The sequence below is a fragment of the Crocodylus siamensis genome, chromosome 15 (assembly GCF_052110815.1).
Source record: "Crocodylus siamensis isolate JL-2025a chromosome 15, ASM5211081v1, whole genome shotgun sequence".
Classification (NCBI taxonomy): domain Eukaryota; kingdom Metazoa; phylum Chordata; order Crocodylia; family Crocodylidae; genus Crocodylus; species Crocodylus siamensis.
Window position 1 is genome coordinate 55,462,703 of NC_143409.1, and position 70,872 is coordinate 55,533,574.

Sequence of the window (70,872 nt, forward strand, 5' to 3'; positions counted from 1 at the left end):
CTCAGAAACTTCTCTGTCACAGAGCTCTCAGGTGCTGATTAAGGAAAGCTGGGAGGAACAGCAGAGTAAGGACCAGAACTTAGTCCAATATGTAATACATCTGCGGGAATGTCTAGAAGCAGCCCGAAGTGCGGTCCTAGGAAATCTCAAGGAGGCACAACAACGTCAAATGAGATATTATAACTGAGGTGCATGGACAAGAAAATTTGAGGTGGGAGATCGCATGTTGATTCTATTGCTAGACCGAGAAAGTAAGTTGCTTGTGTGGTGGCAGGGACCCTATGAAGTGGTACGCCAAGTAGGGCCTGTAGACTACAAGGTCTACCAGATGGATAAACAGAAGAAGCCACGTTAACATGTTAAACAGAAGAAACCACGTTAACATGCTAAAGAAGTGGGAGGACCAGGAATGCATGTACCTATCTCTCCATCCTGAGGAACTGGAATTGGGACCCTCATTGACTGAGGAGAGTGGACTGGGGGACGTGGAATTGGCCCCACGACTATCAAAAGCACAGAGAAGACAGGCCACCGAGCTAATCAGGGAGTACGGAGATATATTCCGGGACACACCTGGGGAAGCTCGGGGTGTGGTGAATCGAATAAGAACTCCTCCGGGCCAGGTGGTCTGTGAACACTGGCGGTGGATTCCCCAACAACAGCAGAGCCAAATAAAAATGGAAATAATGATGCTGGAGAGAGGCATTATATGGGAGTCACACAGTGACTGGAGGAGGCCTATTGTGGCAGTACCTAAGCCCGATGGGAAAATTTGCCTCTGCATTGATTTCTGGAAGGTGAATGCAGTAGCTAGGTTCGATGCATACCCAATGCCAAGAATAGACGAGCTGATAGAAAACATCGGACAAGCTCGCTATATCTCCACCCTCAACCTGACAAAAGGATACTGGCAGATCCCAGTGGCTCCTGAGGATCAAGAAAAGACAGCATTCGCCAACCCCTGGGGCCTTTTCCAACTCCAACGTATGCCATTCAGATTACATGGAGCTGCAGCTACATTTCAACATCTAATGGACAGAGTTTTGGCTCCACATGGGGGCTACGCTGCGGCTTACATTGATGATATTGTAAGCTACACCACAGGCTGGGCAGAACACCTCACCACACTGACAGCAGTAGTGCAGGACTTGAGAAGGGCTGGGTTGATGGCCAATCCAAAGAAATGCACAATAGGGAAAGAGGAAACCCAATATCTGGGATTCCTAGTAGGAGGCGGACGGGTAAGACCACTGTTGAGCAAGGTGGAGGCCTTACAGAGGTATCAAACTCCTCATACTAAAAGGCATAGTTTCATAGTTTCATAGTAGCTAGAGTCGGAAGGGACCTAGGTAGATCATCTAGTCCGACCCCCTGCCTTGGCAGGAAAGAGCACCGGGGTCAGATGACCCCGGCAAGGTGCTCATCTAACTTCCTTTTAAAAATCCCCAGGCTAGGAGCCTGCACCACTTCCCCTGGAAGCCGGTTCCAGGCCCTAGCCGCCCTGACTGTGAAGTAGCGCCTCCTAATATCTAATCTAAACTTACCCTCCGCCAGCTTGTGACCGTTATTCCTGGTCACTCCTGGCAGCGCACGGGGGAACAGGGACTCCCCCAATACCTGCTGATCCCCCCTGACCAGTTTGTAGCAGGCCACAAGGTCCCCCCTTAACCTTCTCTTGTGGAGGCTAAACAGGTTCAGGTCCCGTAGCCTCTCCTCATAAGGCCTGCCCTGCTGACCCCTGATCATACGAGTGGCCTCCTCTGAACTCTTTCCATATTGTCCACGTCCCTCTTGAAGTGTGGCACCCAGAACTGGACGCAGTACTCCAGCTGCGGCCTGACCAGTGCCGCATAGAGGGGGAGGATCACCTCCCTGGACCTGCTCGAGATGCATCTGTGGATGCATGACAGGGTACGGTTGGCCTTCTTGACTGCCTCCCCACACTGCCGGCCCATGTTCATCGTGGAGTCAATGACGACTCCAAGATCCTTTTCCGTCTCCGTGCTGGCAAGAGGGGAGTTCCCCAACCTGTAAGTGTGGTGCCGGTTCTTCCTCCCCATGTGCAACACCTTGCACTTATCAGTGTTAAACCCCATCCTATTCTCATCCGCCCACCGTTGCAACCTGTCAAGGGCAGCTTGTAGCCTATTGCACCCTTCTAGTGCACCCACATCCCCCCACATCTTAGTATCATCAGCAAACTTGAACAGGGTGCTTTCTACCCCGTCATCCAAGTCACTGATGAAGACGTTGAACAGTGCGGGCCCGAGGACCGAGCCCTGCGGAACCCAACTGCCCACGTCCTTCCAGGTCGAGAAGAACCCATCCACTACCACCCTCTGGGTGCGGCCCTCCAACCAGTTGGCGACCCATTTGACCGTGTGGGCATCAACACCACAGTCTCCCAGCTTTTTGATGAGGACAGGGTGAGAGACAGTGTCGAAAGCCTTCCGGAAGTCCAGAAAGACTACATCCACAGCAACCCCTGCGTCTAATGATTTGGTGACCTGATCGTAAAAGGCCACCAGGTTGGTCTGACAAGACCTGCCACTGATGAACCCATGTTGGTTGCCCTTGAGCATACATTCCCCCGCAAGGCCCTCCTGGATGTGTGCCAGGAGAATTTTTTCAAAGAGCTTACCCGGGATTGAGGTAAGACTAACTGGCCTGTAATTTCCCGGGTCCTCTTTTTTTCCCTTTTTGAAGATAGGGACCACATTGGCCCTCTTCCAGTCCTCCGGCACCTCGCCAGAGCACCACGAGTGCTCATAGAGCCGCGCCAGGGGTCCCGCAATGACCTCGGCCAGTTCCTGTAGAACCCTAGGGTGAAGATCGTCCGGACCAGCGGACTTGAACACGTCCAGCCTCTCCAGAAGTACCCTAACTAACTCCTCGCTAACCCCTGGCCCAGGCGTGTCTCTCCCGGGGCCCGAGGGGGGCCAGCAGGGAGGTGGCTGAACTGGTCCCTACTTAGGAAGACAGAGGCAAAGAAATCGTTAAATATGTTAGCTTTATCATCTGGCTTGATGACTAAGTTGCCCATCGTGTCCTGCAGGGGCCCCACATTACCCGGGACCCTCTTTTTACCCCCTATGTATTTGAAGAAGGACTTCTTATTGTCCTTAATCCGGGAAGCTAGTCCTATCTCCATCTCTGCCTTGGCCCTCCTGACTGCCCCCCTACATCCTCGGGCGACTGTAACATAGTCCTTCTTGGTGATGACCCCATCTCTCCATTGGGTGTATGCCTCCCTTTTAGCAAGGAGACATTCCCGGATGCTCTTAGTGAGCCATGGGGGTTTATGTGCCCTCCTGCTCCCTTTGACCCTTGTTGGGATTACCTCCCTTTGGGCATGGAGGATCTTAAGGAGCAACGACTCACCTTCGACATCTGATTCCCTTCCCCTCTGGGTCCTCAGCGCTTCCCCAACGATCCTCCTTAGCTTGTTGAAGTCAGCCCTCCTAAAGTCTAGGGCTGTTGCCTTGCTGCAGCCCTTTGCCACCTTACGCTGGATGGTGAATTCCAGCAAGCGATGATCACTGTCTCCCAGGTGGCCCATCACCCGCAGCCCCCTCACCAGGTCATCACCCGTGGCCAGCACCAGGTCCAACAAGGCGTCTCCCCTGGTGGGACTGTGCACCTCCTGGGTTAGATGGAGGTCCTGCACTCTGGCTAAGAACCGACGTGAGCGATCAGACTTGGCTGACTGCTCCTCCCAGCAGATGTCTGGGAAGTTCAGGTCCCCCATGATGATCACATCCTTAGCCGTCACTGCCTCTGTGAGCTGACCTAAGAATTCCTGGTCGAGCTCTTCTCCCTGGTTGGGAGGTCTATAGTAGACTCCCACTGTTAAGTCTCTCTCCCCTGGACTGCCTTTTACTCTAACCCAGAGCACCTCAGAGTGCCCCCCCTCTACCCCCTTGCTAATTAACGAGGAAGTATATTCCTCCTTGATGTAGAGTGCTACTCCTCCACCTTTCCTTCCTATCCTGTCCCTCCTGTACAGCCTATAGCCCTTGACACTCACCGCCCAGTCATGCGATGAGTCCCACCACGTTTCTGTGATCCCTACTATGTCAGGGCTGGTGACAGCTAGGAGGAGGGCGAGTTCCTCCTGCTTCTTCCCCATACTTCGAGCATTCGTGTAGAGGCATTTGAGGCCTCCAACGGTTGTGCCCACTGACCCCCTAGTCTCAGCAATGCCCCGTCCCCCATCACTTACCTGTTTCTCCCTTTTGACCATTGGTCTGGGCTCGCTGGCTGTTGCTGGGCCTGGTAGTTCATCATCTCCTCCGCCCTCATCTTCCCTCTACCCCGACGAGCCTAGTTTAAAGCCCGCCGAAGGAGGTTCACCAACCTGGAAGAGAACACACGCTTACCTTTAGGGGAAAGGTGGAGCCCATCCCATCCCAGCATGTCTCTCATCACGATGTGCCAGTCATGGCTGAGGAAGCCAAAGCCCGCCTCGAAGCACCATTTCTGTAGCCTCCAGTTGGTCTCCGCTATGCACGTGAGAACCTAGAACCACGTGAGAACGCTATGCACGTGAGAACGCTAGGCAAGTGAGAACCTTTTTGGGGTTAGCCAATTATTATTGAGGTTTGTACCTCATTTTGCAGAGGTGGTGGAGCCTTTGACAGAGATGACAAAGGCGGAAGCTCCTACCAAGGTGAGATGGACACCAACTGCAGAAGAAGCTTTCCGAGCAGTGAAGGACGCACTGTGCTTGCAACCCCTTTTATATACACCCGACTTTAACAAATCGTTCCAAGTACAGACTGACGCCTCAAAGGAAGCTATTGGAGTGGTGTTGATGCAGAGAGAGGGAGAAGAAGAATGCCCTATAGCCTGCATAGGTAGGAAATCACATCCACCAGAACGGAATTACACCACGAAAGAAAAGGAGTGTTTGGCAATTAAACGGGCTATCGAAACATTCCAGTACTATCTATTAGGACGTCAGTTCATGCTGATCACTGATCACGCGCCCTTACGCTGGTTACAGAATATGAAGACAGACAGTGCTAGGCTGATAAGGTGGGCTAATAGTCTACAGCCATACTGTTTTGAGATAAAACATCACCCGGGGACCCTGAATACAAATGCTGACTTCTTCTCAAGGCAATATGAGGAGGAAGAGGGGCCTGGAGCATCAGAAGGATCCCAGACAAGAAAGAAGAAGAGGGGCTGGGTGGCAGGGAAACCTAACCCTGTTACTGAGAGGCAGGAGAATCCCTCTAAGAACCGGCTTTCCAGGCAGGGCCGGAGTGTCAGAAGACGAGAGGAGAAAGGTCAGTGCCTTGTGAAGGAGGGGAAGAGGAAAAAAGAAGGGGGCTGCAAAGAGACAGACCCCTGCCCAGAGCTACGATACAGTGTCTAATGTCCTGGCTGAAAAATACATCGAATCTGGGGCCCTACAGGCCTAGGTGCACCTTACCAAGGCTGGCTAATGTGGGGGGACTACCTGTGGTGGGTAACTCCCAACAAATCCCACATGGTGTGCCCTTGGGGAAAAGGCGAGTAGGAGGCACCTGAAAACCTCTGCCTCCTGTATCCGGGTTGTTGGGTGCCAGAAGACAGGCCCAGGGGAGGAGGCCAGGCGGAGGCCCGCAAGGATGAATATCGGCTTGGTGAGTCTGGAGTTAAAGGGGGGAGGTATGTCGCAGAGCTCCCAGGTGCCCTGGGACTGAGAGCAGAAATGGCTCGGAAGAGACCCCTAGTGGCGGGAAGGGGGAAGCTCAGCTGCCAGTCACCAGGGCTGAGAAGGTGCTGGTTGCTAGGGCAAGCAGGAAACCTAGAGACAGGAAGGGGCAGAGCTTAGCCCTTCTTAAGCCCAGGCAGGAAGCCAGGAGGGCAGTTTCCCTCCGGCGGCCAAGGGAGGAGGAACTCGGCCAGCACAAGGGGAGAACTCTAATGGTGGGAACATCCCCTGATTCCTGCTGGGGTTTGGTGCACTTGCTGTCTCTGGTAGGGATGGTTTATTATATTTTTTGGCTGGATGGTCTAGCTTTTTATGTTATAGCCCAGGGGCTTTGTGTTTTGTGTTTATTGTTTCACCGGAGGACTGGGTGAGGCTATTAGGGGTTGGAGGAGGCCTCATAGGGACTCCATAGTAGCGTGGGAGTTCCTGGTACCAGAGAAGGCGCAGCATTGTTTGGGGTGCGTTGGCCCCAGCCCCAGAGTTAGGGGGCAGTGTGAAGCCTGGAGTTAGGGGGCAGCGAGGAGCCCTGACTGAAGGGGGCAGTGAGGAGCCCTGGAGCTGATACTGGTGAGAAGCCCCAGAATGGGCAGTGTGAAATGAGCTAGAGGGCGCTGGCGAGGGTGCAGGCTGAGGGACAAGCCCAAGAGCGTCTGCGCGGCACAGAGATCAGGACAGACCTGAACAACACCAGATACACCACAGCCCAAGCCTTGCAGATGTAAGGGGAGGAAAGGAACCGCAGATAGTGCCTCAGGCACTGAGTCAGAGAATAGGCAGCCTCCTGCTTGATTAAGATCTTTCCATCAAGCAAATAACAACAAGGCATGGCAGGCTAGAAGGCCGGCGGTTGGCTCTTCATCAGTGTTGTGGGACCACTAATAGACTGCCCCGAAGAGGCACAACTGTCACATTCTCCCACAGCTTCAGTCCACTCTGTTACCTGTCAGCTCCATGTTCTTGGGGAGCCTGACACAGGACACAGACTATCTGACTCACAAAGAATCGCGCCCCCCACCACCTAAACAGAAGCTGATTAAGACGCAGTGAGAGATGCACCTAAAACCCTCCAGATAAGGGTGACAAAAGTGCAACAAGTGCCCTAGGTCTCATTTGCATCTGAGATGGGACCAGATGACCATTCATTTACATGAGAGATGGAGAACAGAAAGCCTGAAGCAGAGACTGCAGTGAATTCTGGGATCAGCGAAGCAGGGGAGCAGTGCATGATGGGGAATCTGTGCTCCAAATGCTGATTGACCCTCACACCCAGCTCCGCATTTATCAGACCAGTTCTAATCTGGATTTCCAAAGGACTTTTCCTTCCTCCCCCCCCCCCCCACACCTCTAAGCAGAAGTAAGTTTACTAGGCATCTCGGGCCGTACATTCCCCGGTCCCGCTAGGGGAGGCCGATGTAAACTTAATTGGCTACAACTCGGTTGCCGGGTTAGGGAGTGCTGAGGCAATAGACCGAGTCAGAGGGGGTATGGGCAACATTTGAACAATGGCACAGGGTTCATCACAGCATCCAGCCTGTTGGAGCCCTGTCCAAAAGTGTTGTCATACTTTTCCCGAGACGACGGGTGGAAGTCCTCTCCACAACAGGTTATGAACACTCCAATAATTGCCTTAAGTCTGTTAAAAGACTATAATAAGATCTGGAAAAGTCATGCTAAGCTGAGGCTTATTCACAGCAAGTAAAAATCCAAAAACCCTGATGCTGCAATCTATTGTTTCTGAAGACACCAAGAGAGATCCCATCAAGTATATCTGCTATCCATAGGAATGGCAAGCTGGCTCCAAGTAGATGTTTCCTGAGTATCAATCAAGTTCCTGAGATGTTCCACCCAGATAACCCCTTGTCAATAGAAAAGACAATTTGATTTACACTATTGAGAATGCTTGAAAGAAACTAAACTGAGGGTATAAAAATCTGTAAAAGAAGCAGCAGTGTGTGCTGACACCACCTGCTTTCTTCTGGAGAGGCGGCAGGAGGCAGATCGTCTCCCTTCAAGGATTGTGCTGAGAACTGTCGACCTGTCGGCTTTGCAGCCCGAGTGCCTTGGGCTGGCGAGATCCCAGCTCTCTCTCTTTCTTTTCTTCTCTCTCTCCAAGCATAGATTTCTGAACTCTGAACTGTATTAGTTAAGCTTGAGCTAAGTTTCCCCAAATACTTAGTGAAACCAGGGTATACTGTGACTGTTTGTGTTTGTTTTTCCTTTGCATGTCTATCACTACTAGTGTCAATATATGTTTCATCTACTTGGCAATAAATAACTTTTACAGTCAAACTGGTGGTAACTGGGTATATTTTGCCTTCTTTACTTCTCTTTCCTCACTTGCTCTGTAGCAACGCCCCTCTTACCTAAGCTAAAGATCCCTGTGCAGCCCGGAAATACTGTGGGGTCTGCTCATCAAGAGGCTAAAAGATTGGGACGTGCTGAGTTCGAAACCCATCAGGGGCTCAGCTTGTACAGGCTGACTGACCCGGTTTGGCTCAGACGTGCCCTAATGAACTGAACGCTGGCCCATGAGGGTGTCAGCTGGACACCCAGTGGATTCAGAGGTATTCTGTTTAACTGTGTGCTTGGGTCTGACTGTAGTTATTGTTGCTCTGATGAACTGATTCTTGGCATATGAGGGTGTCGGCCTGTCCATGCTGATCAACCCGGCCAGGTCAGGCGTGTCATGTTAATCTGTGTGTGTGTGTGTGTGTGTGTGTGTGTGTGTATGACTGATTTGGGGACTGGAGGAACCCAGCCCCACTGAACTGCGTCCTGCAAGATAGCTCCACTGGGGGGTGAGGGCTTGCAGAAGGGAGAGATACAGCTCCATACAGAAACACAAGTAACACAAGCAGCACATTGATAGAATTACCAAGACCCTAGCCCTAATGAATGAGCACACCCCAAAGTAGCGGGCAAATCTGGTAACAACTCCCCAGTGCTTACAGGCCCCTTCAGAGCAGTGGAAGGGAAGCTCCCACCCATCCTGCCCTGTCCCATCTCACAGGAGCTCTCTTCTTCTTACATTACCATTGACATGATGCTGCCCAGGAAAAATGACAACCACCAGCATCACGGCCAGAGCCACCACCCAGGGGGAGACCTGGGGGAAAAAGTGACCTGCAAGAGAAGATGGCATCAACTCTCAGTAATGTAACTAGGGCCAGATTCTGCTTATCCCTCCACTCCCATTCTCCCTTTCTCTCCGTCTCTCACAGCCCCCTCTGCAGCCCCCTGGCTCTGCTCTCTATGCCACCTCTGTCAGCACTGCAGGCATTAAACTGCAGGCACTGGAGGTTGAGAGAGGACTCTGGGTGCTGACAAGTGAAGTATTGTTACTGCCCCCTGAGCCTGACCCCCCTTCAGTACACTCTGGGTGGCTCCAAACAGCAGAGGAACTGACCTGTCACCTGCAGTTCCAACAGAGCAGCGTGTGAGGAGGCACCAGACTGGAAGAAGCAGGTGTACTGCCTGTGGTCAGGTGGTTGGACACTGTGTATTCTCAGAGAGATGCTCCCATTAGTGATGTTATTCTTCACAAGTTGAGTCCTGCCTCGATATTCAGGCATCTGCTCCTCATCCCGATCCTCTCTGTCTCGGTACAAGTGCACATATGTAGAGAACTGGGACCAGACCCACTGCACCTCCATGCTCTCAGCACTAATGCTGTGGGAGAGGTGCCCACAGAGACAATGACTGGCTGGGCTGGTCCAATCACTCTGAACTGGGCTGGGGAGCAGAACAAGACAGCCGAGAAAGGAAGAGTCGAGAACAGCATCAGTGCAGCTGCAACACGGCAGCAGAGAGTGAGCGTGGACAAGGACAAACTGCATCCTCGGCAGCCTGGCTCTAATGGGTTCAGTGCCGCACTAGAACTCACAGTAGGGTCTGCTCCTGCCCCCCGCCCAGCAACGGGTCCATTGTGTGGGTCAGATACAGCCCCATAATGAGAGATGTGCACTATAGGGGAGGGCAATTGCTGGAGGCCCTCTTCACTGAGGTGTGAGCACCTCCCAGTGCACCCAGGCACAGGGGCGTGAACCAGCCATGTAGTGGGGTGGGGAACAGGGCTGGGGTGTCAGGCCACACCTTACCTATGTCAGTGAGGGGGTGTCTCAATTCCAAGCAGGCTGACAGTTACATTTCAGAGGAGAGAGCCTGATCGGAGGGGTAGAAGAAATGGCTGAACATGTTCATCAGTGACTGAGAGAAAGCCAGGCCAATGCGACAGGCCACATCTCAGGTGTCACCTGTCAGCTCTGTGCTCTTGGGGACAGTACCCAGCCTGTATGACTAACAAAGGAATCCCCCCACCCACCTCTGCCTGAACCAGAACTGATCAGAAGGACTCACAAAAGGCAAGGAAGGTGCAGTGGGAGACACTCCTAAACCCCTCCAGACAAGGGTGATAGGAGTAAGGCAACTCCCCCAGTCTCATTTACATCAAAGATGGGGCAGGGTGGCAACTCCACTGGCATTCAGGGTGGAGAACAGAGAGTCCAAGGCAAGGACCACTCTGAACCTTGAGACCAGAGAAGCAGGGGAGCACTGCATGATGGGGGATCTCTCCTCCAAATGGTAATCCCCATGTCTGCACGCACCCAGCTCAGCATTTATCAGACCAATTCTAGTGATGACTCCTTTATTGGTACTCAAAACACTGAATCTGCCTGTTTGCTTTGTGAGCTCGCTCAGAGTAACAGCTGCCCATAGCCGGGCGTGATCAGCTCCTGTTTGTCCAGCATAACAGAACAACTCTGGTATACTTCCTTGAGCCACCATTTACCCATAAACAAGCCTAGCGTTCTCCCTTCAACCACGGCTGGTTCCCTACAAAAAACCCTACCCAAGCTCAAGTCTCGGTTCCAGTGCTTGGATCCGAATGCTGCACCACTTCCACTGGGATGTCATCTTTCCCTTTTCTGCCTGGAATACCCTCCCGGAGCGTGCTGGGGGCTCTGCCTGTCTCAAGCACGCTGGACCGGAAACTGAGCAGCTTGTCCGCAAGCTCCAGCAAACACTTGGACCCTCGACCAGTTCAGACTGCACAGTGTGGAGAGACCCAGCTCTCTGTCTCTGTCACTCTGTCTCTGTTTCTTTAAGCCAACTTTCTAAGCCTTTGGCTTGATTTGATTTTAATTTCTCTCTCTCTCTCTCTCTCTCTCTCTCTCTCTCCCCCCTCTCTTACTCCAGGCATTGCTTTATAAACCTGACTTTTGTTGATCAGACTTGAGCTAGATTTCCCAAAATACCCATCTATACCCATATAAAATTGTAATTGTTTTGTTTGTTTTTCCTTGTATGGCTATTACTACTAATATCATCATAAGTTTCATATATCTGTTAATAAAATATTTTTTATGGTCAAACTGGTTCCTATACTTTCTCTCCAAACCTTGTTTCCTCTTTCTTCTCTTCACCCTCCCCATTTGCTCTGCCGCAGCGCTTCTTTTACTTAAGCCAAAGATCCCTGTAAAGCCTCAAAATCCTGTGGGATCTACTCATCAAGGGAATTACTCTCAGGACAACTGGGACAAGAGATTGGGAAGTGCTGAGCCATGGCATATGAGAGTGTCAGCCTCTAAATGCTGATTGACCCGGCTGGCTCATACATGCTGTTTCTGTGCTGAGTCTGTGGCACATAAGGGCATCAGTCTGGCAATGCTGAGTTACTCTACCTGCTTAGATGTGCTCTGTTAATCTGTGTGTGTGTGTGTGTGTGTGTGTGTGTGTGTGTACATATTCAGCTGATTCAGTAGCTGAAGGAACCCAGCCCCATTGAAACTAAGCCCTGCAAGGTAGCTCCACTGGGGGTGAGCACTTGCAGAAGGGAGAGATACAGCTCTGTATAGAAACAAAAGTGACACAAACAGTAAATTGATAGAATTGCAGAGACTCCAGAAACATACCCCTAATAAATGAGCACACCCAAAAGGGATAGGCAAATCTGGCAACACAGGGGCATTAAGGGCCAAGGGCCAAGGTATCTGCAGAGCAGTGGATGCATGGCAGGAAGCGGGGGGAAGTACCTAGCAGTGGGCTGGTTCAGGGAGCAAGGGTGGATCAGAGACAGCAAGTCCAGCAGCTGGGCAGACACAGGCCTGCAGGAAAGGGTCCATGGGGGGTGGTTCAGTGCCTACCCTGGGCAGGGCCTGGATCCCATGTGGGCAGCTGTGCAAGGAGGTGACATGCTTACATCTCTGCTGTGCGAAGTACTGCAGGGTAGTAGAGCTCTGGGTGAGAATAGCATGTTACCTGATTTGCCCATCACTTTGGGATGTGCTCATTTATTAGGGACACGTTTCTAGGATCTCGGTAATTCTATCAATGTGCTGCTTGTGTTACTTGTTTTTATATGGAGCTGTATATCTCCCTTCTGCAAGCCCTCACCCCCCGTGGAGCTATCTTGCAGGACTCAGTTTCAATGGGGCTGGGTTCCTCCCGTCACCAAATCAGTCACACACACACACACACACACACACACACACACACACACACACACACACACTAACGTGACACGCCTGACCTGGCCGGGTGGACAGGCTGACACCCTCATATGCCAAGGATCAGTTCATCAGAGCAACAATAACCCCAGTCAGACACAAGCACACAATTAAACAGAATACCTCTGAATCCGCTGGGTGTCCAGATGACACCCCCATGGGCCAGCATTCAGTTCATTAGGGCACGTCTGAGCTGAACTGGGTCAATCAGCCTGTACAAGCTGATCCCCTTGTGTGTCTCAAACTCAGCACATCCCACTCTTTAGCCTCTTGGTGAGCAGACCCCACAATGTTTTTGGGCTTCACAGGGATCTTTAGCTTAAAAAGTAAAGAAGGAAAAATATACCCAGTTGCTACCAGTTTGACTATAAAAGTTATTTATTGCCAAGTAGATGAAATATATATTGACACTAGTAGTGACAGACATGCAAAGGAAAAACAAACACAAACAGTCACAGTATACCCTGGTTTCACTAAGTATTTGGGGAAACTTAGCTCAAGCTTAACTAATACAGTTTGGGTTCAGAAATCTATGTCTGGAGAGAAAAGAGAAAAAAGAGAGCGAGAGAGAGCGAGCGAGCGAGCGAGCGCTGGGATCTCACCAGTCCAAGGCACTCAGCTTGTTTCCTGACAGGTTAAAGTTCTCAGCACGATCCTTGAAGGGAGATGATCTGTTTCTTCCAGCGTCCCGAGAACAACAGCAGGTGATGTGAGAGAGACTTCTTCTCTTGAAGCACACACACTTTGCCGCTTTTTACAGATTTTTATGCCCTCAGTTCAGCTTCTTCAACACATTCTCAATAGTGTAAATCAGATTGTCTTTTCTCTTGACAAGGGGTTATCTGGTTAGGAATATCTCAAGAAACTGATCGATACTCAGGAAAACATAAGGTTAAGGAGTAACCAGACACTTAAAGGAGCCAGCTTGACATTCCTATGGATAGCAGATATACTGATGGGAGATCTCATGGCTGCTTCAGAAACAATAGATAGCTTGCAGCATCAGGGTTTTGGATTTTTACTTGTGAACAAGCCTTAGCTTAGCATGACTTTTCCAGATCTTACTACAGTCTTTTAACAGCCTTACGGCAATTATTGGAGTGTTCATAACCTTTGGGAGGGGAGGACTTCCACCAGTCATCCTGGGAGAAGTATGACAACGCTTGTGGTCAGGGCTCCAACCGGCTGGACATTGTGAGGAACCCTTTACCATTGTTCAAATGTTGCCCGTACCCCCTCTGACTCGGTCTCTTTGTCTCAGCTTTCCCTAATCTGTCAACTGAGTTTTAGTCCACTGAGTTTAAATAGGTCTCCAATGGTGGGACCGGGGAATGTACGGCCCGAGATGCCTAGTAAACTTACTTCTGCTTAGTTCTGGGGGGTGTGTGTGTGGAAGTCCTTTGTAAATCCAGATTAGAACTGGTCTGATAAATGCCGAGCTGGGTGTGTGTAAATGTGCGTTGACTAGCATTTGGAGCTCAGATTCCCCATCATGCAGTGCTCCCCTGCTTCTCTGATCCCAGAATTCACAGTGCTTCGGGCTTTCTGTTCTCCATCTGCCATGTAAATGAGTTGTCACCTGGTCCCATCTCAGATGCAAATGAGACCTAGGGCAGTTGGTTAACTCTTGTCACCCTTATCTGGAGGGTTTTAGGTGTTTCTCTCACTGCATCTTAATCAGTTTCTGTTTAGGGGTGTGTGTGTGGGGGGATTCTCTGTGAGTCAGACAGACTGCATCCTGTGTCAGGGTCCCCAAGAACATGAATCTGAGAGGTAACAAGCAGTAAATGGCATGAGGACGCAGAGGCACCTACCTGCCATCAGATGGTGAATTTGGAGAGTAACAAGGAGATCAATGCAGCCGGCCAGAGAAGGTCTCCATGCAGGGCCGAAGGAGAATAAGGCAACCCGCCTCTCCATGGTGATGTGGCCTGGGCAGCAGGGAAACACACAAACCCAACATAAGTGTACACAGGGCTGTGACCAAGACACCAGGGTAACTGGCAGGAGGTGGGGTGCATAGGGAAGGGGCACTCCAGGGGCCTTTGTGCTGGCCTGGGGAGTCTTATACAGAACCAGGGTTTAACCAGCAGCAGGAGATAGCACCGGTGCACACAAGTGTCTGCCCTGTGGAGCTGCCCTGGTGCTGCAGCAGTGCTAGAGGGGAGCTGGGGCTGGAGAGGTATGTGCCAGGGACAGACCTGCAGGAACAGGGCTGGGGTGTCATCAGGCAGCTGGACCCTCGTGTCCCTACACACCCCAAGGTGTGACTGACCCGGGCTGGCCAAGGGGTGAACATGGCCAGGGAGCAGCTGCAGCCCCTCCCTGTGACTGCTGTGGAGGGAGTGGCAGCAGGAGCTGCATGTACTCCCCAGGGAGGGGGCTCTGCCCTACCCCCGGTAAGGCAGTGACCCTCCTCACACCAGCTGCTTTGCAGTTGAGCTCAATACCAGTCCCCCAGCACATGGAAATCCTATCCAATGGGACCTGCTGCATTTGCTAGGAATTGTATGAGCCATGCCTGTGGTCTGGGACTGTCACCAGCTCCTTGCTGCACTTCTCAAGGCATTCAGTCTGACTAAATGCCTCTCCAACTGTGCCTCCTTCAGGCTGGGCTGAAGGCTGAGCCAGAGACTGTGGAAGAGGGGAAGTGCTAAGGGCTCCACATGGCCATTAAAACATGCCAGCACCGGCCACACTGCAGGGTGTTAACATGGCAGAGATGGTGGTTTGAGGAAGTGACATTGTGACATGAGGTCTCTCCTCACACTGGTCAGGCTGAACCTGGCTCCAGGATGCCCCCTCTCCTCCTGCCATCCTCTTTCACACCGTCCCCTCGGTCCAGGGCCAGGCTTGTTAACACCCAGGAGCCCTGGCCCACGTGCTCCGGGCAGGGGCACCTCCCCATGCCCACCCTCCTGGCAGCAACCACAGCAGACCAGCAGAGAGCAAGCTCCTCCCCTGTGGCCCTCTCAGCCTGGACATGTAACAGGGAAGGTGCTGGAGAATCACACCCACATTCATACAGAAATAGCCCATCTCAGAGCAGGTTTTGGGGTCAAGGACCAGGGGCAGTGCCACTCGCTCAGGCTGCGGGAGGTGGAGGAGGGCCCAGGAGTGACTCCATGGCTGGGCTGTGTCAGTGAGCGGTGCCTGCCCATCCCAGCAGGGCCCCGGCACAGAGACAGCTCCCATGTTCAGGCGGTGGGGTTTGAGTGGGGATCTCTCTCACAGTGTGTGAACACTGTGCCTGGAGCCCTCCTCCCAGCTGAATCTCTGGAGAGTGGATGTTCAGCACCTTTCACCAGTGCTAGAGGGGCTAGGTGTCTCTCCTTGGGGCTGTTTCTCAACAGGGTCACTCTTGTGGGGGCTAAAGCCTCCAAGCAGCTGGTCCTGGTCCGGGGGCTTGGAAACTTGGCCCTGGCTTTCTTAATTTAATGCATTTTATTTCATAGATTTCATAGATTTCATAGACATTAGGGCTGGAAGGGACCTCGGGAGATGATCGAGTCCAGGCCCCTGCCCAAAGGGCAGGAAGTCAGCTGGGGTCATAGGATCCCAGCAAGATAAGCATCCAATTTGCTCTTGAAGGTGTTCAATGTAGGTGCTTGAACCACCTCTGCTGGCAGACTGTTCCAGACCTTGGGGGCTCGGACAGCAAAGAAATTCTTCCTTATGTCCAGCCTGAAACGGTCTTGCAGGAGTTTGTGACCGTTCGACCTCGTCATCCCTTGGGGCGCTCTGGTGAACAGACGTTCCCCCAGATCCTGGTGGTCACCCCTGATAAACTTATAGGTGGCCAACAGATCACCCCTGAGCCTGCGCTTTTCCAGGCTAAAGAGTCCCATGTCTCTCGGCCTGTCGTCGTAAGGTCTGTTCTCCTGACCTCTGATCATGCACGTGGCTCTCCTCTGGACTCTCTCAAGCTTCTCCACATCCTTTTTGAATTGTGGAGCCCAAAATTGGACGCAGTACTCCAGCTGCGGCCTCACCAAGGCCAAGTACAAGGGGAGAATGACGTCCCGGGATTTGCTCGAGAAGCATCTATGGATGCACGCCAGCGTTTTGGTCGCTTTACTAGCCGCAGCATCGCATTGCAGGCTCATGTTCATCTTGTGGTCAATGATGACCCCCAAGTCTCTTTCTTCTGTAGTGCTAACCAACGTAGCACTGCCGAGCCTATAAGCGTGCTGCAGGTTTTTCCTCCCAAGGTGGAGAACCTTGCATTTTTTGGTGTTAAACACCATCAGGTTCCCATCTGCCCATTTGCTGAGCTTGTCCAGGTCAGCCTGGATCACCCGCCTGTCTTCTGGCGTGGATGCTTTGCCCCAAAGTTTGGTGTCATCGGCGAACTTGGCCAGTCCACTCCTGACTCCAATGTCCACATCATTAATGAAGCTGTTGAACAGTATGGGTCCCAGGACAGAGCCTTGAGGGACCCCACTGGTCACAGGGCACCACGATGAGTGACTGCCATCAATTACAACCCTCTGGGTCTGACCACGAAGCCAATTTCCCAGCCAGCGGATCGTGGTGGAGCCAAGGCCACAACTGGGCAGTTTGGCCAAGAGGTGATCATGGGATACCAGATCAAAAGCTTTTTCGAAGTCAAGATATATGACATCAATCTCTTCTCCCTTTGTCCAGGTGATAGGTCACCTGGTCATAGAAGGAAATGAGATTGGTCAAACAAGACCTACCCGCAACAAACCCATGCTGTCTGTCCCTTAGGATGTTAGCCTGGGCCAGTCCATCAAGGATGGCCTCCTTAATAAACTTTTCTAAGATCTTCCCCAGGATAGAAGTCAGGCTAATGGGCCTGTAGTTAGCCGGATCCACTCTCCTCCCTTTCTTGAAGATCGGCACCACATTGGCTTTCTTCCAGTCTTTGGGCACTACACCAGAGCGCCAGGAGTTTTCAAAGACCCGTGCCAGGGGCTGGGCTATGACGCTTGCCAGCTCCTTGAGTACCCTGGGGTGCAGATTGTCAGGGCCGGCTGACTTGAAGGTATCCAGCTTCTCAAGGTGTTCCTTCACGAGGTCAGCATTGATGGAGGGTAGGGGATCCCCCTCACCCAGATTTCCCTGTCCCATAGCAGGCATGGGCGTCCCATGGGACTGATGAAAGACTGACGCAAAGTACCCATTTAATAGGTTGGCGTTTTCCTGGGCGTCAGTTGTCAGTTGCCCCATCTGGTTTAGCAGGGGTCCAACATTGCCCTTGCTTTTCCTCCGGCTCCCCACATATCTGAAAAAGGACTTTTTGTTGTCCTTGATGCCTGAAGCTAGTTGGAGTTCAGTTGCAGCCTTGGCTTACCTGGTTTGCTCCCTGCAGGACTGGACCAGTGCGGAGTAATCCTCCTTGGAGGTGAATCCCGTCCTCCATCCTTTGTAGGCTTTCCTTTTTAGGCACAGTAGGTCCGCTAGGTCCCTGGAGAGCCAGCGGGGCTGCTGTGCCTTCTTGCTGCCTTTCCTCCGTGTTGGAATAGAATCAGCTTGTGCACTGAGGATCGCTTCCTTGAGAAGCAACCACTCTTCTTGAACTCCCATCTCCCTGGGGTCACGGTCCCTGAGGGCCTGACTGACCAGCCTCTTGAGCTTGTCAAAGTCAGTTTTTCTGAAGTCAAGGACTTCTGTGTTGCTGACTGACTTGCCAGCTTTACGGCGGATGGTGAAGGTGATCAGCTCGTGGTCGCTGTCACCCAGCTTCCCATCGATCACTAGGTTGCCGATTAGGTCGTCCCCCGTACCCAGTACCAGGTCAAGCAGCGCTTTGCCTCTCGTTGGCCCATAGACTTCTTGAGTCAGGTACAGGTCATCCACGCACAAGAGAAAGCTTTGCGCCTGCTCAGATTTAGCTGAATTATCTTCCCACGAAATGTCCGGGTAATTGAAGTCACCCATGACAACCAAGGTCCTGGAGCAAGCGGCCTCAGTCAGTTCCTGGGTGAACTCCTGGTCAAGCTCGGGACTTTGAGTGGGAGGTCTGTAGTAGACTCCCACTGTTGTGTCCCCTGTTTTAGAGAGGCTGCACACCCCATTCCTGCCACCTCCAGCAGCTAAAAAGCTGAAAGTGAAAAGTAACAGGGAAGTGACAGCTAGGTCTCCTCTCCCCACTCCTCTCCTCTTCCCACCTCTTCCTTGCCCCTCTCCCCTCCCACACACATACATGCCCCTTTAGCCAACGTATTAAAGTTTCCTAAAAGACACAGGCTGCCACATAACATCAGACTCTGAGCCAGAAACTGCTTTCCAGAGTTCTGCTCTGCTCCCCAGGGACTGCTAAAAAGCGACCGTCAATGGCATTTGTCTTGTGCCAGCTTCCAGGGCTCCTGCTCTCAGCAATACCCCGAACTCCCTGCAGTGTCCTACTCTGTAACAGGTGCAAAGGCCCCATGTGCTTTACACCTATCCCCTCCTTGGCATACACCCCTAAACCCTTAGGCATTGCAGAGCAGAGAGGGGCTGCACTGTGGCAGGAACACATCCAGTCTCTGCAGGGATCATACAAAGTGCTGAGCTGAGAGAGCCAGTCTGGGTCTCTCCCCAGGGTGCTGTGGGCCCTTTCTTCCCGACACACACAGAGCTGACTTGCATGAAAGCACAATACCCAAAGGACCCACCAGGCCCCAGCCCCATACCCTCATGGTTTTAGCTGCCATGTGGGAAGGATGAGCTCAGCAGCTGAGTGCTGGGCCTCTGTGGCTCAGTCTCACAGAGGCGCCAACAGCGGGCAGAGCCAGGAATTCCTGTATTTCCCTTTCCCCCTCCACTGCCTCCAGCAGCTGCTGCTCTCATTCCTGTCACCCTGTCCCCTTGTGTCACACGGTTGGGAAGTGGAGCTGTTTCTGTCCCCATCAGTCTCTAAGGCAGCCCCTCCCACCCTTGCCCATCAGTAGCTGCCACAGTCCCTGTAGGGACAAGCTCGGGCAGAGTCTGTGATGGGGTGACATGCACAGTGTCTCAGAGTGTGAGCCCTGGCCCAGGAGGGGCTGTGACAGGGGCTCTGCCCAGGGGGGATTTGCCAGAGGGAGGAGAGGAGTCTCCCTTGAGCCTGGTGCTTTCCTCACTTGAGGTGCCCAGGACTTGGGCTTAGGTTGCCAGCTCAGTCCTGGGCCTGGGGCCTGACATAGGCAAAAGCCCAGCCCTGCCCAGGGCCCAGTGGACACAGAGCACACTGGGAAAAAGGAGCAGTGAAGGCAGGGGCCAGCAATGATGTGGTGACTCTGTCCTATCACAGGTTCAAAGCCCACATGTGGGGCACTGCTATGGTGGGAGAAGTGGCTGCAGGAAGCACGGCTCTCCCAGGGAAGGATCTGGGGTCACTGATACAGGGTCAGGCTCACCCACCTGTGTGTCCTCAGACTCTTCTGAATCCTGGAATCAAACAGCAGAGGTGAAACTTCACACAGCAGAGACACCGCAGCAGGACCTAGCACAGGCACTGCGACAAGCTCTGCTGTCCCCACATGGCCAAACCCCTGGGACTGCCTGGAGCTGGGGCAAGGGAGGACTTAGGTCTCTGCAGCAGCCAGAGGAGAACTGAGACACCCACGACTCAGGCAGCCCCAGAGCAAGTGTCCCGTCAGCAGCACCAGTCCTGCCCCATTGATCTGACCTAGAGGAGGGGACCATAGTCTTGCCTGGGTGGGGAAATGTCAGCATCGCATTGCAGCCTACCAGGGAATGGGTGTCACTGTGCAGCCATCACTTCTTCATGCCCTGGTGTCTGGGGTCTCAGTTCTCAGCCTTCCCTTCTCGGCAGCCCTGGCTTGGTCCCTCTGTGCATCTGGGTGCTTGTGTCTCAGACTGTTATTATCTGACAGCTACAGGCACATGTCTGGCAGGCCAGCTGCAGATCTAACCAGGCCTGCCCATGGGCCTCCTCCCCAGAGGGCCCAGCACTGTCTCCCTGCAGATAAGGGATGAAGAACTGCCAGCTCCCCCTCAGCTTTTTCTGACCGATGTCCTTGACACTCACCCCGCTGCTCCATTTCACTTATTGGGACAGTAATTTTACACCACCCTAAATCTCGTGTGATACCACCTCTAACATCCAAGATGGGAAACAGATACTTCACACACTCCTCCACCACTGGATCCAAAGACTGGCATTCAGGCCTCAGATGGAAGTAAATGACACCACTGTCACTTCGCTGATGTTGCAGTACTGTGCATGTTCTTTACGCAATGAGATATGGGCCCAAGGTCCTCATGTCCATGTGGAGGGTATTGCCTGGACATTTGGAGTATTCCTATGAAAAACAAAAGAACAAGAGGAGTCTAGGCTGTGTGAGTTAACGAGGTAGGAGCTGTGGGGCAACAAGGTTGTCAGTGTGGAACAAGCGGGGGCTAAAAACTGTTTGCTTTAACACTTTATGCTTTCACAAGAATGTACCCAGGACCTGAAATTTGTCTTTCCACCCTGTTGTGTGAGAATACAAACCACAAGCTAATGGCTAGATAGTCCCAAACATTGCAACCAATTTCACAACTATGTAACCCAAAGTACACCTGTGCTAAAGGAATTTTCCAGTACCTTGTAATTGAGTATATAAGCAATGGAGAATAGGCACTCGGGGTCGGCTTTGATCTGAGTCTCATGACTCCAGGCCGACCTACTTGCAAGCAATAAAGGCTTTTGTCTCTGTGGCTTGTGGTGTGACTCACTTCTGGGGACCAAATTGGAACTTAGCCTCCAGGAGCTCGAACGGCCCCTTGTGCAACATCAGGAGTTCAGGTCTTAGTGGACATTATCTGGGGTTGTTGCTGGAGTCAGCAATGCATTTCCTCCAGCGCTGCTCACAGCTTGCCCCAAACCCACTGTCCACAAATGGGTTTGATAACTGATGTGCTGCACAACTCGCTTGGATATTGCTTGTCATTTTAGAAGGAGGCAGAGGATACAGTACCATACATTTCCAGCACACAGGGAAGGACACTGACTCCTATTGCTGCTAATATTCTTCATCTAAAAGGAAGGATCCATGTTCTGCCAGTCCTCGTTTCCACAGCAAATGTGCTCCTGTTTTCTAGCCTTTTGTATTCTTTTTCATATCAAAATAATCTTTTTTAAATTTCTCCCAAAACCAAGTCACTACTCACTGGGCAAGTAATTCAGGAGATTCCCTGTTTGATGCTACAGTAATTCAGGGTTTTGGGGAAGACCTGGAAAAAGCCCCACCTCTACAATAATATTGATACTGTTCTCTCAGAAATTTTCCCGCAGGCAATTAGTCCTGTCCTGCCTCAGTCCCATAAATGTCTGGGTTTTAGGTAGTGTGGTGGTGCCCAACCCTGCAGTCTTGGGTCCATCTTCCAGGTTACAGAGCCCATCTGTAGAGAGAAAGAAGGAAGACTTGAAGCAAAAAGGGTATATCTTCAGTGTAATAATGTCAGTTCTATATTTTGCTGGGGCTGGAGGGTGGGCTGGGGAATGAGAACCACTTCTAAGACGGCACCAGTCAGTGTGTTCGTCAATGAAGTTGTACTCTCCAGTTTGGATTAGAGGCCATGGCCACATCTGCTAAATATCCCAGCATCACATGAAGGCGCAGAGCTTGTGTATGTGTAATAAGTATACTACAATGTGTCTTCTTTGAGCAGAGGTGTTGATTAGTCTACCTTGATAGAGAAAAGTTGGTGTGACACATGTTCCTAAACCTGTGGACTGAACACGATCATTTACCATGGGTGACTGGTGCTTCCCAAGTCTGGCACGGAGCACCAGAGCACCAAGGGTGGGGGGTCCCCGAGCTGCCGATCACCAATCAGAGCGGGGGGCCCAGTGGTGGTCAATTGCCAACCAGGGGTGGGGTTGTCCCCCAGCAGCTGATCACCACTATGCACTGCCAGTTCACTTCCAGTTTCACAGCTGGCGCTTCCAGGGGGTGCATGGCCAATCTCGGGGGTGCACATGCACCTGCTTGCACCCCCTACACATCGCCAATGCCATTTACTAACAAGACTGAGAAGCTGCCTAACACTGAAGCGAGGGGTTTGGAGCAGGTATTTGATAAGGCTTTGGGGTGTCAGAGCCAGGTTCCCATGGCAGAGTAGGGGCCAGAGACAAATTTCCCAGAGTGTTCGTGGCTGAGGGTGGGCATGCTTTAGGGGTGAGGTTGGGTATGTTGCCCCTAGGATTCCTTTTACCTGAGACCCCCAAGGATTAACACGGCCCTCACTGGATTTGGTATCAAGTGAACTTTTAATAGTAACCCCTAGGCTTATAACAAGTCTTCCTTGCAATATGACCTGGCTAGAGGTTCCTTCAGATGTTATAGCTTCGACCTTTGGTGGTAGCGGCCTCAGATCTTCAGCTGACTGTGTGGGAAGTTAGCTTCTGGATTCCTCATTGTTCGAACAAGAAGTCAAGGCTGTGTCTGTTTCCCCAGGGTGACAACACAGATGGATACTGGGCCATGCAGCTAGTGGATGGGGAATACAAGGCCCTCTCCTCCCCCTTAACCCTCCTTCCTGTGTGTATATATTCCAAACATATAAAACCTTCTCACATGCTGGTGGATACAGCTTCATATCCACCTGCACTTTTTTGAGCCCAATGTCTGTTTACTCAGGGGAGTAACATAGTTCCATTAATTCATGCTCGTAATACAAAAACAGGAAATGCTAATTCTTTTTCTGTTCTCACTATAGCTTTAATTTGAAGATGTAAAGCCATAGTATCAGGATCATATTTGAATCCTATTAATTTGTTATAAGGCCATAACCATGCTGGTTGCTTGGTAGTATTCCAGATCAAGTTTCTTAATTCCACAGGTATATGCCAATTTGCTCTTTGTTCAATTAGGCTGTGAGCTACACCCGGAGACCATAACTGTGTTTGTGCACACATTAAAGCAATGGATACATCTTCCTCAAATTTTATAAAATCATCAACCAACACCTGAGCATCAGTTCTTTGTTCCTTTTCCGCTGTTGTTACTACGTCAGCCAACGACATCTGGGATAACGTGATTGCAGCTAAACTCTCATCAACAGGACCAGCTAAGCAAAACAGTGTGCTTCCAAAAGCATTTAATTCATTCATCCGTATTTCCTAATTAATGGAATTCAAAACGCCCATTCCAGTGCCCGCTGCACCCAGCACTGTGACCCATAATCGTTTAGCTCTGTGATTTTGATTCATTTTTCCAATGCTGTCTGCCCATTTATTCCATCCTTGTGTGGATGGAGATAGATATTTGATACATTCTGGGTGTATTATTAGTATGTCATTAGGTTTTAGATCTATGACGATTTGCCATCATTGTTTTATAACTTAGTAGTGTTGTTATCTAATCAATTTTAATAGCGTGTGGATAAACTTTTACTTTGCTTGATTTTCATAAGCAGGCTTTTCTTTGAACCAGAGCATACTATGGGTTCATATTTTTGCTACTACCAAGAGTGCGTGTGTCTTTCCCATAGAACCTGTGTGTCTTTTTAGATGGGGTATGTACCATTAAGGGGGTTCTTTTCCAGGTACTTGCCAATTCATAGTTGATAAATCCTGTAATAATAATTGTAATAATTCAAATTACAAAAGGCATACCTACCTTCCAGTCTGTTGCAGCTGCCCAAATGGCACTGCGCCATCACTGAGCCTAATTTAATTTTGTTTGTAACCATCATTCTGGCACATGGGCTCCAGATTTAGGGAAGTTTTGACTCTGTATATTCGTTTTCTTTAAAACTATTGGTTAATGAAATTTTTCACACATAACCTGGTAATTTAACATTATACATTACATATAAGTGCCAATACGAAGAGAGAGAGAGAGATATAAAGAATACACACAGTTATAAAGTTATAAAGAATACACACTTTACAATAGTGCCTTTAACCTGGTATTTCCATATAAACTGTTACTTTTTACTTTAAGGAGCCGGACAACCTTCCAGTCCAAGTAGGACAGAAGTGTCCCGGTCTGGGATCCACAGATGATTTTAACTTTTAGATGGTGTATCCCCCAATAATTTTTATTACATCTATATGATATTAATATGGATTCAGACTTTTAGCAACTAAATAAATTAAACAACAAAATAAACAGAACAAAACAGGCAAGACAATGTTCTTTGTTGTGGAAAAAACATGGCTTATGTGAAGAAGATGCAGTTGATGGTACTGAGACCTCGTAGTTCATCAGTCACCTTTGTTACTCGGTTGATTACATTATGGTTTCTGCAAAAGAAAACACTCAAACTCTGCCAAGGAAAATTCCTTGCAGCAAAATATTATTCATATTTGTAAATTTACACTACAGATATTATTGTAATTCTGGGGGGTGGGGAAGAACATATATATACACATATATATTTACATATTAAATGAGAATAAAACAATGCTGTTGTTTTTTTTTTTTAAATATAATTTCAAAATTATACCAGCACTTTTGTGCCAAGGAAATAATCAAAAAAACTATATTAGCCAAATTTAATACTAAAAATAAGTTTATTCCTTCTGCTATAGCTGCTGGAATTGTAGGGTATTTTGCTATATCAGGAGCTATGACCTTGAGCTCTTACCCCTAAGCCTGCTGGTCCTGGACCACGTCATGCTTTTTACCTCTAAGCCTTCCAGTTCTCAACCGCATCAAGCTTTTTGCCTTTAAGCGTTTTTGACCCTTGGTCACTCAAAGCTTTTCACTTTGACCAGTATCAGAGAAAAAGCCTCATTTTTTTCTCTTATTCCTTGGGCATTTACGGCTGCACACCAAACATCAACAGACAAACATTGATGACCATAATATTACTAACAATAACAGACATCAACAACCACGGCATCTGCTACCCCCCCTTTTGCATTGTCCACCAATTAAATGCTGTGCACACAGCATTGCCAGATTTGCCCGTGACTTTGGGGGCATGCTCATTTATTAGGGGTACATTTCTAAGGTCTCTGTAATTCTATCAGTGTGCTGCTTGTGTCACTTGTGTTTCTATACGGAGCTGTATCTCTCCCTTCTGCAAATCCTCGCCCCCAATGGAGCTATCTTGCAGGACTCAGTTTCAATTGGGCTGGGTTCCTCCAGTCACCAAATCAGTCATACACATGTATGCACATGCACACAGAGATTAACAGGACACTCCTGAGCCAGGCCAGGTTATTCAGCATTGACAGGCTAACACCATCATATGCCTTGAACTCAGTTCATCCCTTGTTTCAGCAGGACAATAATAAATGCAGTTAGACACACACACACGCTAGCAGAGTACGTCTGAGCAGGCTGGGTCCGATCAGCACTTTCAGCTGATACCCTCATGAGCCTCAAAACTCAGCAAGTCCCAATCTCTTGTCACAATGGTCCTAGCAGTACCCCCCTTGATAAGCAGACATAGATAACCTATTCTGGTGCATGTTTGCAAAGAGTGTTGGTCGTAGCCATGTTGGTCTAAGGACATAAACAGACATGGTTCTTTGGGTAAATGTGATATCTTTTATTCAACCAAATAAATAGTTAGAAAAATTGTTTTTGAAAGCTTTTGGGCACAAACTCCCTTTTTCAGGCATAGGCATAGTCTGTTACTGTTTGATGGAATAGAAGCCAATATGCAAAATGCAGGTCTGTCAAAATGCAAATGCCTAGCAGCGAGACTCAGAGGTGATGGGAGACAATAGGTCTGAGACAGCTGGGTGGGGGAAGGGGAAAGCAGGAAGGCTGACCTGGTGATAGGATGTAGCTGGTAACATGTAGCGCCGTTACCTGGGGCTGTCAGATGGCAGGCAGGTGATAATGTCCCATAAATCCTCTGTCTATGTTTAGTGGCAGGTGGCAAAAGGGGGCTAACACGAACTCACCTGAGAGGAAGAGGGCTCAGGCTGGAACTACGTGAACCCAAAGCCTGCACTGGTCAGGTAGTGTCTCCCCAGCAGCCAAGAAGTGAAGGGACTGGGTATTGCTGGACAGCCCTGCCGGTCTGGGAACTGAGGCAAGTCTCTGAGTTAAGAAAGACTGATTTTACAGGTGAGTGGCCTGTTTATGTTAAACCCCTACCCTACCAGGGAGAAGCGCCTGCCAAAGGGTGGTGACGTTTCTAGTTTATTTGAGCTAGCCTGGGTGTTTAGCTTTGAGCCCTGCTGGGGCAGGCACCAGGGATCTGTAGAGTATGGGAACCTAGGAGCCTCGGACTGAGACTGGGTCCCAGTGAGGAGCCCAGGAGTCTGGGAGACTGAGACCCAAACTCAAAGGCCCAAAAGCCTGGGAAAGGTGGAGCTGGGCAGAGGGTCCCCAAGCCCAGAGCAGGCCAAGCCAGACCAGAGGATCTGGGAGCCTGAAGGAGGGGTTATGTGTGGGACTGGGGGTCCCACAAGTCTGAGAGAGACTGGGACCCAGCATGGGTTCATTCGAGGCAGGTCCTGTCAGACCAACCTGGTGGCCTTCTACGACCAGGTCACAAAATCCTTGGATGCAGGTGTCATGGTGGACGTAGTCTTTCTGGACTTTCGGAAGGCCTTTGACATTGTCTCTCACCCCGTTCTCATTAAGAAACTGGGGGACTGTGTTGTCAACACCTACACAGTCAAATGGGTCACCAACTGGCTGAAGGGCCGCACCCAGAGAGCAGTGGTGGTGGACGGGGCATGTTCAGCCTGGAGGGTGTGGGCAGTGGGGTCCCCCAGGGCTCGGTCCTCGGGCCCGCACTGTTCGACATCTTCATCAGCGACTTGCACAAGGGGGTAAGTAGCACCCTGTTCAAATTTGCTGATGATACTAAGATGTGGGGGTGTGTGGGAAGGCTAGAGGGGAGGAATAGGCTGCAATCAGACCTAGACAGGTTACAGGGGTGGGCAGATGAGACTAGGATCAACATCTGAGGGCCCACAGGTATCTGAGTGTATAAAGAAAAAGATCAAAGGGAACATCTGTGAGGCTTGGGTAGGGGAGGTGAAGGAGCCACACAACTTGCCCTTAAGGCTCTGGTACCCTATAGGGACCTAGTCTGTCTGAGAGGGACTTCTCAAGCCTGAGGGCTGGAGGGAGGGTGGCATTAGAGCTTGAGCCTGGCAAGAGCGAGAGGGCCACTATGGGAGACACCCTGGTAGCAATGAGCCTGCCAGAATTAGATGGCTGCTCAGAAAAACCGTTGCCTATCACATAGATTAAGCAGATGTTGTGGTCTAACTGTTTTCCTGCAACTGTTGCCCCTCCTGCCAGCCCCATTTCCTGTCTCCGAGCAAACTCTCCCTTTCAGTGCCTGGGGGGCTGGCAGTGTGGACGGGCACCAGATTCTGGGCTGCAGGGAGGTGCTGGTTTCATATCAGGGTTTACAGCCTGGAGCTGGGCATTGGACTCTGCCTTTCCTAAAGAGGGGGGCTGCAGGGAGCAGTGTGTGCTGGGCAGAGCAGATGGCTTGCAGCTGTGTTTCCAATAATTCATTAACAGTTTAACTGAGGAGTTTGGCCATGGATTGAAAGGACTGACTCAAATTACTGGCAGGTGAGAGAAAACAGTTGTTCCTCGGGATCAAGGGATTAAAACAAGTGGGAACTTGCCTCTTCTAAGGTCACTGCAGGCTACTGCCAGGTAGCTTTAGTGTCAGAGAGAATTTGCAGGTGTAGGTTGTAGCCACATTGGCCTAAGGACATAGACAGAGAAGGTTCTTTGGGTAAATCTGATATCTTTTATTAGATCGATACAAATAGTTGGAAAAAATCTTCTTAGCAAGCTTTTGGGTATAAATACCCTTCATGAGGCTAAGGTAGCATCTGCAGTTGGTGTGCCCTCTTCCTGGGTAGAATAAATAGTAAAGAGGCCAGAGGCTGGGCTGCAGCAAGGAAGGCAGTCAGTTAAGACGTTAATTTAAGAGTCTGTGGGTGGGAGACAGGCTGCTGTGGGGGGGATGAATGTAGCTGGTAAATAGTGGCAAGGTGCCTGGGGAATCAGATGTTAGGCAGGTTATAATGTGTCATAAATCCAAAGTCTATATTTATTCTATGATTTTTTGTATCCAGGAAGCTGAGGAAGCGAAGCTCATAGGTTTATCTGTGAAAAGTATTTTGTGAGCTCCCTTTTAAGATTAATACTGAGAGATTGGAGAGTGGTTTTCTTGTGAGAAATCTGCCCCCACACGTAGTTGGGTACTCCCCACGTGCATTCACTCTGGTGCACAGTTGTTGTTTGGTCACACTCATGAAAGCTGTTTCTGTATGGGAGCATGGATACACAGGAAATGCACTGATATCTGGTGCTGCTCCATGCTGCAGAGTTCTTCTGCAGGGCTGTGTGTGCCAGGCATGTGGAAAAGACACAGCTCAAAGGGTTTGAGGTGTTAATATGGGTCCAGTTTTGACCTCCCTGGGCCACCCTACAGCAGGCTCAGCAGCCTCTGGAGCCACTGAATCCAGCTTATGAAGCAGGGCTTTTGTGGTAGGGGGTTTTGCCCATGCTGCTCTTGTTGCCCAGTGGCTGGGTGCTTCACCTATGCCACGCTGTAGCTGTGCAGCAGAGAAGTGGTGGCAGGGGGGAAGCAACGGGTGCTGGGTTTTAGTGCTGGCCTGCCTTTGACCCAAGCCAAGTTATTCCAGTCCACAGATGGAAAATATTGCTGATGTCCCTGCTGCTGTTGATGCATAGCAGTGTCTCCCATGGTCCACTGGGCCTAACAGGAGGTGAAAGATGGATTTTTACTGCAACCTCCTGCATGGGGTAGAGGTAAGAGGGGGGAAGATGATGATTATAAGTATGGGTCCCCTACTGAATAGGGGAGGCAACCTAGTGAAAGGATGCAGAAAAGGCTGAAGTGCTCAATGCCTTTTTCACCTCTGTCTTCACAGGCAATGTCAAGTCCCAGGCTACTGCACTGTGCAGCACAGGTTAGGGAGAAGCTAAGCTCAGTGGTGAAAGAATTGGTTAGGACTATTTGGAAATGCTGGACATGTACAAGTCCATGGGACTGGATGCAAAGCATCTGAGAGTGCTGAGGAAGTTGGCTAATGTGACTGCAGAGCCACAGTTCAAAACTCATGGTGTTCAGGGGAGCTCCTGGATGCTTGGAAAAGGGAAAATATAGTACCTATCTTTAAGAAAGGGAAGAAGAAGAATCCAGGGAACTAGCGACCAGTCAGCTTCACCTCAATCTCTGGAAAAATCATGGAGCAAGTCCTCAAGGAATCCATCTCTAAGCACTTGGAAGAGAAGATGATTAGCAACTGTCAGCATGGGTGCCCCAAGGGCAAGTCATGCCTGACCAACCAGATTGCCTTCTATGATAACTGGCTCTGTGGATGCATGGTGTCAGTCCTGGGCTGCTTTTTAGTTCAATATCTTCATTAATGATCTGGAAGATAGGATGGAGTGGACCCTTCGCATGTCTGGGGATAAAATCAAGCGTCGGGGTGTAGTAGATATACTGGAGGCTAAGTCTAGGATTCAGAATGACCTAGGCCAGGGGTTTTCAACCTTTTCAAATAAGTGTACCCCCAGTGGCTGGATGTGGTGTGGGGGAGTCAGCAGCCACATGCAGAGCAGCACCAGCCTGGGGTGGTGGGCGGCTGTGTGCAAGGTCCCCCCCACCCCTGTGTTTGGCTGCCTGGACCTGTGCAGCCCACAGAGTGGGGCTGCTGCCCTTACCTCACCTCCAGCTCTGATCCTGGGAGGTGGCAACATTAGGTGGTGGGTGGCTGTGCTCCATCTCCGCCTGCTCGCGTGTACTCGCTAAGGCCTTCCCAAGTACCCTCTGGCGTATGTGTACGCCCGGTTGACAACCCCTGATCTAGACAAATTAATGAATTAGGCCAAAAGAAATCTCATGAGGTTCAATATGGACTAGTGCAAAGTCCTGCACTTATGATAGAAGAATCCCATGCACTGCTACAGGCTGGGGACTGACTGGATTATTTGCAGCTCTGCAGAAAAGGGCCTGGGGGTTACAATGGACAATAAGCTGTATATGAGTCAACAGTGTGCCCTTGTTGCCATCAGTGTGTACTGGGCTGAATTAGGAGAAGCGTGGCCAGCAGATCAAGGGAAGTAATTATTCCCCTCTCTTCTGCACTGGTGAAGTCACTTCTGGAGTACTGTGTCCAGTTCTCAGCTCCTCACTACAGAAAGGATGTGCACAAATTGCAGAGAAGTTGGAGAGAGTCTGGCAGAGGGCAGTGAAAATGTTATGGGGGCTGGGCTACATGACTTGTAAGGAAAGCGTCAGAGAAATAGGTTAGAGAAGACCGGGCAGTGGATGGGGGAGGATGGAGGAGGGTGAATAGCAGCCTTCAATTACTTTAAAGGAGGTTCAAAAGAGGATGGAGCTGTATTGTTCTCAGTAGTGGTAGAACAAGGAGTAGTGATTTCAAATTGCAGCAAGGGAGGTTTAAGTTGAATATTAGGACAGGCTTTCTCATCAGAAGGGCAGTGAAGCACTGGGACGGGTTACCCAGAGAGGTGGTGGAATCTCTGTCTTTGGAGGTTTTTAAGCCCTGGCTTGACAAAGCCCTGGGTGAAATGATCTTGTTGGGGCTAGTCCTGCTTTGAGAAGGGGCTTGGACTAAATGTGACCTCCTGATGTCCCTTCTGACCCTCATTTTCTATGATACTTTGAATATCAGGGGGAGTTTTAAATGGTGACCCTGAGGAGTGCACCAGAAATGCCTAGGTTGAGCAGGAGTGCTGTTGGAGGGGTGATGTTGCACTGGCCCTACACTGAGGGGAGTCTTAGAGCTGCATGCCTCAGATAACCCATCCTGAGTGACGGTCACAGGCACTTTGTGCCCAAAAGTCATTGGACATCTCTCCCAATAATACATTTGATCCCATAAAAATTATCGCCCAGAATTCATGCTTCTGTTCTTGCTGACTGATAGGTGGTAATGGATGGGTTTGACTTCTGATCGGCAAGAGGATGGCAGAAGAGAGAAAAAATGAGGCAGGTGATACTAGTAAGTAAACTATCCTTCTCATCCCTTTTCCCTCCCTTATTTGAAGAGAGAGTTTTCATTCTGGGTTGGAAGGGAGAACTAAAGCCTGGGTTAGAGAAGGGAAATGTCAAGATCCTGTTCTTACCTCAAACCCCAGCACTGACGCAGAATCAGTGACATTATTGGAAAATTCCAAATCGATCACAGGAAAATATTTTTTCCCTTGTGATGTGATGCCATTTTCAATGGCAAATGTCACCGCAAGATTAAATGTTAGCAAGCTTGAAAGGGGTATTGGGCATTTATAAGAGTAGGAAGGGTACGCAGAGTACAGCTCATAAGATCACATGTTACTGACAGGTTGGCTCTAAAAGGGGTCACTGGGTGTTATTGGACAGACCCTTTGGATTGGCTGAACCAAGTGTCTGACCCCATTTTTAGCCCTTTTGCAAGGGGTGATGAGTGGGGAATTTGAGTGTCTGTTCTGGAGACAAAGCCGTCTGAGACTTCCCTATGCTAGAGTAGGCCTGGGGCACCCATTTAGCCTAGTTTTGCCTTGATCATTCAGATCCCCTTTTGCCTTGGGGGTCCTGGATACACTTTTCTCTTCTCATGCTGGCTCACTGCTTCCCATGTCTCTGATATTAATGCTCAACCCACTACTTTTTGCAGCACAGTTCTCTCCTTCCTCCCTTTCCTGATCTCCTGCAGGGGGTATTAGCAGGGTTTAGACACAGGATGCCTGGAGACAGATCATACCCAGCAGCTTTATCAGCTGGTAGAAACAGTGTCTGGTTCTGATGCCAGCTACAGGAGGGGATGATGTGACATGCAAGTTGCCACATGTATTGCATGTTCTGTAATGCCCTTGGGTCTTCAATCCAGGAAAGGATGACTCCACTTACTTGGGGTTACTGTGAGGAGGGGAAGCAGGAGTAATCTTATGCTGCACTGAGCCTTATGTGGGGGACATAATTGGCAGCCTGACTTTACTGTGAATGAGAATCTGTTTTGCTTCCTGACAGGTGGTGACATGGAGAAGTCAATGCTGCCTTCTCCGGAGGCGCCAGCAGAAGATAACAGGAGAGCTTCAAGTAAATCACTATTTTGTTATCTACTTGGTGCGTTGCCTAGGAATGACTGGACTTCGTTTTGCTGGGCTCTGCACAGAGACACAGAGAGAGACTGCCTCTGCCCCATCTGATATTAGAGGACTCAAATGAAGGCTATATGTGCCTTGAACTTTTCCCCATTTAATTTCTACAAAACAGGAGAGAGTCATAGTTTCAAGTAGATGTTCTTTGGTTGGTTTTGGCAAGGACTTGCAAACTGAATCTTGTCTACCAGATCCCCAAACCTTTCAGGCAAAAGCTGCCAAGACTCAAACATTTAGAACGGCTATTCTTAACCTTGAGGAGCCAGGCGATCCGTTCAAGGGCATTAGTACATCAGCACTGGTAGGTGTGAGAGCACCTACACATAATTTTCAGCATAAACCCAGAATTTCATCCCATAATGTCAACACCACTCTGACCCGCTGCTGCTTTTCTGAGTTGTTTGCAGCATAAGAACACCTCTCTTCTTTTTCTATAGTCAAAAAATGAAGGAAAACGAAGCGCTGACGTTTTCTGAGAAATTGCCCTGAGTGTAACAAGGATTGGCCTAGAGTCTGATGAGGCTGCAAACCACTGACTGAGGGTTTCCTGATGCCCACAGAGGATAGTGCCCAAAGACAAGGAGGCAGGTTCTGAGGAAAAAGTTCCTTTGGTCAAATAGTCACCATTTTCCATTGTTTAAAAAGCTTAGTGAGAGAAGTTTGGACTGGCTCATGGGCAAGGCTTAGACACCCAGCCACTGAAATCAGCCATCTCTAAAGTGCTGTATTTTGGCTACGGAAAAACCGGGGCATCTAAAATAACTAACTGTGCTGGAAAATGTTGGCCCCAAACAATGGAGACAAGAAGTGTTGCTCTGTAGCAGAGGAAGGCAGAATAATGCTAACAAAGTACCCAGCTCTTTCACTGCAGTCTTCCTCAGCAAATCTCTGAGCTGTGTCAGTAGCTCTATCCCCATTTTGGAGAGGAAGAAATGGAGGCGCAGGGCAGTGGAGTGCTTGCCCACTCACCCAGCAGGTCCGTGGCAGAGCTGGTGATAGAGCCCAGGCATCTCCCGCATGTAACTCCAGGCATCCTTGGCTCAGCCCCTGCAGACAGCTCGCCAGTGAGCCCATTTGAGAAACTGGCCTCATAGAACTAAAATGGGAGCTGGAATAGTTTTTAAAGCTAGTTCTGCGTCCTCTTGAAAGACAAGGCTCCACTTTTTGGGGACCCTGAATTAGAGCAGAAGCTCTCCGTGTTGGCCCAAAGAATTTCTCTTCTGATCAACCAGTTCTTGGCTCCGGAGGTTTTGATCTGATATCTGGGAAGGCTGACAGGACTCTTGGAAAGCATCTAAATGAATTGGTTAACATTTAGAAAGGAATTTATTGCTTTGCTTGTCAAACAGCTCCTCCCCCCCACACCATTTGTTAACATGTTGCTTTTAACTTTTTAAGTTTTTTTAATTTAAACAAATGAGAGAGCCTGGTGGGCTTTCAGGCCACATGAAATGAAAATAACTTTGCAGCATGAGTTTGCCACAGTTCCATCTGCTGTCAAAGGTCAAAGCTGAAGGGCCCTTGGGTATGGCCTCGTTGAGACCGACCGGCTCCTGTGGCCCACTGCACACAAGGAAGTGATGTGGCTTCATGGGGTCCAGTCCTTTCTGACTCCCTGGTGGGAATGGCCAAATACCCGCTTACACCTGAGTTGCTTGGGGACCACACCCAGCACTCAGACCAGCAGCTGGACTTAATGAGGAGCAGATGCTAGCAAGCAGCAGCCCTAGGGCAGGAAAGTAGCTGGTGGGTGTGTATGGAGGGAGGTTTGCAGAAGTTGTAAGCAGCCGAATACATGCTCCCATGACAGGCAGCACATGCGTCTCCCATGATCTAGTGGATGCATGTACCAAGCACAATGATTTCTTGTTTTGTCTTTGCAGCAGATTTATGCCCAACCTTCATTAAAGAGAAATGGGTCTTAATTGCAGTTACCATGGTCATCACAATTTTGCTCATTATCATTATTACACTGGCAGGTGAGTAAAGAGCTGTTGCTACCCTGATCTGCAGGGTAGATTTACCTGATCCAGCCACTACGTCCTGCTGTACCTTTGTCTCCTTCACTTATTTCCCTGTTGTATTCTTCCACGGGAAGAACCTTTTCCCTCTCTCTCCACTCCCAGTTTCTTTCCAGATGTTTTCCCATTTCCCTGTTCAGAAGGAGAAGGGGGGCCTAGATTTCCAGCACCCACAAGGACCAACCCAGACCAGCAAGTACTACACTCTCAAATTGCAGATGACCAGTAAAGAAGGGACTATTGCTAGGAATTCCCACTTTGCCCCTTTCTGAGAAGTCTCACCAGGAGTAAAGCATACTTCTGGCAAAGCAAGACCAAAGTAGTGTATCTAGCGAAGTCTCAAGAATGCCTTTCATGGCCTGGGGTTGCTTGGATCTGAATGGAAAGCCTTCCACCGTGTGGTGGCTCAGGACATGTGAGATGGGCTGTGTGTACTCTGCCTCAGGCAGGGGAACTAAAGTTTCCTTTGAGACTTCTTTATAAAAGGAAATGCACTGCTGGCCAAGACTTCAGTGGGTGGATGGCCCCAGCTGCTGGGGCTGGAGGGAAGTGGTTGGTTTCTTTGTATGCCTAGGCCTTGGTAAAGCAGTGTTCCTGCTAGCGGGAAAGGACATTTCTTACAGGGTGAGACAAACCATGTGGCTTAGGGCTGACCCGGGTGCATGTGAAGTGTCTTGCTCAGTTCTTAGCAGCCTTTAGGCCTTCCTATAAATAGAAACACAATCACAGGATTGGCAAGAGACTCCAGGGTCACCTGGTCCAGCCCCCTGCCCAAATGCAGGAGCACTGCTCTTAAACCATCCCTGTTCAATGCTTGTCCAGTCTTTTGCGGAAACCCTGCAAGGAAGGAGATTCCTCAGCTTCCCTGGGCAGTCGGTTGCACTGCCTCGCTGACGTAAGAGTAAGGAAGGTTTTCCTGAGTTTGAATCTACATCTAATTTCCCAAACGTTGAAGTCATTGCTTTGTGTCCTGAACTCTGCAGCAATGGAGAAGAGTTGTTTTCTTTCTTCTTTGTGGCAGCCCTTCAGATATTTGAAGACTGCTGTCACAGCTCCCTTTGGTTACCTTTTTCTGCAACATGTCCAGTGCTCTCAATCTCTCGTCATCCAGCTTGCCTTGAACTCCTTGGTCATTTTTGTTGTCCTCCTCTGGAGCTTTCCTCTATCTTCTTCACATTCTTCTTAAAATGTGGAGCCTAGAACTACACATGGTACTCGAGATAAGGTCTACCCAGCACTGAGCAGAGGGGTGCAGTTGCCTCCTGTGTCTAACACCTGATACCCCTAGTGTTGCAGCCCCAAACTGCATCTGTTTCGTTAGCAGCTACATCTCATTTATGACTCACATGGAGTCTATGCCATAACCATAAGAGCTTTCTCAGCAAGGCTGTCACCCAGCCAGTTAGTTCCCATTCTGCATTTGGCCTTTTGCTCATTCTTCCCTAGGTGTAGTATTTTGCATTTATTACCGGTGAACTTCATCAAGCTGTCTCTAGCCCAGATTTCCAGTCTGTCAAGGTCCTTCTGAATTATGTTCTTATCCTCCAAAGTCCTTTTTGGTTTGGTTTCAAATTCAAACCCTGCCAGGGAGCTCTCTATTTTAGCAACCAAATTATTAGCCTGTTCAGTAGCATCTGATCCAGGACAGACCTCTATAGAACCCTACTCTAAAACTCCTGCCATTGTAATGTCAGTCCTTTAGGGTGACTTTTTGCTTGTGCCTATTGAGCCAATTATCTACCTTTATGAGAAGGTCAGATGGGACTTTATCAAAAGTCTTTCCCTTCATCCACCCCACTAATTACTTTGGTAAAGAAGGAGACAAGGTGATTTGTTCTTAGCAGTTCCGTGTGGCTGCTTGTGACCAGCTGCTCCTCCTCCAGCTGGTTACAGATTTGCTCCAGGAGGTTCCTGGATGTTGCAGCCAGGCTGACGTTTTCTAATTCTCCAGGTCTGTTATGCCAGTCTGGGGCCTTAAAGTGGATGGAAATGACCCTCTAACGTCTTCTCCTGTCTCCTTCCGACCGCACCCTCAGTCCAGGCAGCTAGGGGAGCTGGAGCAAATGTTTTGCATGGTATAGTGTGTCAGTGTTGGGGGGTCAAAGGGGAGAGGAGAGTTGAGGTTGGTCTTCTGCTGTTCAATAGATCTTCTCTGCTTCCCAGGGGTCCCTGAGTGCTCTGTGGCAGCAGGGATTAGCAGAGCTCTGTGTGGTCCCCAAATGCAGGGAGCACAGAGCCAGCTGTTCTAGCTACTGTGTGGCCTTCTAGCTTCTGAGCCTGTGCAGACATCTTTGCCCACTTAGGAGTGCGTGCACTGATGGACTGGAGTCTCTAGGGCCTTGGCTCTCTTTTTCGGTGACTTGCGCCCCTCCTGAGTGTTCCCTACTGGAGTGCATGAAGTGGTCCCCCTGGTGGACCTAGCTCTTGAGGAGCTGTAAGTCTGCACCCCATGCTGTGGCCACTTGTGTTTTAGCTCTGGGTCCTTATTCAGTTCCCGTTGAGCAGCCCAGATAGCAGCCATCCCAGAAGCACCCAGAATGGGCCTTCCGGGAGAAGGGATGTTTGGATGGCCTGTGTATGTGCAGCCAGGGCCTGCATGTGTTCATGGGATATGTGTGTTTGTGTGTTCATTAGGATGAGTCCCATATGCACACCCCAGCATACACATGCACCCACAGCCCCCTTGCACTGGCATACACTCAGACCCCCACACGCCCCTTCCCACATATCCACATGCTCCCTCACCCCACATACCTACATACACCCCTACAATATACAAGAGTAAGGCTTCATTTTAAGCTATTGTGCAATCACCTCTATGTAGACTACACAAACACATTGTAAATTGGGACAAAAATATTTTTTGATATCAGATTAATGAATGCTGTAGATGTTCACATTTTGGAATGTAATTTGGTATTTTTTCTGGTACCAAGATGGCAAAACCTCTTACTGAAAGGAGTACTTCTGGGGGCAAGGGGAGGGATTTCTGGTGGCAAAGGTCAGAGGTTAGGGGGCAAGACTTCCAGTCACAAGATGGTGACTATGGAACAAGGGCACCTGATAAGGGGTGGGGCTACCTCTGCAGCCCTTGACAGTTAGCCAGAACATGGTGAGCAGCCCTCCACCAGAAATAAATGCCCGCCCCTGGTTTATATGCCCATCCCCAAAGGGTGAATGAGGGGGGCGGGGCATGCAAACACTCCCTGGAACACTCCGTCATTCATGATGGATGATTGGCTAGCTTGTACGCAAAGGGGATCTTTCTGGTCGTGGAACCACCTTGAATCCTGTGACTGATGGTCTTGCCTCCTGCAGCTAAAGACCAGGCTCCTAGATCTGTAGGGAGGTGTGGGTCCTAGTCCCTTCCCTTCCCGGGGGGGATTCCCTCTTCAGTGCAGATACTAGGAAGAGGTTGTTGGATGATTGACCACTATGCCCCTTCTCTGTTTTCAGCCAGAAAACCTACACCCTGCCCTTCTTGCACTGCTGCCTGCCCAGACCACTGGCCTGGATATCAAGGGAAGTGTTTTCTCTTCTCCAGCACAGAAGAGTCCTGGAACTTGAGTCAGAGCACCTGCTCTTCACAAGGAGCCTCCCTGGCTGTGATTGATTCCCTAGATGATGTGGTAAAGAAGAAATAAGAGTGCAGAAGCATTGTTTAAGTAGTTTATTGGGGGAAAATACTGCTGGGTCCTTTTGAGATTTCTCATTTCATTTCAAAATTAAGTCTTAAGGAGGTTTGTCTTATTTATTTATTTTTTTCTTTAACTAAAAATCATGTTCAGTATTGGGCTAAAGGGGGGCAGGGACTCTTCTGCCTTTCCCTGTTTTAAAAGCCTGAAAATTAGTAAGTGAGAAATAGGTGTGCAAATAGCTGTGATGTATAATGTATGTGGTGCCTTCCTAAGGAATTCATGCTGCGTCATAAAGGGAAACCTTACTACTGGATTGGCCTTTGGAAGGAAACAAGCCAGCGCTGGAGATGGACTGATGGAACTGTATTCAATGATCTGTGAGTTTGTTCATCTTATTCACTTCCTCAGCATGAGGGCAGCAAAGAACTGTGTAACAGCCTGGGCCTTCCCTGCTGGAGCTATGTGGCCTGGGCTGTTTGGCTTTGCACCAGGGTCTTAATTCTGTCACTTGAAGAGGAAACAAAGAGCTGGGTTAAGAGTTGCTATATGGGACTAATCAGCCAGGTAACAGCAGGAGCAGGAGGCTTATTTGAGTTAGGACAGGGATGGGCAAAATACCCCCTGCAGGCCAGATCCAGCACACCAGGTTGTTCTATGCAGCCTGCAGGGACCCTAACAAATTTAGAAAATGTAGTGTTTATCTGCCCTGGCTTCTTGTCAAAGATGATTAGAGACAGGGGCAGGAGGACCCAGGGGGAGCTAGCAGCAGGACCCAGCAGTCACAGCAAGGCTGTCCCAGTCTGGCCCCACCCCACCCTATCCCACCCACAATCAGAAGCTTTTGCCTAGCACAGGCTTCTGGCCTGAGACCCTGGGGTGTTCTTGCCTCCCTCCGTCAGAGCGGGAAATTCAGATAAGAAGGGGGTGGGGGAGGCAGGGGATGGCCATAGGTAATTGCCCGAGTCCTCGGGACTGGACTGGGTCCTGCTGAGATCTGCAGTTGTGGCCATGCATCTGGGAACCATGTGGAAAGTGTCTGAAGGTGGTGGTGGGGGGGCAAGTGGGAGTGAGTGAGTGCACAGGGGTGCAGTGACAGCTGGGTAGGAGATCAGGGTCCATGCCAGTGTCCTGGGGGCAGGAGTGGGAGGGAGATGTACTTGGCCATGCAATGAGGGAGGAGGAGAGACAGACAGAGAGAGCAATGAAGGAGAAACAGAGTGCGCGCACGCGCATGGGTGTGTGTGTTTGCATGCATTTAGGGAGACAGGAACGGAGCACCTCGCCATACACATGCACCCACACCCCCCTTGCACTGCCCTACATGCAGACCCCCACAACCACACCTCCCACACATCCCAGCCACACTCCCCCAACACAGGTCTGCAGAAACCCCATACCCAACCATGCCCCCCACACACACCCACATGCTCCCTCAACCCACGCTGTCCCCCACATACCCACAACCCTCCAAAAACCTATACACACTCCTCCATGCCCCCCCAATATACATGGGTAAGACTTCATTTTAAGTTTCTGTGCAATCACCTCTGTGTACACTACACAACCTCATGTAAATCAGGGCAAAAATATTTTTTGAAATCAAATTAATGAATCTTATAGTAGATATTTGATTTTAAAAATATAATTTGGTATTTTTCTTGTTCCAAGATTGCACAACCCCTTCTGAAAGGAGTACTTCTGGTGGTAAGGGGTGGGACTTCTGGAGGCAAAGGTCAGGGGTTAGGAGGCAGAACTTCCAGTCACAAGATGGTAACTATGGGGTGGAGCTACCCCTGAATCCCTCAACAGCTTGCCAAAACTTGGTAAGCAGCCCTCCAGCCAAAAGAGTTGCCGGCTCCTGGGGTGGGCCTGAGCATGATGGAGGAGCCATGTGACCAGAGGGCTGGTGCCCAAGAACTGCAAGCTCAGCTCCAGAGTGGGAGCAGGAGGTCTGACCCTGCACTGTGCAGGGAGAGGAGCTTCAGGCACCTCCGTTACTGCAGATGGCTGGAAGGAGGCAGCCAAGAGGGGAACATGAAGGAGTGTGGGACAAATGTGTTTGATTTTAGTTGTAAGCAGTTTGCTTGTCTCTTGGTGTATGTTTATAACTGGAGGACCAGGTAGTGGCTGGAGGACCAGTGCAGTTTCCTGCACAGAACAGGCCAAAGTTTCAAATGCTGAGTGCCCACCTGCCCCTTCCCCCTGGTTTTCCAGCCAGAAGTGACTTGCTGGAGGAGGTCCCACCTTCATATAGGGCACATCTACACAATATGTGGTTTTGTTCCTAGGCTCAACCCTCACCCAAATCAACTGACCACCTCTACTAGAAGCTCCCAGCTCCCCTGCCCCAGCAACCCTCCAGTCAGCTCACAGAAGCCCTCCTGGCTGTTGCGGGCTGAGGTTTAATGTCTTTTCAATCCTCACTTCCCTGCAGCATGTTCACAACTCCCTTGGGCACTGAGGGGCCTAGGAATGAGTCAGCGCCCTACCCAGCTCTATCATCAACAGCCCAGCAAGGGAATGCAGGTGGTGTAGGGCATTTGACTTGGGGTAATTGAGGGTGAGCCTTCAGCTTGCCCCAGAATAAAAACATTCCCATAACTGTGACTTTGGGTTCAAACCCAGATGCTGAGCCCTAGGCCATTCCCTTGTGGCTGTTGCTCGGTACATGGCTGGGAAAGGCGTCATCTTTACAACACAACCCCCCTGCTGCTGTTGCAGGTTTCCAATCAGAGGAGAGGGGGACTGTGCCTACGTGAATGATGAGGGTATCAGCAGCTCCAGGTGCTCCTCAAAGAGGAACTTCATCTGTAGCCAGCCAGATAACTGTGCCAGAGGAAAGCCAAGCAGCTTGACAGAGAACATAGAAGCAGATGTGATATAAGGGACTGATGCAGACTGTCCTGAGGGCTTGCAGTCTGCCTTGGTCATCCTGCCTCTATGAACCCTGCTGAGGACTTCAAGCCAGTGTCCATTCCGGGAGGTGTGTGACTCCAGTCTATGTGTTTCTTTAAGTCCTCAGCTATGGGTGTCATGTGATGAGGACAGAAAAATGTCTTTTCCTCTCAGCTTTTAGTTGTGTAGAGCTTGAAAATGGGGAATGTAAAAGGCTGAAAATGGAGAGCCAATGTAAAAATGAATCCAGCCATTACTGGCAAGATTGAATTAACAAGATCCAAAGGCCTGGGTTTTGGTCACATCCTCCCTAGGCCTTGACATGTTTAGAAATTTGAGGCAATGTCCTGGGAAGTGGAACAAATTGTGAGGCACGAGCCAGATGTATGTGTATGGCATCTCGAGTACCTGCAAATGTTCCTCAACCCCTCCAGGGTAGGGCAACTTTTCCTTGTGCCTTCAATAGAGATAAGGAACCTGGTGTTTCATGAGTCTCCTATTTTGACTCTGCCTTTTCCATCCAAAATATTTAGTGTAATTTATTTAAAACATTTTTGTTTACACTAATTGTATATGCCAGGATTGTCCACAGTCTCCTGGACAACTAAATCTTCAGCCACAACAAGATTTCTTGTGGATGTGTGTGAACTTCCTTTCTGTGGACATATATTTTTTACTGGAAATTTTTTTTTCTGTGTTTTCTTTTTCTTTTTTCCAAACTAGTTCCATTGATTTGTAATATAGGGTAACTTTCCCTTCCCATGACCCCAGTCCTTACCCAGGAGGTGATTAAAAACAAGTACCTCTTTGGAAATGCCTTATACATGGGAAACTGCTTTGCAGGGCAATAGGCAGCCATTAGGGCCGTGCAGAACAGCATTGTTTGGCTTTGACATCCATTTAAATTTTTTTTGTTTCAAGTTTCTTTTTGTGTGTAGCCCGGGTACACCCAGGGGGTGTGCCCTGTCCTCCGATGACAGTGGTTGTGGTCAGGCAGGGTGCTGAGGAAGGGGTCAGCTAGTAGAGCGGCTTCCTCCCCTCTCTATAGAGCTGGGCCAAAACCAAGTATTTAACTATGTACAATTTATTACAAGAAGAAATACAGATATTTAATATAAAACATACAGTGTTTACAAGGCTTAACATATAATACTATATATAATATTCCACAGTTCACATATAATACCAAATATGAACCAAATAACTTACAACCTATACAACACAATTAACACATAGGAATATTAACCTATATAACCCAAGTCAATTAACAGTCATATTTCTTTAAACCTTTACAAATAACAATACCAAGATACACACTGAGGCATTAAAACACATAAACCATATAAACCCCCTTAAAGAATACCCCTAGCTATATACCCCTTAACACAAGGACAACCTCAAAATAGGGAGTGTGCTCTTACTTCCCTGAGGGGTTTCCCTGAAGCCCCTCTCTTTTAGGGCCCTGGGGCATGGACACGGCCCTCCCCCAATGGAGGGTGGAGGAGGCAGACCCTTCTCACGCATGTCAGCCTCCCCTGAGGTGCCCACTTCCCCAGTAACTCTCGTTTCCTCTCTGGAGAAGTCAAGGCTCATTCCCTGGTGGTCAATCCCACAAGAGCCTCTCCCCAGCAGTGCCTTTGGCTCTCCTCAATGGCCTGGCACCCCGCACTGGGCACCCAGGACTGTCTCTCTCTCTCTTTCTTTCCTGGGAGCCAAGCCCTTGCAGGCTCTGGCTCCCTGGTTTTACACCGGGGGTCCTTCCCTTTCTTGGGCCTTGCTCTGGCCACCGTGGCTCTTTTAGTTAAAGGTGGAGCCACACTGTGGGGCTCTGGCTACTCGGCCTAGGGCTGGGGCTAACTTGAGCAGCCACAAGCTGCTTCCAAGGCTGTTTCTCTGTGCGCCAACCTGTGCTATGAGCTGCTCCCAGGGCAGACTCTCATTGTGCTGACCTGTGCACTGTGTGGAGCTCAGGGCGAGTTCACTGTGCACCGATCCGTGAACTGCTGAAGCTCAGGCAGGGTCCTGAGGACAGTCATCTCTGAAGCTCCTCTCTCCTCTCTGTCCCTTGTCATCTCTTCCCACCCTGCCGAGCACACTCCACTTTTATACTCTTCAGGGGCTCCCCCCTGAAGTTCTCCAGACCCGGCTGGCACAGTTCTGATTCGGACCTAGTTACTCCTTGCCAGAAGGTATTGCTTCCCTTTGCTGTCTCCAGATTGGTGGATGAGCTCTGTGGCAGGAAGCCATGTTTGTTTCTCCCCAAAATCTCTGTGCTGTGACAGTGTGATTAGGATGGGCCCTTTACCCTATCTCTTTAGGTAACCTGAGCTGGCTACATTCCTGCAGGAGGGGGGAAACCTGCTCCCTCTGCCTCGTGACTGGTATCACCTACCTGGGTGAGGGGCTTCTACCTGGTGAGCTAGAGTCTGCCCGGCAACTAGTGATGTGTTTCAAATTGGTTGGTGAACAGCCAACAGGTGCTGGCCTCTACTGGACCAGGTGAATGAGGTCACAGGGGTATATAAGTTAAGACTGCCCAGGAGGAGGGGGCAGCAGCCATGTGGGGGACTCAGAGAGGAGCTTTACCATCTGAAACTGGCTCTCTACCCCATACCTCATGAGTGAGGAATGGCCTGCCTCCAGAGGGAATCTCCAACAGCCTCTGGAAGATGCTTGTGAATAAGCTACTCGAGATCTGGTTAGATATATGGCTGGCAGTAACGCAGATGTGTGATCAAAAGGCTACCTCAGCCAGACTGTTTTGCTCTATGGGATTTCTATGATATTGCTCAATCTTGAACCCTATTTTCATCCTCCCCCTATAATCAGTAAAGTTCTCCTTTGAGACCAGTGTAGGACACTTATTGAGGGGTGGGCCTAAATTATGCCTAAGAGACCCCTTAGGTCTGTGGACTAAGGGAGACTTTGCTTTTTGGCCCCCGACTTGGGGAAGTGCCCCAAGTTCCTGTACTGGGTCAAGTACCCATAGGACTATTAGGCCTGTGTTTCCCTGAGGATACAGGGCTGAGGCAGTCCCTTCTCGGGGTGGTGGCATCTACGTTACCCCCAGACTAGCGAGTGTGCTCTGGGAGAGGGGTCGGCCAAGCATAAGGCGCCCCTAGGGAGGCACTCGGAGCCTGGCAGGTGGTCAGGTGCAGGAAGGTGGGCGGCTCAATGCAGGGGCGCCCCCTACTGGCCTGCCACAGGTGCAAGGTAGAAACTCTTAGAGTGTGAATGTTTTTCCATGATAAGCATTGATCAAGGCTGAGACTAAAGAAATGCTCTTGAACCTTGTGCCTCAATGCAGAAATTCCCTTGTGTGAATTGAGAGTATGAATTGAGAAAAATGAGCCACTGACCAGGTCTGAGACTAAGGCTGGGTTCAGCCGCCCCAAGGCTGTCTGGAAGGGCAGTTTTGAATGCAAGGGGGCCCAACTGGAACCTCGTGACCCAGTGGACAGGTTTACCCTTTCCCCACCCTCCTAAATGAGCCGTGTCTAACCGTGAGTAACTGCATTGTGTGCTGTTATTGCAGTGGAGTCTTGTCTTTGGACATTAGCCACAGCATCTCTGTGCCACTAGCAAATCTCACAACCTGACCGGACAGCCTGAATAAGCCATTCCTGTATGAAAGACCTGTGTGAATTGAGTTTAAAGATATGGGGAGTGGAGGGTCTGAAAGACATACCGGCTCTGCCAAAAGGGACTGCAGCATTGTACATGTACACACACGATGGCCATGAAAGTTGTAAGTTTCTAGACAAATGGAATTGGTATACCAGAGATGATTTTAGCTGGCAGTTTCCCCTGGTTCCCCTGATTTAAGTTAAATTGTTCATCGCCGCAGAGACCTTGAGTTAAGAGGTAGTAATATACCACAGACTCAGTGGGACACAATTTTTGATTAATATAAAGAAGCTTCCAAAAGATGTCAAAATAAAATAAATAAATAAAATAGGGAAAAAAAAAATCTCAAGTTCGGAGTCTTAAAAACTCCCAAGAAAAACTGAAATCTCAGATAAAAGAATTAAAACAGAAAGGTGCACCAAAAGAGGGACCCCCATCAATAGTACCATCAGCACCAAAACAACTTTATCCACAAATAACTGAGAATGAATCTGCAGAAGATATAACTGATTTTCTTAATGTGCCACCCCCATATCAGCCTCAGGCACAATCTGAACCTGAAAAAGTCCAAAGTAACCAAATAGACTCTTCTGGCAGGACTAGCCCACCTCACCAGGAAACTATCACTCAACAACCGTCACCTGCCCCCGGGGCATGCCCACGCCCACCGAAGACATGGCGTCTGTCTCCTGAAATCTCAACTCCTTTCTCTTGTTTAAGGTCTGGTACCCAGTATGGTCCAGCCCCTTCTTTAAAATCTAAGAGGGCTCAGCTTATGCCTTTACATCAACTTCCAGGGCAAGGTCCAAATGGGGAAACTACAATCACAGGCCCTGTCCCCTGGACCCCAGGAGATCTCCTAAACCTTGTTAAATAATTTTCAGAGAAGAGTCTCAGAAATTTAAAGATGAATTGGAAACTGTAATCTATTGTTATGATCCAACATAGGCAGATTTGAACCAATTAGTGAGAAGTGTTCTGCCCTCTGAAGTCCACAACCGCCTCATCGCACAGGCTACTTGGCCTACTCAAGACCCCAGAATTGGAGATCACTTAGCAGATGCCCAAAGACGCCTCCTTGAGACTGTGCTTAAAATTTGCCCCAGGAAAACTGACTGGGCCAAAAATACATAACTGTAAACAAAATCAAGGCGAATCCCCAGCAGACTACACGGACTGCTTGAAACTAGTATTTGAAAGACATTCTGGTATTGAAAAATGCAGCTGAAACTGCCCCAGAAGCAGTTGCTTCTGCTTTTGTCCACGGACTTCTTTCTAAAGTCCAGGAACAGTTGTGCACAATTGCTGTAGGGTGGCAGACTAAGCCACTTGCAGAACTAGTCACCACTGCAAATCATTGTACAACCTGCCAGGAAAAGAAAAAGGAATCCATGGAAACTAAGCTAATGTCATTGCAATTACAGACTTTAGGCCGGGGCAGAAGCCAAAGTTTCCATCGAGGACAGTTCAGAGGCAGGGGATGTGGTCGTGGGATGGGACAAGGAGGATTTCACTCCCAAAATAATGACAGTTGTCATTATTGTGGCCAACCAGGACACTGGAAGGCTCAATGTCCTCACTGGTCTGGCCAGCCGGGGATGACGTTTCACCTGCCACCACCTCCTCTCACTCAATTCTCTGTCCCGAATCAGGGAGCCTCCTGTTAGGCCAGCCTGAGGAATAGTAACAGCATCACAGCCCCGCTTCTCCCACTTAATCAAGATGATCCCTTTGTCTCCTGTGTGATAAACGGCATCTCTACAAAATGTTTAGTAGACACCGGTGCAAGCCGCTCTACTCTCCGAGCTGAAGAATTTCCCACAACTCCCCTCTCCTCTGCTGTTGTAAATGCTGTGGGAATTTCAAATCAAATAGTTCCTCATCCTGTTTCCCAACCATGACATGTTTCTCTTGGTCCTGTTTTTGATCAACATGCCTTTCTCCTTAGTCCTTGTTCTCCTGTTAATTTATTAGGCAGAGATTTGCTTTGTAAACTCAGTTGTACTGTCTGTTGTTCTCCTAATGTTGTTTATCTAAATGTCCCCTGTGATAATGAGATAGCAGTACTTGCTGCTTTAGCTAGCTCACCTCTTGAACCTGAGTTCCCTGATCTTTCTGTGTTGGAAGAAGAAATCATAAAAGCTGTCCCTCCGTTTTTCTCTGGTCCCAGCATGCTAATGAAGTAGGACAAGTCCATACCGCCCAGCCTGTAAAAATTAGATTAAACCCAGCTAAGCCTTTACCCAAAGTTGCTCAATACACTTTACGTCCAGAAGCTGAAGAAGGGATACGGCCTGTTATAACTGCCCTTTTAAAGCAAGGTATCATTGTCCCAACTAAGAGCCCTTGTAATACGCCTATTCTTCCTGTAAAAAACATCCTGGAAAGAATACCTATCGCTTTGTACAAGACCTCCGTGCGGTAAATTCTGCAGTTTTACCTACTTTTCCTGTTGTACCAAATCCAGCTACTATCTTGGCCTGTATTCCCCCTAAAGCTTGTTATTTTACTGTTGTTGACTTGTGTTCTGCATTTTTTTCTATTCCAATACACCCTGAGAGCCATTTTCTCTTTGCATTTACCTATCAAGGACTTCAGTATACCTGGATGCGATTGCCCCAGGGTTATACTGAATCAATCACCTTCTCTCTTTTCTAAAATTTTGAAAAAAAGATCTACATGACATAATATTTAAAGAAAATTCTGTGCTTGTGCAATATGTTGATGATTTCCTCTTGGCATCTACCTCCTTTGAAGCCTGTAAAACTGATTCCTTAACTCTCCTCACCTCTCTTGCCCTAAAAGGCCATAAGGCATCAAAACAAAAGCTACAACTGTGTCTTCCTCGTGTCCACTGTTTAGGTCATGAGATTTCTGCTGGAGAATGACTGCTTTCCTCTTCCAGAATAGAAGCTATTCTTAAAATCCCTATACCAACTACTGTGTCCCAAATGCGGACCTTCCTAGGCATGACTGCCTACTGCCGCCAGTGGATACTTGGCTATGCCTCTATAGTCAAGCCGTTGCAAAGTCTGACTCTTGCTAATACCCCTGAGCCTTTACCCTGGACTTCAGAAATCAAAGCCGCTTTTGCCTCTATTAAACAAGCTCTGTCACAAGCTCCTGCCCTAGGTCTTCCCGATTATACTAAACCTTTTATTCTTTTTTGTCATGGAAAGGACGGATTTGCACTTGCAGTACTTACTCAGACACATGGAGACAAGCACCGTCCCATTGCTTATTATAGCTCTGCCCTTGACCCTGTTGCAGCTGCATTTCCCCCATGTCTCCGTGCTGTAGCTGCAGCCGCTGTCACTGTTGAACTTTCCTCCACCCTTGTATTAGGTTCTCCCCTTACTGTTGCTGTCCCACATGCTGTAGCAGCTCTTTTACTAAAAACAAAAACCCAACACCTTTCAAATGCTAGATAAACTAAGTATGAAATCTTGCTTCTCTCTGCTGGAAATATCACCCTAACTAGGTGCCCCGTTTTAAACCCTGCTTCTCTGTTACTTACCCCTGCAGATGTGGAACCCCATGTTTGCATTTTTGTTGCTGCTCACCTAACAATGCCCCGCACTGATCTAAAGGACACCCCCTTGCAAACCCAGATCTAGTATTCTATGTTGATGGATCATGTCAAAGAAACTCAAAAGGTTGCCTTGTTGCAGGGTATGCAGTATGTCCCCAATATGATGTTATAGAAAGCCATCACTTACCTAATGTGTATTCAGCTCAAGTTGCCGAGCTTGTGGACCTCACCAGGGCTTGCACCCTAGCCCCTGGTGCCTCTACTAATATTTATACTGATTCTCGCTATGCTTTCGGTATTGTACATGATTATGGTCAACTTTGGAAACAAAGGGGCTTCCTCACTTCAGGAGGTGCCAAGATTAGTAATCGTCCATACGTAAATGCCTTGTTGAATGCTTTACAATTACCTTCTGCTGTTGCTATTATTAAATGCCAAGTTCACCAGAAACCTTATGATGCTGTTACACGTGGGAATGCTCTGGCAGACTCCGCTGCCAAAGCTGCGGCTATTTCCACTCCCCAGGCTATGCCTGTGTTTTTGTCTATTCCAACTGACCGGTCTCCATTGGCAAGTCTTCACAACGTTGCCCTCTTCCAAGATCAGGCTCCAGAACCAAAGAAACATACTTGGAGACTGGCTGGGTGTTTGTTACACCCTGACCATTTGTGGTGCTCCCCGGACGGCCGCATGGTTGCCCCAGTGGTCCTTCTTCCTCATCTTGCTCGCATATACCACGGCATGGCACATGTGAGCAAAGGGGGGATGTTAGAAGCTGTTAAGCTTGGTTGGTTTGCTCCAACTTTTCCATCTGCGGCTCAACAGTACTGCCACACCTGTCCTATTTGCCAAGCCCATAATGTGGGAAAGCCTGTAAAAACAAAGAAGGCAGCACATTCCCTCCCTGGGGGACCGTTTGTAAATTTACAATTAGATTTTATTCAAATGCAGAAATGTTGTTCTTATGAGTATGTTCTTGTTATTGTATGTATGCTTGCTGGATGGGTAGAAGCCTACCCATGTGCAAAAGCTGACACCATAACTGTAAGCAAAAAGTTGCTGAGAGACTTTATTCCAAGGTTTGGTATTCCTTGATCCCTAAACACTGAGAGAGGAACTCATTTTACTGGATAGATAATGAAAGAAATCTGCAAAGTCCTGCAGATCCAACAGAACTGTCATTGCCCGTACCCTCCGCAGGCCTCGGGCCAAGTGGAACACCAAAATGGCATTCTGAAAAAGAAACTGGCCAAAATTTGTGCTGAGACTCACCTAAAATGGCCAGATGCACTTTCCATAGCCCTTATGAGCATGAGATCTAGTGCCAACCGAAAGACTGGGCTTAGCCCACATGACAGTCTAATGGGAAGACCCATGAGGCTCCCCGCCTCTCCACCTGTCGCCTCCCACTTTTGCGATATACATTCACTTGATGATACCATTCTAGACTATTGTAAAGCACTAATGAAGTGTGTTAAGGCTTTTCATTCACAGGTGCAGGCAGCTCTCCCTACAGAGCCAGATGAGCCGTGCCGGTCTATCCTGCCTGGAGATTGGGTCCATGTAAAAGTCCATCCATGAAAGTCATTGCTGGAACCTCACTGGAAAGGCCCATTCCAGGTACTCCTGACCACCAACACTGCAATAAAGTGTCAAGGACTCCAGACATGGATCCACGCTTCACACGGTAAGAAAACATCAGCCCCATTAGACCCAGAGACTCTTCCATATCAATCTTGTAATCAGCCTCCACAGACTGGTAGTGAGCCTAGGGCCTGCCAGCAGAAGAGCTCAAGGCCAGTAGTGAGCCAAGCGCCTACTGGCGAAGAGGATTTGCCACTACAGAGCGAAGAGGATGTGCCCCAATGACACCACCATGCCCTTCGGGACAGGAAAAAGGCCTCTACCTAGTTCCTGGTTCCCGAGGTGGAGTTGATTAATCATGATTTGGATAATTCTCAGTATTTCTTTTTGGGCCATCTTACATGAACTTGACTCATCAGTTATAAGAAACTCTGTAAACCAAACTACACTTCTGCACCGACAAAGATCACTTCATGAAAATGTGTTCTTGCCTTTAGTTAATCAAATTGGAATAGATTTAAATGTCTCTCGTTGTTGGATATGTAGTCATGTCCCTACCTGTTCTACTGGAGGAGTACCCATGGTACCGGTACCCTTGAATGCAACTCAGATGCTAGTCCCTTACTATTCAAATTTTCATGGGAACGAAACTTGGCAGAATGTAAGTTGCAACCGGTCTATGTACGATTAGCTTATGCCACCCCTGGAAAGCTCTGTTGGACCTGCAATGGATCTCGTGTTGCAGTAGGAGTCAGTAAGTGTGAGGTAGAATTTAAAATAAACAGTGCTTAGTTTTCTAATGGCTATAAATCTCTAACTTGTTAAAAAAAAAATTAGGGAATGTAGAAGTAATTGGCTTACTTGACTAGAAAAACAGACAAAGACCAGACGTGCTGATACTGCTTAATTCAAATGTTCTGAGATAAGGAATCCGCATTCCTGCATGCCTTGGGATAGCCCTATGCATAGATAGTTGTTTAAGTAAACTTTCTAAGTTTCTGTGTAATTTACTATTGTTTTGTTTCTCCAAGGTGTATTTTTTATCTCTTTCTCTGTCTTTAGTATAAATACGCTTGTAACCTTAGAGAGTCGGAGAAATCCTTTGAAACAGACAGGTGGGTGATTCCCCTTGCTGTGTGGCATTCTCCCTGTGATCACAGTGTAGCCTTAAATAAAGAAAAGCTGTGTCAGTTCTGATTCAACCACAACGCAAGTTTGATTTCTTCCACAGGGGCCATGAGCCGCTTGGTGCAGGGGTGGCTCATTGGGCAGGCTGAGCTCACCTGTGGGTTCATAGTCATCGACAATGGGTCCAATATGGTGAAAGCTGTCCATGATGTCACCTTTTTGGCATCTGCTGTGTGGCACAGAGGCTGCACCTCATAGTCAGGGATGCCTTGGAGGGGGACAGGGCTGCTAGTGAGGGTACCACTACCACTACTGCTACAAGCCAGGTAATTTCAAAATGCAGGAAGGTGGTGGGCTACTTCCACTGCAGCATCAAGGAGAGCAAGATGATGCAGGAGAAACAGGCAGAGCTGAGCATCCCACAGCACAAAATCATGCAGGTTGTGGAGATTTGGTGGAACTCTACATTCCTGATGCTCAAGAGGTTGGTGGAGCAACAGAAAGCTATCCATGAGATGGGCTTGCTCAGGGAGATCGGGATCAGCGGCCCCCTGAACAGAGCTGAGTGGGGTACCATCTCCCAAATCTTGGTGGCCCTCAAAGCCCTTCCTCGAGGCCACCAAGACCTCTAGTGCTGGTGATGCCCTCCTCAGCCAGGTGATCCCCCTAGTGAGGGAACTGGAGAATCAAATGGAGAAGTTCCAGGGGATCAGTGTTCCTGGCTGGGGCAGGCCACTGTCACCAGATGTGCAGGCACTGGTGAGGCGGCTGAAGGAGGGCATCAGGAGATGTCTGGATCCCTTGTGGTCCAGTACGGTCCACATGATGTCAGGAATGTGCGACCTGAGGGTGAAGGAGAGCATGTGCACTGGAAGCACCAAAACCCTTGATCACTGGATGGAGGTGCTATTCAGCAAAGTCAGGGAGGCAGAAGTGCAGAGGTGAGGGGATGAGGAAGGGGGGGATCCACTTCCTGTGCCAGCACTGCCAGCACCAGCACCGGCCAGTCTCCTCCATACCAGCCACTGCCAATGTGGGCCATGGGCATGGCTTCAATGCTGGGGTCCAAATGCACCAGACCCCAGCCTTGGCCAAGCCTCAGCCAGATGTGGCAGTATCTGGCCACAAATGCCCAGCAACAGCTGTCCTGTCCACCGACCAATGTTCCAAGTGAGGGTGTTCAGTATTGCTGGGGATGTTGTGACACCCCACTGCACTTGCTTGGATGCGGGTTTGGGGGAGCAGCTGGTGTTCCTAAAGGTGAACCTCCTGCTGCTGGGGTTCCCCAAGCTCCACCTGCAGATGGATTGAGTGCCGCTGTCCTCACTCCGTCTTCACTGATTTTCTTTCAATTTTTTTTAAATGCCAGGTAATGCCCTGCTCTCAGCTGGAGCAGGCACTAGCTGCATCACCAGCCAGCAGGGGAAGAATATGTCCCTGCTGAGCTCATTCCCTTGCCAGGATGAACTTGGAGATATGGGATGTAGCTATGGGGAAGGAGGAGGCCCCAGGTCCTGGGCATGACCACTAAAACTGCACCCTGCCAGGTTAGGGAGACCTGGTGGGACTGCTGGTGGCATAGCAGTCCCATAAATGCCAGGACCAATGATCTCCTGGTGAAAGGTTGGCAAGAGGCACCATAATCTCCAGCTGATGCGCACACACATACAGGCCTGGCTGGGGAATGTCCAGACCTGCCACGTCTTTGGCAGGCCTGATGCTTGCTGGTTGCAGTGCAGTTGTGAGGCTCCTGGTGTGCTCAGCTTAGCTGCCCAGGATGCCAGCTTTTGTGTTGAAACCCCTTTGTCAGGCTGAGGAAGTACTTGCAGTTGGTCCTGGATGGAAGGAATAGTAAAGAAGCCAGAGGCTGGCCTGGCCCGCAATGCAGGCAAGAAAGCCAGTCAGCGAAAATGGAAATGGAGGCACCAGGGGGTGAGGGACATGCTGAGGTGGGACGGGGGGGAATGGGGGATGTAGCAGTGCAGGTAAAAGTGCAGAGGACTTTTACCTGCACTGCTACATCCCCCATTGCCCCCGCCCCCCAGTCCCACCTCAGCATGTCCCTCACCCCCTGGTGCCTCCGTTTCCATACCAGGGGAGTCAGATGTCCGGCAGGTTGCTGTGTGACAGAACTCCTCTGTCTGATCTGTATTGAGTCCATGACTTCCTGTACCTAGGAGGCTGAGGAAGCGAAGCTCATAGGCCTGGCTGTGAAAAGTGGTTTGCATTGTAATCTGTTCCCCCTCAGGATCAGGCCTGGGAGACTGGAGGCCGAGTGTTTTTTGGCGAGGAACGTGCCCCCACAGGTGGCTGGCTGGGTTCAGTTGTCTTTGGTAGATCCTGGCGCGCAGTTTGTGGGGTACTGGAGACAGTTGGCAGGTTTTGTGTTTTGAGCTGTAGGAAGGTGGCTTCAGTTCTGATGATGAGGTAGGGGCTTGTTTGAATGTAAAACCCCTTTTCAGAGCCGGGCCTATGAAATACACTTCCTCAGCCTCCGAGGTGGTAGGCATAGAAACTCACGGACTGAATATAGATTAGACAGTGGAGTTTTGACACTCTGCGACCGGCCCAAGATCTGACTCCCCAGGCACCTCTGCACTTTTACCTGTGCTGCTACATCCCCCTTTCCCCCCTACCCCCCACCCCAGCCTGTCCCCCACCCCCTGATGCCTCCATTACCATTTTCACTGACTGGCTTTCTTGCCTGCATTGCCTGAGATGCTACTGGTGCTATTGCAAGTGCTCAGTCAGTTACTAAGTAACTTTACCTCTTGCCATGTAAAGTGGTGGACTGGACTGAGGTTGTAGGGGAGGAGGAGACCTCACTGGGGCAAAATACTGTGTTGTGTAGAGGCCCCAGTGCCAGTGAGGGTGCACCTTAACACACACCCAGTGTCACCCACACGTCACAAGTTTTATCTCTTAGCAGCCAGAGGTGCAGGGCCCCAGAACCTGCCCCTGCACCTATCTTTTTGACAGCTGGCAGGCGCCGTAGCTGCAGCAGGGACTGACAGGCCTGCAGTAGTGTCCCCCCCACCCCCACACGAAGACGGAGACAGATGGCAGGCCTTGGGGCTGCAGCAATGCCTAGCAGGCCTGCAGTTTTCGCCCTGCTGCACCTTAACACGCACACAGTGTCACCTATGTCACGAGTTTTGCTTGTCAGCAGCTTGAGGTGCAGTTTCCCACAAACCCCACAGCCTGTCTCCTTGAAACTTGGCAGGCTTTGTGGCCTCAGCAGGGGCTACCAGCCCTTAAGTTTTCACCCCACTGTGGCTTAACACAAACACGTAACATGAGTTTTGCTTGTCAGCACCTTGAGGTGCACTTTCTCAAAAACCCCTGCACCTATCTCCTTGAAATGTTGCAGGCTTTGCGGCCTCGGCAGGGGCTAGCACCTATGCAGTATCACCCTGCTGTGGTGTAACACACCCAAGTGGCATGAGTTTTGCTTTCAGGATTTGAGGTGCAGCTTCCCAGAAACCCCTGCACCTATCTCCTTGAAGCATGACAGGCTTCATGCTCTCAGCAGAGGCTTCCACCTGAAGTAAATATTACGGTTCGTTTCTTTGGAGGCTCGTGAATAATAATTTCTCAGGCACACATTATTAGCAACACAAAGGATATATTTGCAAATAGGGTTAGAGTGGACAAAAGACCGCTCCGCCCCCGAGGAGAACTCTCAGCTGGCTTTTATTCCTCCTCTCCTGGGCACGTGTGCAGAAACAGGAACTCTTACAACTCATTTCCAGTTCATACAAACATACATGAAATGACGTCACGTCATCCGTCGCATGTGCATTATAATTAACTACTTAAGTATGCGGGGTGGATAGGCATATATGCATTAGCTAATTATGCATGCTTAGAAAGCTCTCCAGGTTACCAAAAGTTCAAATCCTTCTCTTTCTCAAGGACACAGCCAATTAAATCACAGCTTCTGTGATCTCCTTGAGAAAGAAGAGGGAGTTTGAAGGTATGTGTGATTTATTATAGGAAAGAGATAGTAAATTAGCCAAGAGGGGAGAGATGTCCTTGGTGGTGTTTCTTTTTATCAGGTATGAGATACAAACTGTGCAGTTCTAACAACACTCTATTCATTATACATTTTTAATAATATTTCTAACACACCCCTGCAAGTTTCATTGGAATCAGACAAAAAACAGCAAAGTTAGAGATATTTCATTGATTCCCCATTATACCCTATGGCTGAATCTCCGAATCGGCTCCAAAGCTTTGCAGCTCTGGAATCGGCTGAATCCGAACCCGAACTGAATAGTTTCCTATTTGCACAGGCCTAATTGCTTACACAGTACAAGCAGCATGTGCTACCTTTAAGGGTACGTCCTTGTTAAAGTTAGCATGGACTAGAGCAGTGGCAGGTTCAGGGATAAAACCCTCTGTCACCTGCACAGATTGTAGTTGCCACTGGAGGACTGGGAGCAGAGGAGCGGCTGGGAGCTCACAAGACTGTTTCTGCCTGCTCTGCACCCTGGCCCTCTAACACACACACACACACACACACACACACACACTCCCCGTCCTTGGGCATGGAGTTGGCAGCAGTGGGTGGGGAGGAGCCCAGAAAGACGCAGGTGCCTGTGTGTCCTTCTGTGTTGTTTGGTGTTGACCACAGGCAAAATCAGGTCAGATATGGGGTGTATGCATGCATGTGTCTGTGTGGGTGTGTGGATATGTCCCACTTGGTCCTCTTGCAGCTCAGCAGCTCCCCGTCGCCCACATGCTTCACTCAGACACTCTACAGCTGAGCAGCACTCCCACCCTCCTGCACTTCACCCCTTCCACTCACCAACCACTGCTCTGCCGTCTGGCCTGCCACTGTAGGGGCATGAGAGTCCAAGAGGACAGTGAGTCCACCTGGGCGTGCTGCTTCATGGGATGCTGCAGCACCCCAAAATCATTGTTTTAACTCATGGGAACATTTAGAAGTTGAGCTGCCTAGCCCAGTTCAAAGATGATCCTGGCCTGAAGTGACATCTAGGGCATGTCCCCACTAGTGGGAACGTGCATTTACTCAGGGACAAGCAGAAGCAGCACAATATGTGTCACTGCTACCTGTCCCCAGGAAACCCCATGCACACACATGTTACACCAGGTGGGGTGGGGAGGCTGGCCCCAACATCCTTATCAGGCATTCTGGGGCCCTCTGGGGGCTGCAGCCAGAGTGACCCTATATCAGGGAGCCTGGCTAATAGGTGGAATGTGGCTCCAGCTAGACAGGCTCTGGTTTCAGGAGGCACGTGCTGCAGCAACATGCACTGCCATGCTTTTTTTAGGTGTGTGGTTTTTTAAAACTGGCATTTACCCATTTCAAAATTCCTACCACCATGCTGCAAATTAGCAGGCTGTGGCACCACATACCATATGCGCACGCTTATCTGGATGTGCCCCTAGAGGACATTTAATGAACTTAAACAAACATTCAGTTTTTCAGTCCCCCTAATTATTATAACGTGTAATCTCACCCTGCTGACGTATCCCACTCCATGGCTCTGTGAGGGGAGAGGGGAATGGGAGCCATAGGTTATCACTTTCCCTGTAGGACCTACTGGCTGACGAGTGCAATGCTTCATGCAGCCACAGCAATTCTGAGGGATGCCAGCTCCAGTGTCAGGGTGTGCAAAATAGTTTGTATGAGTGTCCCTCAAGTGAAACAGTGCCTTTATTTAAACATCTCCAAGCCTGTTATGCTTGGAAATGTCACATATTGCATCTGTTTCCACCCAGAAGTGCAAGTTCAAGGATTGCTACCCCCAGATGACCCAGTTGTATATGTCACCTAGTCATTTGGGCTGGGTTGATTGTGGTGTTGGGCACATTATTCCCTTGTATGCCAGCAGCTGTAGGCAGAGGTTTGTCTTAACTGTGCCAGCCCACTGGGCTGTGAGATTTGGACTGACCTGTGCCATTGGCCAGAAGGGTTGTCCCTTATACACTAAATTAGGATTTATCCCTATTATGCATGTGCTTAGGGCCCAGAGCCTGGTTGAATTCAATGCTATGCAATGCCTCACTCTTACCTCGTAATCATCAGGTTGTTTGTTGTCTGTTCCTGATGCTTTGTGCACCCTTTGAAGCAGTCGTTTGCCCCATGACAAAGTCTGGGATTGCCTGGCGCTCAGTGAGCTGTGCTTATAGAGTCTTAGATGTAGGGTCGGAAGGGACCTTGTAGATCTTCTAGTCCGACCCCCTGCCCTGGGCAGGAAAGAAAACTGGGCTCAAATGACCCCACCCAGGTAAACCTCAAGCCTCCTCTTAAAGACCCCCAGGGTAGGGGCCAGCACCACTTCCCTTGGAAGTTGGTTCCAGATCCTAGCCGCCCTGACTGTGATGTAGCGCCTCCTGATGTCTAGTCTGAATCTACCCTTTGGCCGTTATTCCTTGATACCCTGGGGGCACTCAGGGGAGCAAGGTCTCTCCCAATCCCTGCTGGTCTCCACTAGTAAGTTTATAGACGGCCACCATGTCCCCCCTCAGCCTTCTCTTGTGAAGACTGAACAGGTTCAGGTCCTGCAGCTTCTCCTTGTAGGACCTGCCCTGCTGCCCCCTGACCATGCGAGTGGCCTCCTCTGGACCCTCTCCGTGCTGTCCACATCCCTCTTGAAGTGCGGCGCCCAGAACTGGACGCAGTACTCCAGCTGCGGCCTGACCAGTGCCGCATAGAGCGGGGGGATCACCTCCTTAGACCTGCTCGAGATGCATCTGTGGATGCAGGACAAGGTACAGTTAGCCCTACTGACCGTGTCCTCATATTGTTGGCCCATGTTCATCTTGGAGTCAATAATGAGAGTGCCTAGTCAATAGTGGGATGCTGTTGTTTAATCTCTGTTCCCAGGAAGAACCTGGAGATGCCCAGGGGTAGGAGCACGAGGCAACAGAGTCTTGAAGAAGCTCTGGGAATCCAGAAGTCTCAGGGCATGTGTAGGTGGCATGGGCGTTTATGTAGAGTGCCTGAAAATTGTAATGCAGATTTTTTTTGGTGGAGTGCGTCTGTGTTTGCACAACACAGCATTCACGTTTGCACGAATATCGCTTTTGAGTCAGTTATGTCTTGTGTGTCATTCCCCACAGATTTCAGTAGGGGGAGTCAAATACCAGTTTACCCGTGGTAATGTCTTTCCTAATGTATTACAGGAGGCAGTGCATTTGAACTCCCCAGTCCCCGTCCCTTGACTCCCACTGGGAGTCTCCCCTGGGCATGGTCACGGTCACTCCAAAATCCTTGTCACTTGCACCCGCCTATGCTCACTTGGCCTGGTCTCTCTCCGCTGGCATGCGATCCCAAAGACCCCATCCCGATCCCAAAGACAAGCACATGAATCCTCCCCTCTCATTCCTTTCCTTTCCCTTCCCTTCCCTTCCCTTCCCTTCCCACCATGTTACAAATATAAGTGTTTTTTCTTGTATTTCGTATAACTGCTATGATAATGGCTTTGATATCATAAAACAGGGGTTGGCAACCCCTGGCACGCATGCAAGGCCATTTTCCTCGGCATGCAGCGGCCAGCCCCGGCTCTGGGCCGCTCCCAGCAGGGCTTGCAGTGTCCCAGCTGCCTGCTGGGAGCAGCTCAGGGTCCAGGCTGGCAGCAGCTCCCCAGAGTCGGGGCCGGTGGCAGCCAGGAGGCTCCAAACAGCTGTGCCAGGCTCCAGCATCCGCTCCGCACTGGCACGTGCAGGTGTGCCTTGGAGCAGGCGGTGGGGGAGGGGACTGAGGCAGCGCAGCCCCAGTCTCTCCCCTGCTCCCGGCACAGAGGTGATGGGCCCTGTTTGTGTCCAGCCTGAAAAGCAACTGCACTCACTCCCCACCCCTGGCCAGCTGCAAACCACTTCCCGGAGGCCTCCCAGGTCCATGAAATCAAGCAGGAGCAAGTACAAATCAGAGTGTTTTGTTCCTCATCTTTATTTTTTCATAATAAATTGAACTGCAATAAATTCCATTGAAAAATCAGAATAAAGCTAAAACAATATAGACTTTTTTAAAATTCAGCAGTGTTGTGGGTAGTGAACTGGTGAATATATTTTTTACACTACAGCCATTGCCGGCAAATGAAAGACAATAGGATAAAACACCAATTCACTTGACCAGACCCAACCAGGTCATTCCAGCCAGGGCTTTGTTGACCCAGGCCTTAAAAACCTCCAAGGATGGAGATACCACCACATACCTAGGTAAACTGTTCCAATGCTTCACCACCCTCCTATTGATAAAGTTTTTCCTGGTATACAACCTAAACCTCACTTGCTCCTTGCTCTGGCATCTGCCATGTCTCTTCAGTAATCCCTTGATATGATACGGATGGATGGAGGGCTGCATGGTGGGAGGGTGAGAAGGAGGGATGCAGGCAGGCAGGCAGCCAGCCATCCTGGTTACTGGCCCTTCCTGGTTACTGATTACTGCTTGACTTCTATGGACTAATGGCATTATTGGAAAGTTGCAGGATGGACTGTTATCGGAGGAAGGCAGGTTGAATGCTTGGCCAGTGCTAGCCTGCATCCAGCATTTTACTGTAAGAAAGAAACCCACCCACAAAACTTAGTTAGGGAGGGGCCCCCTCAGGTGCGGGCTCCCAGGCCTGGTCCCAAAGAGACCCCCTCAGGTAGCAGCCCCCAGGCAAGGTCCCCCAGGGGCCCCCTCACCAAAAAGCACACCCACCTGCCCACCCTCTTGCTACTCTTATGATATAGCAGTTATTAAGTAGCTATAGTTAATGAAGAAAAAATCCCTGGTCGGATGGGAAGGGAAAGGAACGGGAGGGGAGGATTCATGTGGTTTGTCTTTGGGATTGGGATGAGGTCTTTGCGATCACATACTGATGGAGAGAGACCAGACTGAATGAGCTTAGATGGGTGCAAGTCACAAGGATTTTGGGGTGACCATGACTGTGTTCAGGGAAGACTCCCGGTGAGACTCAGGACTGCCCAGGGAGAGTCCAGGGTTGGGGACTAGGAAGCCCAAGTAGTCCACATGCGCCTCCTGCTCTAATACGTTAGGAAAGAGATTCTAGGGGGGAAATTGCTATTTGATTCTTTCTACTGACTTCGGAGGGGAATGACGCATGGGAGCTTAACTCACTCGAAAGCACTGTTCATCCAAACACATACACCGGGTCATGCAAAAAAAAATGCACCGAACCAAAAAAAAAGCTGCATTAAAAATTTCTGGTGGTCTACATTAACTCTTGTGTGCTATTTTTGTTATTTTCCACAAACAGTCTGTGATCCCTGCTGGTGGTGGTGGCTGAGGGTGGTCACTGACCCTTGGTCAGAACTTGCCCCCTGCTGCTGACAGCACTGGTGGCATCTGCAGGAGCTCTCCCACTTACTGCTGCCGCGCTCCTGCTACTCCTGCCGCCACACTCCCACTGCCGCCGTGCCCCCCCCGCCACCGGCGCATGAGTCATTCATGTCTGTGATCTAAGTGGAGTTTCTGAGAGTGTGCAAAAGGTTTTGGACACAAGAAAAAGGTATCACGAGGCAAGCAAGAGTGTGAACTTGGTGTTAGTGGCTCCATGGTAAATGCCCCTCTGCAGGCCCTCACCTCATGATGTCAGGGAGTTGCTTCTCCCATGTTCAGGGAAGCACTGAAAGTACACACTATGGCTTTTTTTCCAGACAAAAGGAATTTGGGAAGTTTGCCTGCTAACAAGTAAACCGTGAGTGATTGGTAAGAGTGAGTTTTGCATTAAACTTCTTTGCCTTAATCTTTCAAAGTCTGCAGGTCATGGCCTGACCATTTCCTGGATTCCACGGGACCAAAGGTTGGCTTCTATATTGAGGTCACAGTTCATTTACAAGGAAACGTGGTATGAGAAAATGAAGGGGAAATACTAACATACTATATAAACTTAGAAGGTTGGGGAAGGGACACAACAGGGACTTTTCTCATTCATTTCCAGCCCTCTCAAACTGTAGGTCATAGAAGAAACCTCCACTTCTATGAATGTTTCCTTTTTATGATGCTGGCTGACCTGCTATGTCATGGTTGTGTTGTGGTGCTGTTGTGTGTCATTGCAGTGGGTTGTGTAACTGTATAGCTATGATCTTGTGCAGATCTTGCAGGCTGCATGGTTGCATTCTTGTGTCATAGTATCGGTGTGTCACTGCAGTGGGATGTGAGGTCGAGTGGTTGTGAGCTTGTACACTTGGGTAGCTGTGTGTGCATAGCTGTATCTGTGTGGTTGCATGGCCCTTGTGTAGTTGCATGGCTCTTGTGAGTTGTGTATCTGTATGTTTCAGTGGGTGTGTAGTTGCGTAGCAGTATCCTGTTATTATGTCATAGCATTGTTGTGTGCCCTTGTAGTGAGTTTTGCAGCTGCATGCCTACTGTGTTCCTACAAATTATAGAGAAGTAGGGCTGGAAGGGACCTCCAGATGTCCAATCCCCTGCCTGAGGCAGGACCATCCCTATTCAAACCATCTTATACAATTCACAAACTAAACTCCTTATAAGGCTGCCATAAACCCGGAGTCAACATTAGGTAGTTGTGTTGTCTGCTGGCAGCTGTGATCTTGGATGGTTGCACAATTGTGTGGTTGCATTATAGTGCTGTTGTGGATCATGGCAGTGGGTGATATGGTTGTGTAGTTGTGTGGGTGCACAGTTGTGTAGCTGTGCAGTTGAGTGGTTGTTATGAGTAGTGTGGTTGGGTTGTTGCATTTCAGCACTGTTGTTTACCATTGCAGTAGGTTGTGTAGTTGCATGACTGTGCATTTATGTAGTTATGTCGCTGCCTGGCTGTGGTGTGGTTCTGTGCTCACATGTCCAAGTCATTATGTGGCTGTTGCGTGGTTATATGGTTGTTGTGAGTTATGAAGTTGCACTGTAACATGGTTTGGGTTGTGTAACTCTGTAGTTGTGTCACTGCGGTGTACAGCTGCTGTGGTCTTGCATGTTATGGTTGTGAGTTGAGCTGTGCAGTTGTGCAGTTATGTCTCTGTACAGCTGTGTAGTTGCATGGTTAAGTAGTTGTATGTAGAATCATAGAAAATTAGGGTTGGAAGCAACCCCAGGAGGTCACATCTAATCCAACTCCCTGCTCAAAGCAGGACCAGCCCCAACCAGGTCATTCCAGCCAGGGCTTTGTTGACCCAGGCCTTAAAAACCTCCAAGGATGGAGATACCACCACATACCTAGGTAAACTGTTCCAATGCTTCACCACCCTCCTATTGATAAAGTTTTTCCTGGTATCTAACCTAAACCTCACTTGCTCCTTGCTCTGGCATCTGCCGCCACCAAGAACAGGACCACTTTTCGGGGACTTAAAGGCTCTTATCAAATCCCCCCTCAATCTTCTCTTCTCCAGACTAAATCAACCCAGTTCCCTCAGCTTCTTCTCAGAATTCACATGACCCATCCTCCAAACCATTTGTGTTGTGCTCCCCTGGACTCGCTTCAATTTTTTAACTTCCCTTCATATAAGGGGGCCCAAAACTGGATACAGGACTCCAGATTAGGCCTGTGTGAATAGGGAACTGTTTGATTTGGATTTGGCCAATTCAGATACCAGAGATTTGATTCATAGATCAAAATCATTTTCCTGATTTGATTCGGCCGAATCACTTTGGAAGATTTGGAGTCAATTCGGAGCCGCTTCAGGGATCTGGCTTTAGGCTATAATGGGGGATCAATGAAATATCTATAACTTTGTTGTTTTTTGGATGATTCAGATTAAACTTGCAGGCATGGTAGCTTCTGCTGAGAGCATGAAGTCTGCCCAGTTTCAGGGTGAAAGGTGCAGGGGTTTCTGGGACACTTCAAATTCCTGAAAGCAAAACTCATGTCACGTGTGTGTGGTAAGCCACAGTGGGGGCAAAACTGCATGGGTGGTAGCTCTTGATAAGGCCACAAAGCCTGCCAAGTTTCAAGGAGCTAGATGCAGGGGTTTCTGGAAAGCTGCACCTCAAACTGCTGACAAGCAAAACTCATGACATAGGTGACACTGTGTGTGTGGTAAGGCGCAGGGGTTGGGGGAACTGCAGGGATGGTAGCCTCTGCTGAGGCCATGAAGCCTGAAAGCTTTTAAGGAGAGAGGTGGAGGGGTTTCTGGGAAACTGCACCTCTGTACTTTTACCTGTGTTGCTACATCCCCCTACCTCCACCCCCTACTACTCCAGCTGGTCTCTCACCCCCTGACACCTCCATTTCCATTTTTACTGAATGGCTTTCTTGCCTGCCTTGCATGTCAGGCCAGCCTCCGGCTTCTTTACTATTCCTTCCATCCAGGACCAGGAGACACAGCAACTGCGTGTACTGCCTCAGCCTGGCAAAGTGTTTTTCAACCCAAAAGCTTCCTAAGATATATTTTACTATTTTGGGTTTTTTCATAATAAACATATAGACATAAAAACACTAGATAAGCCATCACACAGCATGAGTAACACATATCCAACATGACATCTATACTTCCTGCTGTTGATTCCTTTATAACAAGAAAGTCTCTGTGGGAGTTCTGTCTGGGTACCTTTGATGCTGTTGAGCCAGCTAAGTTATTTGACCTGCCATCATTTACAGTGGTGGACCAGACTGAGGCTCTAGGGGTGGAGGAGACCTCATGGGGGCACACTTCCATGTTGTGCAGAAGCCCCAGCACCAGAAAGGGCACACCTGAACACACACAGTCCCACAAGCACCCACGTCATGAGTTTTGCCTGCCTGCAGCTAGAGGTGCAGGACCCCAGAACCCAGACTCCCCTTGCACCTATCACCTTGACAGCTGGCAGGATTTGTGGCCACAGAAGGCCCTAGCAGGCCTGTGTTTTTCACACACAGTGTCAAGAGTTTGGTCATGAGTTTTGCTTGTCAGTAGTTTGAGGTGCAGTTGCCAAGAAACCCTGCACCTAGCTCCTTGAACCTTGGCAGGCTTTGTGGCCTCAGCAAGAGATACCATGCCTGCAGTTTTCACCCCACTATGGCTTAGCACACACACGTAACATGAGCTTTGTTTTCAGGACTTTGAGGTGCAGTATCCCAGAAACCTCTGCACCTATCACCTTGAAACATGGCAGGCATCATGCTCTCAGTAGAGGCTACCACTGATTTGAGTTTAATCTGAATCACCCAAAAAGCAATGAAGTTATAGATATTTCATTGATTCCCCATTATACTCTATGGCCAAATCTCCAAATCATCAAATCTATTCTGAATCTTTTCCTAATCAATTAGGAAAGCCTACAGCTTCTAGCTATTCAATTCAGATTTGTAGATTTGGCCTCTGAATGATCTCTGAATCCGGATCGCTATCCGAAGCTTTGCACAGGCCAAGTCTAGATGTCCTCACTAGTGTAGAATAGAGGGGAATAACTTCCCTTGGCCTGAGGCAACACTCCTACTAATACAGCCCAGGATGCTCTTAGCCTGCTTGGCAACAAGGGAGCACTGCTTACTCATATCAAGCTTATTGTCTGTAACCCCCAGGTACTTTTCTGCAGAGCTGGTGCCCAGCCACAGTCCCCAGACTGTAGAGGTGCATGCGATAGTTGCATCCTAAGTGCAGGACTTCACACTTGTTCTTGTTAAACCTCATGTGATTTAATTTGGCCCAACCCTTCAATTTGTCTAGTTCATCTGGACCCTCTTCATGCTGGCCACATCCCTCCTGAAGTGCAGCACCCAGACTGGATGCAGTAGTCCAACTGCGGCCTGACCAGTGTCTCATAGAGGGGGAGGATCACCTCTTTGGATCTGCTCATGATACATCTGTGGATACATGACAAAGTGCAGTTAGCCTTCCTGGCCACGTCCCTACATTGGCAGCCCGTGTTTATTTTCAAATCAATAATGACTCCAAGATCATTTTCTGCCTGTGTGTGGATGATAAGGGAGTTCCCAGCCTGTAGGTATGCAGCTGGTTCTTCCTCCCCAGGTGCAGCACCTTGTACTTGTCAGTGCTGAATCCCATCCTGTTCTCATCTGCCCACCCCTGTAACCTGTCTAGGTCTGATTGCAGCCTATTCCTCCCTTCTAGCATGCCCACATCCCCCCACATCTTAGTGTCATCCATGAATTTGAACAAGGTGCTTTTCATCCCCTCGTCCAAGTCACTGATGAAGATGTTGAACAGTGCGGGCCCGAGGACCGAGCCCTGTGGCTCCCCACTGCCCACATCCCTCCAGGTTGAAAATGACCCGTCCACCACCGCTCTCTGGGTGCAGCCCTCCAGGCAACTAGTGACCCGTTTCACTGTGTAGGAGCTGACGCCACAGTCCCCTAGTTTTTTAATGAGAATGGGGTGAGAGACAGTGTCGAAGGCCTTCCTAAAGTCCAGAAAGATTATGTCCACCATGACACCTGTATCCAAGGACTTTGTGACCTGGTCGTAGAAGGCCACTAGGTTGGTCTGACAGGACCTGCCTCTAATTTACTCATGTTTGTTGCCCCTAAGCTCTTCCCTTGCAGATGTGCTCCTGGATATTTTTCTCAAAGAACTTCCCCAGGACTGAGGTAAGACTAATGGGCCTATATTTTCCTTAAAAATGGGGACCACATTGGTCCTTTTCCAGTCCTCTGGCACCTCAGCAGAGCACCATGAGTGCTCGTAAAGCCGTGCCAGGGGTCTCGCAATGACCTTAGCTAATTCCCTCAGCACTCGGGGGTGGAGATCATCCAGACCAGCTGATTTGAACATGCCTAGTCCCACCAGAAGTTCCCTGACTAGGTCCTCATTGACCCTGGGCCTGGCTGCACCTCTCCTGGGTATGTCGGGGATCCCTGCTCAAAAAAATGGAGGCAAAGAAATTGTTAAAGAGGTTAGCTTTGTCATCTGGTGCAACCACTAGATTTCCTAGTGTGTCCTGCAGAGGCCCTACATTACCCAGAACCTTCTTTGCTCCGCATTGGGATTGTTAGCCTTTGGGCTTGCAGGATCATCTCCTTAAGGAATAACCACTCTTCCTAGACTCCCATCTCCCCTCCCCTCTGGGTCCTCACTGCCTCCCTGACTAGTCTCCTTATCTCATTGAAATCCACTCTCCTGAAGTCCAGGGCTGCTGCCTTGCAATGGATGGTGAATTCCAGTAGGCGATGATCGCTATCACCCAGGTGGTTGAGAACCCGCAGCCCCCTCATCAGGTCATCACCGGTGGCCAGCACCAGGTCCAGGTTCAGGTCCAGGTCCAGCTCCAACAAGGCATTTCCCCTGGTGGGACTGTGCACCTCTTGGGTTAGATGGAGGTCCTGTGACTTGGCTAGGAATCTATGTGAGTGGTCAGGTCTGACTGCACTTCCCAGCAGATGTCTGAATAGTTTAGGTCACCCATGATGACCACGTCCCTTGACTTAACTACCTCTGGGAGCTGACCCGAGAATTCCTGGTCCAGCTCTTCCCCCTGGTTGGGTGGTGTGGGAGCTCGATGCCGAATTATATAGGACTGAATTAAGCACAGGCTCAGACCTGTTCAATTTTAAACTTTTATTGTTTCACAAAGTCATAAACTAAAGGAGGTCTGTTGGTTCACGAGGTTCCCAAATCAAGCCCTTGCTCTCTAACCCAGAGGCTAGGTGTGGCTGCCTGATTCAGTAGTCTCAGAACTGGTCAACAGCTCATTTAAAAGGAGTCCCTTATCTTTTTTTAGGCAAAAGATACAAAACTGTCCCCATGGTGGAAGCGAGGCATCTAACATAACTTTACCATTAGTTATATATGATAACACTTATACATATGCATTTCTAATTCTTACTTCTATTGGTTATTTAGTTAACTTATCTATATTATAATATCAGGTGATACGCTTTGTATTATAATCATTACGCTTCTTATGTTAATTCTTAATGACCTTTATATTTCTTATGCTAATTTTCTATAACCTAAATACATTATTCATCTATATGTTTTGCTGGTTTTTGCAGGGTTAAAATGTCAAAACTGACATAATATGCGGGGGGTTTTTTCGTCATTGCGGTTTAGCCATGCATTTTCCTATTCTTAACAATGTAAGTGGCATGTCTGCTATTTTTATCATTGTTCAAAGGTCAGAAGTTCAGTATTTTCATCTAAGGGTCAGAAAGTGATTACCAGAATGTCAGTCGCTGACTCCTCAACCTCCTTGAAGCATTCTGGGAGTTTTAGTGCTTTTTTTTTTAATGCTAGGCCTTGCTTAGCATAAGCGCTCTCTCGCAGGTGGCCTGTAGTACACCCTTACTGTTGAGTCCCTTTCAACCCGACCCCCTTGTATTTGGACCCAGAGCACTTCAGTCTGCCCCTCCTCTGACCCAGTGCTACTTGAGAAGGATGTGTATTCCTCCTTGACGTAGAGCACCACACCCCCACCTTTCCTCCCTGTTCTGTCCCTCCTGTACAGCCTATAGCCTTTGATGTTTACCACCCAGTCATGTGTTGGATCCCACCAAGTTTCAGTGAGCCCCACTATGTCCAAGTTTGTGTTAGCTAGCAGGAGGACAACTTCCTCCTGCTTGTTCCCCATACTACCAGCATTAGTGCAGAGGCATTTAAGGCCTCCTTAAGGTTTATTCACTGCCCCCCTAATCCCAGGATTATCTGGGCCCCTGTCTCTTACCTGGGTATTTCTTGTGCTTGTTGCCTGTCTTGGCTGGGCTGTTATTGTGGGTGTCTCTTGGTTCAGTGTTCCGTGGCTCCCTCCATTCTCATCCTCCCCTTCCCCTGATGAGCCTTGTTTAAAGCCCACCAGAGGAGATTGGCCAACCTGAAAGAGAACACACGCTTAACCTTTGTGGGAGAGGTGAAGCCCATCTCATCTGAGCATGTCTCTTGTCCTGAAGTATGGGTCATGGTCCAAAAAGCTGAAGCCTGCCTCAAGACACCTAGATGCAGGTCTTGTGGCACTGTCCATGTCCTCTCACTGGAAGGACAGATGTGAGGACCATCTGTGCCCCTGTCTCCTTTAGCTTGCCCCCCCAGAGCTTGACAGGCAATCAGGGCTTCTCCTGGCCTCATCATTGGTGCCCACATGGATTAGGACAATGGGGTAGTAATCGGTGGGCTGGATAATGGCCAGGATCATCTCTGTCACATCCTGAATCCTCACTTCAGGAAGACAGTAGACCTCGTGTGTCATGGGATCCTGGTGAAAGATCGGACCCTCTGTACCTTTCAGGATGGAGTTGCCCATGATGAGCACACAGCATCTCTTCTTTTGGGTCAACTTGTCTCCTTCAGCCTGCTCTGTGCATGGAGTGGCCTCCTTTCCAGAGGTTTCCTCCTCCTTCCTTTTCCTCCAATGTCACCAGGGCCTCATACCTGTTCCCTAGCTGTTTTACCCTCCTATGATGGATGTCCCATATGAGAACCAAGGAAACATCCACCAGTTGTCTGAAGAAAACCTCATCTACCCCATCCTCCTGGTCTGGTGGTCTATAGCAGGCCCCCACCATGACATGAACCTTTTTGCTCTCCCCTCTGACCTTAACCTAGATACTTTCAACAGATCTATCTCCAGTTTCCTACTGGAGCTTTGAGAATTCATTCAGATCTTTTACGTACATGGCAACTCCTCTTCTCCTCCCCTGCCTGTTCTTCCTGAACAGTTTGTCCATGCATTCATCTACAGAAACCTGAGATAACTAGCCAACCGCCCTACTTTCTCAGAATGAATGATGAGGCCTCCCATGTTGCCCCCTCCTCCTCCTGCTTCCTTTGGGTTTCCCACTTCCCTGCTTAGGTGGCTTTTTTCTCCATCAACTGTCAAACCTAGTTTAAAGCCCTCATCACTAGGTTAGCAAGCCTGCCTGTGAAGATGTTTTTCCCTCTGTCAGATGGATCCCATTTATTTACAGCAATCCTTCTTGGAATATCATCCCATGGTTGAAGAAAGCCAAAACCCTGCAGGTGACAGCATCTGTGCATGCAGCATTGATTTACAGGGTGAAGCTGCTTCTGCCGGGGCCCTTCCCTTGACCAGAAGGATCAAGGAGAATATCACCTGAATCTCCATTCCCTTCACCTTTGCACCCAGAGCCCTGTAGTTACTCTTGATTTGCTCCGGGCCTCCCCTGGAAATACCATTGGTGCCCACATGGATGAGTAGAAATGAGACAGTGGTCTGAAAATGCTCCTTACCTGGGAATCCTGTCAGAGCCACCTGGAGCTTGTTCTCCCCAGGGGACTCTTGGATTTTCTTCTCCAGTTAAGGGAACTTGGGGACTGAATGCAGAGGTGTTACCTTCTCACCCCTGAAGAGACATGTGGACAATTATTCCTCTTACTCCTCAGCCAGAAGTTCCCACATTCTCAAAACCACAGGGGGAAATGACTGGGAGCTGGGGCCACATGGCAGAGGCTCTATCTGACAGGTCACTGCAGTCTGCTGGCTCCCAACCCTGGGCACTGGGAAGTGATGTTTGTCTTCAGAAAGTTTCCCATAGTTATTCCAACAGGGCTCAACCGGCAAATCCTTCTTGTGCAGCCACAGCTCACACCAGGCACTGTTTCCTGTTACAGCTTGAACCAATGTCAGAGGGAAAATCTGTACTTGGAAAGAACTGGTTCCTGGTGTAACTGTGTCTAATCCCAGGGATTTTGCCCAAAGAGCTGCACTGTGTTGTGGTTGAGGATGTTCAAACTCCTCACAGGCCCTTGCATTGGTGCATCCTCACAGAAAATGCAGGCCAGGCAGTGGCAACCTGAGCCTGCATGACATATGACCTGACCACAGGTCCATCTGGAACAGGGAGAGGCTGCTCTTGGCACTGAGGGGGCCATTCTCCAGACTCAGTTGCTCCTCAGTTTGATTCTAAGCCACCAAGGGGACTGGTGCCTCATGAGGTCTCTGCCCATGGATACTGTGCCACTTGGGTCTGGGCTGAGACACTTGGTTCCCTTCCCACAAATCTCAGACAGCAGATTTCAACCACTACAGAGGCCAGGTAACACCCAAGCACCAGGGAGGGGCTTATTCAGTGTTGCTTGCAGTAGTATGGGGGGTGCAGGGGATGCTTTACACAATGGCCTACCGGGAAGAACCTCCCTATCTACATCATCCCTGCTGCAGTCCACCCCAGGGGAACCAGCCCCGGGGCAGTCCCAGACCCTGCAGAGGCTGTGCTAACCCTTCCCTGCTCTGGCTGTCTCTCCAGTGGTTGTTACACTCGAGCCTCCGCCCAGCCCTGCTGAAAGCAGGATGGGAAGGGCCCTACCCTGCCCCAGGCTTCACAGGCTGCTGCACTCAGGGAAGTGAAACCCATTTGTATCTGCTGTTCCCCAGGAGCAGAGGAGTCATGGCTGCGGGGGACCTGGCAAGGAGCTTTCAGGAGGAAGTGACTTGCTCCGTGTGCCTGGACTATTTTGTGGATCCAGTGACTCTTGGCTGTGGGCACAATTTCTGCCACGGCTGCATCAGCCAGTGCTGTGGGGAGCTGGAGCCAAATGTCTCCTGCCCCCAGTGCAGGGAAACAGCCCTGCAGAGAAACCTCCGGCCCAACAGGCAGCTGGGCAATCTGGTGAAGTTGGTGAAACAGCTGAGGCTGCAGGCGGGGAAAGAGCCAGAGGGGCAGCGTGTGTACGGGAGGCACCAGGAGGCTCTGAAGCTCTTCTGCCAGGAGGATGAAGCCCCCATCTCCCTGGTGTGTGCTAGATCCCGGGTGCACAGAGATCATACTGTGGTTCCAGTGGAGGAAGCTGTCCAGGACTGCAAGGTAGGGAAGAGCTGTCCCTGGCCTGGGAGTCAAAGCTTCAGTCAGGTGACCCTGTGTGTGTCTGATCAGCCTGGTCTAGAGGTGGGAATGGCCGAGAATCAGGCCCAGGCAAATGGCTGGAGACAGTGATTGTGGGGAAGGACTGGGAACGTCCAGCCTCTCTGGCCTCAGTTTCCTTGGAGCTGGGAGTGATCGCTCTGGGGCTCAGAGCTGTGGGCAGTGATCACATAGCCTCACTCTGTGCAGGGAGGGTTTTATTGCTGGACACAAATTGGGGGCCCCAAATCAGGCACCACAGCTATGTTCTGTATTTATAGAAGCAGATCCAGAGGGACCCAGAGCACTCGAAGGAGCAGAGAGAGATGCTGCAGGGCCTGAAATGTGCATGGGAACAGGACAGCGAAAGACTTCTGGTATGTGCCAGGCCAGGGACAGCAGCAGTAGCAGTGGGGTGGGGGTCTCTATGTCTGTATAGTTGGGCAAGTAAGGGAGATTTTCAGGGCTGATGTACTGAAAGTATTTGGGCTGAGGTAAATGCTGCAGGGCAAGCTCCACTCTCACTTCCATGGTGTAAGCCAGGGGTGAAGGTACTGGAAT

General features: G+C 49.6%; 2 protein-coding genes across 4 annotated transcripts in view; both read left to right on the forward strand.

Moving 5' to 3' along the window:
• Window positions 1-5,872: 5,872 nt before the first annotated feature.
• On the forward strand, window positions 5,873-50,721 carry LOC149853003 (C-type lectin domain family 2 member B-like). Of its 3 annotated transcripts, XM_090029198.1 has the most exons (8): window positions 5,873-5,967; window positions 25,977-26,177; window positions 31,013-31,087; window positions 32,092-32,160; window positions 34,106-34,201; window positions 37,700-37,872; window positions 38,155-38,258; window positions 40,603-50,721. In XM_090029198.1, the coding sequence occupies exons 3-8, from the start codon at window positions 31,051-31,053 to the stop codon at window positions 40,763-40,765; spliced, it is 642 nt and encodes a 213-aa protein (XP_089885324.1). In that variant the 5' UTR covers window positions 5,873-5,967; window positions 25,977-26,177; window positions 31,013-31,050; the 3' UTR covers window positions 40,766-50,721. The 3 variants fall into 3 exon arrangements, with proteins under 3 accessions (XP_089885324.1, XP_089885325.1, XP_089885326.1); XM_090029199.1 differs by lacking the exons at window positions 5,873-5,967; window positions 25,977-26,177 and adding an exon at window positions 27,470-27,650; XM_090029200.1 differs by lacking the exons at window positions 5,873-5,967; window positions 25,977-26,177 and adding an exon at window positions 28,728-28,865.
• Window positions 50,722-69,858: 19,137 nt separating this feature from the next.
• LOC149853004 (zinc finger protein RFP-like) overlaps window positions 69,859-70,872 on the forward strand; it is an 8,379-nt gene continuing 7,365 nt past the window's right edge. The window contains exons 1-2 of the mRNA XM_090028782.1: window positions 69,859-70,275; window positions 70,593-70,688. Coding sequence (XP_089884908.1) covers window positions 69,859-70,275; window positions 70,593-70,688 — 513 coding nt within the window. The remainder of the gene's footprint in view (window positions 70,276-70,592; window positions 70,689-70,872) is intronic.

Coding starts and splice junctions, on each gene's coding strand:
- LOC149853003 (XM_090029198.1), top strand. CDS start 31,051: ATGGCAGAAGAGAGAAAAAATGAGGCAGGTGATACTA. Junction 32,161..34,105: donor AGATAACAGGAGAGCTTCAA/GTAAATCACTAT, acceptor TTGTCTTTGCAG/CAGATTTATGCCCAACCTTC. Junction 38,259..40,602: donor GGAACTGTATTCAATGATCT/GTGAGTTTGTTC, acceptor CTGCTGTTGCAG/GTTTCCAATCAGAGGAGAGG.